The sequence below is a fragment of the Labeo rohita genome, chromosome 12 (genome assembly GCF_022985175.1).
Source record: "Labeo rohita strain BAU-BD-2019 chromosome 12, IGBB_LRoh.1.0, whole genome shotgun sequence".
NCBI classification, from domain to species: Eukaryota; Metazoa; Chordata; class Actinopteri; order Cypriniformes; family Cyprinidae; genus Labeo; species Labeo rohita.
The window spans coordinates 14,149,263-14,210,210 of NC_066880.1; the positions used below are offsets into that span (position 1 = coordinate 14,149,263).

General features: G+C 35.0%; 1 protein-coding gene across 1 annotated transcript; it reads left to right on the forward strand.

Annotated features, from left to right (window-relative positions):
* Positions 1 to 26,875: 26,875 nt before the first annotated feature.
* opn4b (opsin 4b) lies at positions 26,876 to 60,535 on the forward strand. Its single transcript, XM_051123932.1, has 11 exons — positions 26,876 to 27,392; positions 40,326 to 40,468; positions 40,746 to 40,879; positions 47,229 to 47,432; positions 47,524 to 47,695; positions 47,941 to 48,105; positions 50,297 to 50,404; positions 52,058 to 52,244; positions 52,458 to 52,670; positions 55,444 to 55,509; positions 58,746 to 60,535. Exons 1-11 carry the CDS (start codon positions 27,249 to 27,251, stop codon positions 58,929 to 58,931), a joined length of 1,722 nt encoding a protein of 573 aa, XP_050979889.1. The 5' UTR covers positions 26,876 to 27,248; the 3' UTR covers positions 58,932 to 60,535.
* The last annotated feature ends 413 nt before the right edge of the window (positions 60,536 to 60,948 follow it).

Below are 60,948 nucleotides of genomic sequence, written 5' to 3' on the forward strand. Positions count from 1 at the left end.
CTGACGTGTGACCCACTTAACAAAGTGAAGTAAACGGTAAAACAATTGCCATACAAATTAGTGTGTTTATTAGTATTTCAATAAATTTAAAATAATTTGAATACAAATACTAATTTACAACATCCAGCAGCACAATGAACTGTTTTTTACAGTTAAATGGGCTAAATGGAGATTTCTGACACCCCTTTGAACACTCAAGTTTATGTCAGCTTTTACATTAAAAATAAGATGGCAAGATAAAAAAAATTAGTAGTTTCAATGGATCTAGTCTTTGCATCTGTTTGATATTTCTTTGTTGGAATATAATTGCTAGATGGCACTGTCCCAAAAAATAGGGTCCTATAAATGTGGTCCTAGAACTGCAGCCTCTGGTATTGCAGGAACATAGTATTGGGGTTGTTTTTGTTCAGACCAAAGCGAAAAGCGACCCATGTTTTTACCCTGTAAACATGCAGAGCTGTAAATGTGAACTGGTGGATCATTAAGAAGATAATTCATCACAAAAATCTAAACACTAACATGTATTTGTATGTTTTTTTTAATTAATATAATAATTTATTAATGATAATTGTTTCAATTAATATAAGTAAAGTTTTGACTCCTCTTAAAAATTGATACTTTAAAGAAATGTGAAGTGTATTACTTTATACAACTTTTTGTTTTTGTGAAAAATCTGAACTGTAAATCAGTTTTCACAGTAGTTTAGTGATTTTACAGTTTAATATTTAACCATAGACATTGCCTTACCCTGCTCATATGGTATTAATTTTATTTGTGCAGGTCTTAAAAAAGGTCTTAAAAAGTCTTAAATTTGAGCTTAAAAATCCTGCAGCAACCCTGACAAGCACTGACAGACTTATTAGCATATTAGCAGATGTATTAGCATATTCCCGCCCTCAGGCAGTTGTATGCTGTCTGTCATTTTCTCCATGTTTGAGCAAATGTAGTGACAACAATGTATCATAAACAATGTAACGTTAGGTGTTTTGTAGTTGGATGCAAAAGTGAACATAAGAGTCTTAATTTTCTCCTGACATCAGAGCCACTGAGGACGCAGTGGATTAGTTTGGTAACGCATCGCCGAATACAAAAAGGAGGAGAGACCCCTGTAACTCATTATCATTTAAAAAGAAATGCACTGAAATGGATTGCTGCCTGTTGACAAGGTAAAAAGGTGTTGTTTTACATGACCATTGAGGAATTTTAAACAAAGTCTGTTATAGACATTTCATGAAGACCCTAAAGAATCATACCAACTTGTGGAAAATAGGCATCTGATGTCTCCTTAAAGAAAAAAAACATTTTTTTTTGGCTGATTGCCTCTGTACTACGATGAAAGCATCCTCACAAAACCTGAAGTATTCTTGGAACTGGGCTGTAAAAACTGATGAGAGGTGATGACCACAACTTCTGTTTGTTTAGACAGTTTCCTCCACAAGATGTCAGTATAGATGGTCATCAAAATGTTATTTTTTATTTACTCTCCTTTCGACTGTTTTTTGTGATATAAAGTTACAAGGACACCCCTGCAGTGAGCCTGTAGTTCAATACAGCAGTTCTTGTGTCTTTATATGTTAAAATTGTGACAGTCTATTTATGCAAAAGAAAAGATGTTGTCTTTTTTTCTGCAGGAAGAATTGTGTTCCTGGAATGCTTTCTTTTTTGACAAGTTCTCAATAGTTTTCACATCTGAAAAGAATGGTAAATTGCACATTTCTCTTTAGTTCAATTGACAGTGATAGAAAATGAAACATTTGCGGATCCTCAAATGAACTGCGTTTCACACACCGCAGCATTTCTGGATGTGGCTCGAGAAAACAAAGCTTTTCATTATTGTGCATGCGTTGCTGTTTTGAGATGCCCTTTCCAAAGTCGCCAGAGGGAAAATAGATGAACCCAAATGTACTTATGTTATTTAGTTTTTCAGCAAAGAGGCATTCCTGATTACTGAAAAGAAGAAAACAAAAATATGAAAGTCTATCCATTTTTTCCCCTGAATATTAAAATCAATTACAGTCAGATAGAGCAGTGGTTCAGAGAATATCCTTGATTCAGATAAGGACCCAAACTAAACAAGACCCAAACTCGAACAAGGTCAGGACACAAACCCTGGAATGACATTTAAAGGCCTGATGAGAACATTTATGCCAATAAGACGATAAATAACACAAAATTGTCACTTGCGATCAATAGACCAAGACTAAAGATTAGTAATTTGATTAGTCTTTTTTTTTGAACGATTCCAATGTAAATCAAGTTGTCTCACAGGGTGTTTTTGCAACTATACATGTGCAAGTCGATGGCTTGGACAAAAAGACAGATGAGTGGGGAAAAATCATTAATCGTTTCACATAATTTGTCTTTGGCTGGTATTATCATGAGTTCCCAATATGGAATATGATCAAAGTTTGCGTAAGTAGACATGTAGGAGAATATGGCTATTGAAAATGTCACATTTTAATTCTGCTCGAAGGAACGGAATGATTTGAATAATGATTTGTTCATTTGCTGAACGAGAGCCAAGTCAGGAAATTAATCCAACCCTCCCATCAAAGCAAGTAAATGTCTTAATGTGAAACAAGGTTGTTTATTTACATAATTAACAAAATTTTAATTAGACCTGGCATTTGAATTCTTTTAGATCATCAGCTTTAAGGCAAAACACTATAGGTGAAAAAAATTGTGTTGTATTATGGGTTTTCAGAAATGTTTAAAGGGGTCATCGCATGCAAAGTTCGCTTTTTCATGTTGTTTGAACATTAATGTGTGTTGCCAGTGTATGTGCAAATCTACCCTGTAAAGATAAAAATCCATGTAATGGTTTTTAATGAATCTGTAAAAATAATATCCCCTTTTTCAAATCGAGCCATTCTCAGATGCCTGTCGGTGTGGCGTCACACCAACAGAGGCCGCTCCCACAATAGTTGATTGACATGAGCGTTTTACCTCAGATCAGCTGTCACCGTCCCAACTCCATTGTTTCGATGCCAGAGCAAGGATGTAAGTTAAACAAGAATATCTCCGATTGAGCGATTAAGGTGTTGTGTTGCTGGATGTAAAAATGAACATAGTGGTCGTCATTTACTCCCGACATCTGAGCCGCTGAAGATGCAGTGGATTACGTTTGTTTGTGAAGGGAATGCACCTCCCGATCTACATATATCCGTCTATGTTCGCGCGAATCATTCTTGATCCAGCTTCACTTACAGCAGAAGTGAGTATAAGGTTTTTATGAATCTTTGTGATTTCCTAATAACGTGCTAGTTAGCAAGTTTAGCGGCTAAACGTGGCTAAATCTGGCTAAAGTAAACAGGCTCGTCACTCCACAGAGAGAAGAGAGGGGCAGGGCAAGCAGAGCTCATTTGCATTTAAAGGAACAATGCCCTCAGAATGGGATGATTTTTGCAGAGCTCATTTTGGCAAGGTAAAAAGGGTGTTGTTTTACATAACCATTGAGAATTTTTAAACAAAGTATATAATATAGACTTTTCATTAAGACTCTAAAGAATCATATCAACTTGTGGAAAATGGGCATCCAACAACCCCTTTAAATGCACAAATCAGGAATTTTCTAATTAAATTACCTATAAAGAAACTTGAATATTGGAGCAAAATGTTCGGATTTGTTCAAAACATTTTGTTCAAAAAGTATTCAAAAGTCAAATTTCTTCAGTGTTGACATATTAGAATTGTGAGATTTTTTTATTTTTTTATTCCATTGTGAAACCAAAAGAAAATAGTTGTAAAATGTAATCTCAGAATCTCAGAAATTTATATCTTGTAAGTCTGACTTTTTTTTCTGAGTTTATATCTCGAAATTGTAAGATAAAATTGCAAATACATTTTTAAAAATGTTTTATATAATGCCTTCCATATTTTACGCAGGCTCACTGGCGTCAGAAATAATCATAAGATATGTATTGTAATTGAAAAACTACATACTTAGGTAGATGTAATAAAAAATAATACATCTTCATGAAGTGTAATAAAATAAATGTTTTTATGTTTTCTGTCCACTGTTCTAAAAGAAGACAAGTTATGTAAGCAAACTAATCTCATAATCTCAAAAAAAAAAAACCCAAAAAAACATGGTTTTACCAAGTGTTTTGCCTTAAAAGGGTCATTGACTTTTTAATGTTTTTTTATTTATTTATTTATTTTTTTTTTTAATTATGTACTCTTTTGTACTGAGGTCCACTTATAATGTTAACACAAATCATAATTGCATTGTGGTACTCTCATGAATGACAGCCGAGACTGACCGTGAAGAGTAGAAATTGTTGAATAAAGTCGTTATTTTTGATTTTGTTTTGTTTTTTTGCCCACAAAAATATTTTCATAGTTTCATAACATTACTGTTGAACCACTGATGTCAGATGGGCTATTTTATTGATGTCCTTACTACCTTTCTTGGCCTTGAACGTGCCAATGCTGTCTAAGCAGGGTCAGAAAGCTCTCGGATTTCATCAAACATATCTTAATTTGTGTTCCGAAGAAGAACTAAAGTCTTATGGGTTTGGAACAACATGATGATGAGTAATTAATAATCTTTATTTTTGGGTGAACTATCCCTTTGAAAATAAAGTTCAACCTCTCTTAATGTTAGGATCAGTAGAAAGGCAATGTAAGTTAGACTGCATTTTTCCACTGCTAAAGAGGCAGTGATGTAGAAACAGGCGTTGATCTTATTTTGCAGAGGTGGCCTATCGTCACACTATGACGTCATGTATTCCAAAACAAGTCATTTTAGCACGTTGGCTTCAGTGTAAGCAGTTTTTAGACTCGAACATTTTACGTTCTCAAAAAGGACATTTTTAATAGTACAATGACAATGACAATTTTTATTCCCAAAGACTGACTTACTTTGACTATTGGTTGACCTACTGCTGTGTGAGTCAATGCTGTGTATGTAACCACGTTTCTGCTGTCTTCTTGTGAATGAAGATTGTGAGTATAACTTGCAAAAGCTTTAGAGTTGTTTAAAGCCAAGTGATGCAGTAGCTGGTGATTCAGCCCTGGATGCGCACTTGATCTGTCTCCTCTCCTCTGTCTCTTCCTCATCCCTACATGTGCCACAGCCTCACGTGCGCTCAGCCACAGACGAGTGGGTCTGCCGCCTCAATGAAACACGTCTTGAGTTGCTAAAAATATCCCTCACACAGGAGGAAGGGAGAAATAGAAACCAGAGGGATATTTTTACTCTCTTTGACTAACTCTGAATCGTGACTTCTTTGGCCCACTGCTTCTTTGAGCTTTTCATTATTTATCTATTTGTTTTTTGTCTCACAGCAGGTTTATTCACAGGAAATTGTACCATAAGAGGCAGGTGATGAGGTTTGCATTCTAAACAGTGGCAAAGACACCTGCATTCTTGCTCTTCCTCTGCATGCTTTCTCAGAAAATTCCACAGGCTTCACCTTTGGTCAGTTAAAGAGAGTTTCACAGCCAAGTCACAGTCGGGTTCTCCGGGTTGACAAGAATGAATCAGACGCTAAAACTTCAGCCCAAAGTGAAACCAGATGAGGGACATGCACAACCCCTTTGTGAGGTTTATGTGGAACTTCTCAAGCTACTTTCCCAAATATACAGGTATAGTAGGACACTTAAGCATATAATGCTGTATCATAAGTACAGTGCCTTGCAAAAGTATTCATACCCCTTCACTTTTTTCATGTTTTATTATATTGCAGTTACTTTTTTCCCACATCAATTTAGAGTCCATACACCATGACAAAGCAAAAACAGATTTGTGACTTTGCAAATTTGTTAAAAATAAAACAAAATAAGTACATAGCAAAAGTATTCATACCCTTAACTCAGTGCTTAGCTGAAGCACCTTTACAGCCTCAACTCTTTTTGGGTATGATGCAACAAGATTTGCACATCAACACTTGGTAATTATCTGCCATTCTTCGCCTCACTTCTTCACCTCTCAAGCTCTGTCAGCTTGGATGGGGGCTGGGAGACATTTTCAGGTTTCTCCAGAAATATTTGATTACGTTCAAGCTAAGGCTCTGGCTGAGCCACTCCAGAACATTCACAGAGTCATCTATGAGCCACTCTTGATGTGTGTTTAGAGTCATTGTCCTGTTGGGAGGTGAACCTTCTGCCCAGTCTGATGTTCTGAATGCTCAATCTCGATATTTTGGTGCACTGAGCTTTCCTACTACTCTGACAAGTCCCTCAGTCCCTGCTGCTGAAAAACAGCCCCATAGCATGAGGCTGCTACCAGCACACTTTACTTTTGGGATGGTACTCTGCAGGTGATGAGCCGTGCTTGGTTTCCTTTAAACATGATGCTTGGAACTGAGGTTCATCAGACCAGATAATCTTGTTTCTCACAGTCTGAGGGTCCTTTAGGTGCTTTCTTGCAAATTTCATGTGGGTTTTCATTTTTTTTTTTTTTTTTACTGAGGAGAGGATTGAGTTTGGCCACACTGCCATGAACACCGGAGTGGTGGAGTGTTGCAGTGATGTTTGTCCTTTTGTAAGTTTTTTTCCGTCTGCATATATGATCATGGAGCTCAACTAGAGTGACCATCAGCTTCTTGATCACCTGTATAACCAAGCCCCTTCTTTATCAGTTGCTCAGTTTGGCCAGGAGGCCAGCTTTAGGAAGAGTCCTAGTTGTTCTAAGTGTCTTCCATTATGAATAGTGGAGGCTACATGCTTCTGTGAACCTTCAATGCAGCAGAATTTTTTTCTGAACTCTTCCCCATATCTGCACCTTGATGCAAATGTGTTTCTGAGCTCTGCAGGTAGCTATTTTGACCTCAGGGTTGACCTTGGTTTTTGCTCTGATATGCATTTTTAGCTGTTGTAGTAACATCTACAAGCGATGTGAATGCTCCTGAGCTAAATTTCAAATGTCCCAGAAAAGGGTATGTATACTTTTGCAATGGAATCATTTCAGTTTTTTATTTCTAATAAATTTACAAAGTTGTTACAAACCTGTTTTGTGCTTTGTCATTATGGTGTATGGAGTGTAGACTGATGCGGGAAAAGGTAATTTAACATAAGGCTGCAACAAAACAAACAGTGAAATGAAGGGGTATGAATAATTTTGCAAGGCACTGTATGTACTTACACCTAAATTGAGCAGTAAAGGGAAATGGTCATCATTTACTCACCCTCATGTTGTTCCAAACCTGTTTAATTTTCATTCCACTGTGGAATTTAAAAGAAGATATTTTAAGAAGTCTCTTTTTTTTCATGAAACGGAAGTCAGTTGTAAGCAAATCTGTATGGTTGTGTGGTATGTATGGTCATCAAAATATCTTACACACATATCAGTCCCCTCTTTATCAGTATTCACCACTATAGTGGGGGCACCTAAAATCAGAGATTCCCAATTTAATTTTAATCTGGATAATTGGTGCAGATGGTCAGACTGAAGCAAGATGTTCTTTGAACCATTCATGAAATCATGAATATGATCATCAGATTTTACACAAACTTGTAAAGTTTATGCATTTCAAGTACTACTGTCATTAAATCAAAAATGGAACATTTTTTACTCAAATTGTTTGGACCTGAATACACTTTATGCAAGTCTGAATGCAGAAGATACCAAAGAGGCCATATGACTGACAGGTGAAGCAACCAGGATGTCCTTAAACGTGATAGATCCGTTGCTGTCTATGCAGGATCAGAAAGCTCTCGGATTTCATCAAAAATATCTTAATTTGTGTTCTGAAGAGGAACGAAGGTCTTACAAGTTTGTAACAACATGAGGGTGAGTAATTAATGACAGAATTTTCAATTTTGGGTTAACTAACCCTTTAACTATTCTTCAAGATAATGTCTTTATGGTCAGTTTTGGACTGTTATTGCGTAGCAACAGTTTATGGAGAATCTTGCTGAGTGCACATCAAGTATGTTCAATCAGACTGCAAAATAAAAGCATTTTTATTAGTGGTCTCAGACTGTTGAACGACAATGAAGTCCATCACACCACATAGACTATATGATCATCCAAAATGTTATTTAATTCTGACGTATCTCACAAAACTAATGGGAATGTAGTAGCACAGGCAGGTGAATGCGATCTGTATGATTAGTTTATGTTAATGAGTTTCCAGAGACACACTGAGCCTTCTATGAAAATTCATTAATTTGCTGCATTCAGCATGCCTGTCACTCAGGACACTTTCATTGGTTCAGAAAACATGAAAATGCCACATATCATGCTCTAATTGTCAGCCAGCTATTAAGATATTAGTCCAGTGTTGGTAATGAAGTGAATGTCTGTTGGTGGAGTCCTGCAAAGCAATGTGCGTAACTCCAAAGCCAGACAGGACAGAAAAATTCCCTCATGACTGCAAAGCAACTGTGTTGCTTAGCAACAGCTGTAGCTGGGCTATCACCTCGTCACTGGTTTGTGAAATGTCAAGAATAAAGGAACAATGCCATGAGTTATAAAAAAAAAAAACTTTAAAAGCTAAATTCCATGGCGTTCATTTATGTTTAGTTATACGTTTTGGAAAATCGCAGACTCACTTGAGTGCGTTTAACTTTAAACCCAACAAAGTCAGATTTAAGTTTTTGCTTTAGATCTTCCATAACAATATTCCTGTTCTCATTAGCATATGCCCTCACCTCCATCAGGTGGTGCTGTAGTCACAACCCTATAACAGAACGCATGAGACTCAGATTGAGTTCCCTCTGAAGTAATGTCATGCTTTTTCAAGTACTTAGTCAAAACGCACTTGCTTGTTGCATCCGAATTGAAGGAAGTATGAAATAGCTTTCCTGGTACGGCTAATAAAATCTCTCTCTGTGCCTTTTACACTCCCAGCGGCAAAAGCCTAGAGCCCTGTAACAGTTGGTAAGCATTAGCAAGAATGTGCTCTCTCCAGACCAGAGCGAATCTGAGGCAGTGTGCATTCAAGAGACAATTATTCCCATGTGCAAACAGCACAAGAGGTGACAGATCTATACATAGCCACAATGCTCTAGGGAAAATGCAGCACAGAAAATTACTCTATCCAGAATTTCAGTCTAGATAATGCATCTGATTCAGAATCCAATTGGGGGGTAAATAAAAATATGGAATCTTGTAGTACCTCATAACTTATATGAGACTTTATTTCTTTATTGTGACCTTATAATGTTAGGTAGGGGTGTGCGATATGACCAAAATTTTATATCACGATATAGTTATTTTTGCTTTAAATAAGGTCTTTATGATACCATAGAAATTTCATAATTCTGTTCACCAGTGTCAATATCACAAAAAACTAATACTAGCCTAAAAAAAAAAAAAGCTAATTACAAGCAATAAAACAAAACAAATTTACAATATATAGAACAAATAAATAAATGCTGCATGAAGTAATCAAATGTCTAAAAACACAGCTTATTCTTTACGAAATATATATTTTTTTGTTAAAGTTAGAAAAGTGATTTAGTCAAGAGCAGTGAGATTTTCTCTTTTGTGTTGTTTGTTTAACATGAATGACAGACAGCAGGAATATTAGACTGCTGTCACTTTAAGAGCTGCCCTAATACAATATACAGTTACACATGTTTTTTTTTTCTAGCTGTGTGCTTTCACATTAGACGTAAATTACTATGCTTATAAGAATACTTGCAAAAACGCAATTTGACACATACAAGTGTGTGTATTTAACTGTTGAAAGCCTATTAAGTGACAAAAAAAACTTGGTTCAAGCAACACGTTCTCACTCCCGACTTGTCACATATTGATGCTTGGTTAGGAACACTTGGCGTTTCCCTTTTGGATATGCAGAGTTTTCTATTGCTTCTAGTTGTTTGCATTATGCATCACATTTAATGGTTTTGCATGCATTTGCAAATATAAATTTATGCTTTCATATATATTTTGAAGCACCTAACCTCAAATAAAAGTACAGTGACAGGCACTGCAAAAACTGATCATAAAAAGCAGTATAAAAGCATTACAAACAGGTCACATTGCATTCCAAGTCCTCCGATATCTTTATGCGAAGAGTAAATCATAAGGTTTTAATTGCTGAAAATGATCTCGCTCTTGCACATATCACATTCAAAAAGATACTCCTGAACATGTTTACCATGATGCAGTCTGTCACGTGACACAAGAGCCAATGGCATTTTACAACCAAAGCTGATGTAATGCTTTATCTGGTGGCAGTTTTTAAATTTGTGCACAGACTGCACACAGGATGAGCTGTACAGTGGATAGAGACGCCGATCGCGTCTATTCCTCTCAGGAATCAATCGCTTTGCCTCGGAAGACATGGGATATTAATACTTTTTAAATAAATTGTTATTGTAGATGTATCTGCCTGTTATACCCTGTGTTTTATATATTGATAAATGATTAGGTTTAGGGGCAGGGGTTTGGTTACGTGCTTATAAATGTGTAAATAGTGTAATGTAAAAATAATTGTTTTGACTGTTTGAAAAAAAAACTCCACACCTCAACATATATGCAATAATGGCAAAACGCTTACCCAATATGTAATATAATTATGACAATAAAATTCCCAATGCCTTTTGCATCAGCATATTGACACCAAAGTTTTCTTATGTAAAGCAATGGAGGACCCTGCACAGCGAAAAACGACGCTAAAGGGGTACCCTGTGCAGTGTTGCCAAGTCTGTGTTTTTCCCGCAGAACTGGGCTACTTTAACACCGTTCCCACAGTTTTTTTTCCATGTCCGCGGGTTGAAGCGACCCCAATAATGTGATATTTAGCCACTGGAATACGATTTGTACCGGAGGAACCCTGCCAAAAAAGGTGTATTTTACCCCCTCGAAATGTGATTGGGCTAGTTTTGAGTGGCAATTGGGCAGGTTTTGTTGCGAAAACCTGTCAACCCTGACAATGTGCGTCCAAAAGTGACGCCAAGGGGTCCTGACCAAGTGTCAGTATGTGACAAGTTGGAAGTGAGAATGTATTTGTTCAATACTTGCGCACACTTCTCTGACAGCATATAGTGAAAAAAAAATTTTCACTGCCTTTTGCGTTTTAACTGCTTAAAATCAGTTGTTTTTAAACCACAATGCTTAAAAACGTGATACATGTTTATGTCTACGTAGCACAGCAATGTCATGTGAGCATGTAACAGCGATAGAGACGATAGTCTAGAATCTACGGATGCTTGAAACTATGGATTTAGGTCAGCTTTCTTTGGTAAACTATGCATACAAGCAGTTCAAAACAATTAAAAAGTGGTTATGGTTATTTAACCATAGTGTTACTATATGCTTCATTTTACGTCATGTAGTGTTTTATATGTTTTATGCAGTCTTAAAATTAACATTATGATTGATGAGTGTTTTCTTTAACCTAACAGCAGTTTGAGAATCAGAGTTATTTGTTGAATATTAAATAGTTTCGTAGTTAAAGAAGAATTACCGTAAGTATGAAAGAAGAGAGTTTTTTTAGAAATGCCTCTAACTGAACTTCAGTGAGAGTCACATTGACCTTACAAAGTGCAAAATTCCAAATTTTCCAGTGACCCTGATTGTTAGTTAATTAAGTTGAGCGTTATGTATGTGAGCCTGTAGGCTATGAGCTCATGATTGCTGATCAAAGTGATTGGAGATTGAAAGGGGAGGGTGGCCTGACTATTGACAGCGTCTGCTAGAGAACTGTCAATATCCTGCCTGGTAAGCTCATGATTCCTGGGGTCTGAGAATCATATAGAGCCCATCAGATTTCTGACAGTTCATTTCAGGTCATTTAAGATGCCATCCTGAGCTTTTTCAAAGGAGTTAGATGAGCTGTCCTTGTACTTTCTATCAATGGCACTCCACACACCTCAATCACTGTGAGTGTCTTCTGTCTAGGAAGTGTCGCCCTCCTGTCAGTTCAACGCTGAGATGCCTGAACCAGGAAAGACAAATCTCTATCCACCTGCTTCACACTTTCATTCTGTTCCTGAAGGCCTATTTTGTAAAAAAACAATACTTCAGTTGAACATGAATCAACATGACAGTATGTGGTAAGGCCCAGAGAACCTGTGTATGATCTTTATAAAAAGTTTTAAAAAGCTAAACTTAAAAACAAAAAATATCGAAGTAATCTTCAGTACTTTTTCAGTGTGTACAGTAGATATACTTTATCCTGTTAAGCGCTAGCTTGGAGTCTTGGGAAACTTCAATCATTCAGAAAAAAAAATCATTTTTTTATACAACTACACAATAAATTATTTTGAAGTCATTAATGACTACCCTAAAGTGATTTTCCTCAGCTGTAATTACAAAGACATCTATAACTAGAGGGGAAGATTTTTTTTTTAAATCTATGTTTGTAACTTCAAAGTATTTCATGTAGTACTCCATAATAACCATATAATCTTCATCTAACTGTGTAAGCAAGTTCAAAATAGTTTTTTTACTTGATCATAAAAGACTAATGTTGCTGTTTGGTTTATTTACCACCGCCTTAAACATTTGATAATATTTGAGGGCAATTTCTTTTCTTTTTTGTTTTGCTCTAGAAGCAAAAATTAAATTTAAGTCTCTCTTTTTTTTTCTTTTTTTTTTTTTTTTAATTAATTTTGAATACATATTGAATGCTGAGGTGCTAAGGTGAGACTTAACTGTACACATTAACCCTGGACCACAAAACCAGTCATAAGGGTCAATTTTTTGAAATTGAGATTTATACATCATCTGAAAGTTTAATAAATAAACTTTCCAATAATGTATGATTGTTATAGGACAATATTTGGCTGAGATACAACAATTTGAAAATCTAGAATCTGAGGGCGCAAAAAAATTCAATATTGAATTCAATATTAAAAGTCACCTTGAAAGTTGTTCAAGTGAAGTTCTTAGCAATGCAAATTACTAATCAAAAATCAAGTTTTGATATATTTACAGTATCTTACAAGAATGAGTTTTGTCATAAAAGAAAAAACAATTTTGACCCATACAATGTATTTTTGGATTTTGCTTAACCCACTGGCAGATTTTAGTTAGTTTTTTTGCCTATTTCAAGAGGAGCATGTTTTGCGCTTGTGTGTGTTGTGTATGTTTTCTGCACACCAGTTTATCATTATGCTGCAGTAAGGTTGTACAAGGCTTTATTGTGGATGCTGAAGAACCATAAATCCTTAAAGCTGTTTATTCTGAGGCTAAATCTGATGATAGATATGATCTGGCTCCTGTGTTTAAAGGTCATGTGGTCAGTTCTTTTGATGCTGTGAAGAGAGGCTTTTAGAAAATTGCATGGCCTGCATCATCTGTGATATGAACAGTTAATGGGAACTCTCAGTGCTTTTTACTAGTGCGCTCTTGATAAATCCTTGTCACCTGACTTCATTCAGTTCAGACCATTATGTCCTCTCACCATAAAATTCCTTAATGAAGTTACTTGCATTCATGCGTTTATCCACCAGCGTATTGTTTCCTGTCAGACATAGAGTTATGAAGTTGAGTAGAACTGCTATGCTGTTTTGCAATATTAGTCTCCACTGTTGTCAAGGCAACTTTCCCCTAATATGAAATAGAATAACATGATAAGCAGTATAAACTAAGACTCAAGGTTTTGTTGTTAGACAGTTCAGCAAGTTGTTATTAGCAATCTTTTGCTTACACTTTTTTCCTGGAAATGGTTTAAAATTTTGAAGAATTCCGAGTCTCTATAGGGATGTGCAAATCGACTTATTCAGTCATACCGAGAAATGTTTTACTAACAATCTATCATCTGTGTTGTTTCATTATTTTCTTTATTATGAACATTTTTAAAGGACAAGCCACCATTAGTTTTATTTATTTATTTATTTTATTTTATTTTATTTTTTTTTTTTACCTCTGTGCATTTTTCCTAGATGAAATCAGCACAACTTCATATGAGCCTATAATTATGACTTTGTATAAACTGGATGTTTCTGAGAAACAAAGGATTGTGAAGAAATTGTGTGAGAGATTGTGTAAATTGTGAGGGGAAAAAAGTCAGAAGTGTTATATATAAACTCAGAAAAGTAGAAACTGACATACAAAAATGTATAGAATCTAAATGATTCAACTTTGCACTGCTGACCAACAGAAGCTGCTTAGTTTTAAAGTTACTTTTGTGTGAGATACACTACCAGTCAAACGTTTTTGAACAGAAGTTTTTTGATGTTTTTTAAAGAATTCTCTTATGCTCACCAAGCCTACATCAAAAGCAGTAATATTTTGAAATATTTTTACTATTTACTGTAAAATAACTGCTTTCTATTTGAATGTATTTTAAAATGTCATTTATTCTTGTGATCAAAACTACATTTTCAACATCATCCCTCCAGTCCTCAGTGTTACATGATCCTTCAAAAATCATTCTAATATGCTGATTTGCTGTTTATGAAACAGTGTTATTATCAGCAGTGTTAGGGAAAGTTACTTTTAAAAGTAATGCATTAAAATATTGAGTTACTCCCTAAAAAAGTAACTAATTACATTACTTAGCTACTTTTTATGGAAAGTAATGCGTTACTTTACTTTTTGCGTTACTTTTTAAATCTAGGGAAGGGCTTGCTTGTTTGTTTTTAATATAAAAAGTTCAATTTTTGCAAATGTAAAAGCTTTTTTACACTAAAAGCCTCAGGCTTTGAGAAAAGTGAATTCACGTCTTTACAGTAGACTGCAAAAGAAAAAATATCAACTCTTCAGCAATATAAAAAAAGGAAAAAAAAAAAAAAAGATTATCTTGAGTAATTTTTGCTTATTAGTATGGCTGAATTGGATCATTGAAGGTCGGCAGCAAAGACATCGGTTAATAAAATGGTATTAAATGCATAAAGGAAATTTGTATTAACATATTTAATTATTGCAGGTTTGTGTCATATTCTGAGTTGAATTTCACTGTTTTTATTCATTTTGAGGAATACTGAATCAGTTTTTTGTGAGTGAGATGAATTAATGCATGTTCACATTTATTCTAAAACTAATATCTTAGTCCCAAATTCTCTCAACATGGGGACAGGAGAGCTTTTAATCAATAAATGGGGGGAAAAGTAACTCAGATATTTTCTTGTCAATTAAAAAGTAATGCGTTACTTTACTAGTTACTTGGAAAAAGTAATAATATTATGTAACTTGCGTTACTTGTAATGCATTACCCCCAACACTGATTATCAGTATATTTAAAACAGTTGAGTACATTTTCTCAGGATTCTTTGATAAATGGAAAGAAAAAAAGCTTTTGTAACATTATGCACTTTACCATTCAAAAGCTTGGAGTCAGTATAATGTTTTATTTTTTGGTAATTAATGATAGAAATTAATACTTTTATATAGCAAGGATTCTTTAAATTTATCAGAAGTAATGATACAGACATTTATAATGTTACAAAAGATTTATATTTTAGATAAATGCTGAATCAAATAAATGCAGACTTGGTGAGCAGAAGACTTCAGAAAAAAACAAAACAATAATCTTACTGTTCAAAAACTTTTGACTGGTAGATACACTCTTTACCAGAGACAACTGACCTTTTTGTCTGCAAAATTTTGTGACCACACTTTAAGAAGTATTTTAATCATCACTACGCTATTGTTTGAAAACTGACCTTTTTAGCTCTCAAAATTTCAAAAATTACAAATTTGACAGTGACTTAAGACCTACTTGTGAAGAAACAAAACATATATTCTTTCATTTTAAACAATCTATGATCCTTCACAACATTTCCCCTAGGATTTGCTTTTGCCACTTTCTTCATGATGAACTGTGGTCAGATGTCATGTCTTGTTTGTGGTCTCGAGCAAAGATGCATATCACTATGGTTACATCTTAGTCTGCATATGCCCACACAGGAGTGTGAGGGACTCTCATCAGCCACGGCCGATTGTCAGAAGAGTGATTTCAATAGCTTTCAATAGATTTCAGAGCACAACAGAAAATGAGGCCTATTTTCCAAGACCTCTCACCTATTACGCAGTTCAATGAGAAGCTCATCTTGTCTGGTTCTCTCAGGGCATAAATACACTGGAATGTAACTTCCTGATCAATAGAGTTTCCCATGTATTGATTTGTCACATGGAAAGTAGCAGCAAGAGAGGTATTAATCAGCAGTGTGGTGCGAACCGCATCCCACATCAACTCCCTGGTAGTGTTGGCAGTAATGATTCATAACAAGTGGCTCTATTATGCTGGAAGTTTTCTTAGATGAGTCAAGTTTCCCATAAAGCACTGCTGATTGACTGATGAGAACTGGAAACTGTAATATAAAAAATACAGCTGCAGCAGCTGATTTAGGAAGAAAATGATTGGTACGACACTGCAAGTAGAAGGCAAGCAAGAATGACAGGAAATTAAAACTATTTGTGCGACATACTGAATATTTACAATTTGTGATGATTTGTTTGGTAATGAAATTAAACAAGATTGTTAACATAGCAATTATTTTAATAAAATGTACTTATTTATTCATTTACCAGTATGTTTTCTGGAAAGTGTGTCATAAAGTATTTTAGTACAGAATATATAGGATTTTTTTTTCATTGTTTTAGGAAAATGGGTGATTATCAATATTTTATCAACAGTGTGGAAAGTAAGACTGAATCCTATATTTTACATTTACTTATTAGACTCTAATTGGCGGCAATTGGTTGAAGTAATGAATAAGAAATAAAAAACAAGGTAAAAAAAAAACATATATATATTATATATATATATATATATATATATATATATATATATAAATAATATATGTATATATATATTTTATTAAATATATAAATATATATTTTTTTAGCTACATATTGCCCTTTTTTCAGATATATATTGGATTTTAATGTTTGTAGTTTTTAGATAGATAGATAGATACTTTAATAATCCCAGAGGGAAATAAAAAAATATACTTTCATGTAAGAAAATATATTATAAATTAATAAATATCTAAATTTTTTTTCGGCTATGTTGTCCAGGCGTAGTTGCATGACCTTGTTTTGTAGCTTTATTTGTGATTTTAGAAATAAAATTTCTCTCACTGTTTTTCCTAATGTGCATATATATTTTTAACTTCCTTTCCATGCTGCAGACATCTACTTTTAAATAGATATCTCAGGATAGATTTTCATTCAAATGTCTTTCCTCACTTTGTCACTTCTTTCCCTTTACTGCCTCACCTGGTGCCGGCTCTGACACCTGTGACTGATTCTCTGGGTTTGTCTCACTCTTTCTCTTGCATTTTTTTAGTTTCTTCACACGTCCTCTTTACTCCATGTCTGCACACATTATCTCACCCAGTGCTGTTTGCTCATGCGACCCCTGTTTATGGCAAAAATGCAGGGCTTTACCTGTGTGTGTACTTGTGTGTTTGGACGTGGGAGGGAATGCTGTGGGATGGGATTATTGTGGGATTTATGTACTTTGAAAAATCCCATCTCCCTGTTTTCATGGTAATCCTTCCATCAGTGTAAATCCAGGCGATTCAGAGCAGGCTTCTAATCACAGCAGACCTCCACGCTGACGCTCTCTGACATGACTTAAGTCCACATTTGTCTTGTATGTCTTCAAGAAATCCAGACTTTTCCTGCCGCACAGAATGAAGTCAACAGAAAACACAATTCTGAGGCATGATTCTTTGACCACTTGCCCAATTCCTGGCTTTATTCTCAAATATGAGTGGATGACGCAAGAAAAGACGAATGCAGTGCAGTGATGACTCAGTGAGAGAAAACTGCCTATGTGCATAGACATCCATTCACATGATGAAAATAACTGACATATCTGCGTCACACGTCAAAGTGATGAAAGGGTTTTGTACGATGGAGTCATTCACTTAAATCGGACAACAACGCTTTCCTCTACTACAGAGGATGGAGAAATAGAATTAAAGTAGGGGTTAGCTACAGTAAAAGTATGTTAGACAAGTCATTAATCAACACATGCAACCCTTGACTTTGTCAAAAAAATGTCACTTTTTACAGCCATATTGTATGGCTACGAGTGTGATATTGTTTATACAATACTTATATGGCACGAGTGTGTAAATACATCAGAAACATCAACGAAGTGTCTTTAAAAACCCTCTTTTGTGCAAACTGCTTTCTTCCACCACAGATTCAAATTTGACAGTTTAACATCTGAGCACAAGCCTCAGTTACTAATTTGAAAACATCACTTTAGAACTAGTAACGAGGAACGTTGAGTTGCTTTGTTGAAAGCTTATTACAGTATTTAAGCTCACTGTATTATATGTATTATTAGAAAGAAATGGACTGAGCAAATGTGATTACCTGCATCTGATACAGCATTCATCCTTCAGCTTTATCTCATATTCATAATAAAACATTAGTTTGAATGTCCGCTGAAGAAATCGTCTGATGACGATATCTTTGTCGCATTATTCTTTCATCTGTTAAGGGTGATTTCCAGTGACAGATTCAGTCAGCGCATTTGTTTGCTGTGTCTTACAATGTGTTGGTGAAAGTAAATATAACTTCCTTGTTTACAACCTGTTTTAATATAAAAGTCTTTACTGCTGACTCACTCATAACAAAATCACCATCGCAAACACACACATCGTTTACCAATACTAAATACTATTATTAAATACTACTATTATATAAAATATAAAATATCAACTAAATAATAATATTTAATAAACAACAACAGCTATCATAAAAGTTGCTAGGCAACTGACCCTTCACAAACAGCTTGACTGACAGGTGATCTGACCAATCATAATGCAGAATCCGCCATTCTTTCTGACAAACAAATCAGACAGGAGAGCAGATTAACTTCGGTGGACTTAAACATAAAAATTGTGTGTATTGACATCTTTCCGCAGTTGAAATAAAATACATTTTAAAATTCATTCATGTTTCTTTCGTGCTTTAAGTAAAGAAGAAAAAACGATCGGTTAATGTGTGGATTGACGATCTAATAAAGCAATACAATGATCTGTCACAACAAAATGTATTTATTTAGTATTTACTGTTTGAATTCCTTAAAAAATGACAACTTTTTAAAGCTGAGACCTTGTTTCATACCAGAAGTAACCTGCTCTGGCTTGTCTGTCGGCGTGTTGTCAGTTTTCTCTTTGCTCCTCAATGTATTTTTTACTGCGTGAAAACATGAAGTGTAGTGTGAGAGCGGCATTGTTTGTCGGACATAGCAAGAGTAAGGATGGCAGGTTTTACAAAGGCAGCACTCGGATATAAAGCACTAAAGTTACATAAAATACAATATTATTAGATTTTGCCTTCAGCCAAAACTATTTCCTCTAGGACAAATAATAGAGTAATGAGACCAAAGACTGCCTATTAGATTCACCCAAAATAAAATCTCATGTTTAAAAACTAAAGAGACATCAAAGTCAGCGGCAAATTCCAGAAGATCTGACCTAGTTGAGGCTGCTCTCAGCGGGTTAACGGCCAGTGACCCTGGAGCTCACATCTCTGAAAAAATCGAAGAAATTTTTCAAATAGATGTTATCTTTATTAACAAACCACGTATTTGAAGTCTAAACAAGTACATTCTCACCTAAAAAACATGAAAACTGTATTATTTATAAGATTATAGTGTATTTGGGCGTCCGCCATAACACTCGCTGTAAGAAATACTGCAGGCGGAGTGATGCAAACAGTTGTGCTGATATCACTAGAATATCACACTCCTCTCGGCCAATCAGATTCGAGGACCAAAAAGAACTGTTGTATAAATTGATATAATTTATAATGATTTACATATATCTTTTACATATACACTACCGTTCAAAAGTTTGGGGTCAGTAAGACTTGTAATAGTCTTTAAAGAAGTCTCTTATGCTCATCAAGGCTGCATTTATTTGATTAAAAATATAGAAAAAAAAGAGTAATATTGCAAAATGTATTTACAATATAAAATAATGTTTTTTATTTTAACATACTTTAAAATAGAATTTATTCCTGTGATGAAAAGCTGAATTTTTATCAGCTGTTACTCCAGTCTTAAGTGTCACATGATCCTTCAGAAATCATTCTAATATGCAGATTTATTATTAGAATGATCAATGTTGGATAATATCAACAGTTGTGCTGCCAAATATTTTTTGGAACCTGTGATTTTTTTTTTTTCAGGATTCTTTCATGAATAACAAGTTTAAAAAGTACAATGTTTATTCAAAATATAAATATTTTATAACAATGTAAATTATTTATTATTAACTTTTTATAAACTTTTAATTATTAACTTAATACATCCTTGGTGAATAAAAGTATTAATTTCTTAAAAAAAAAAAAAAAAAAAAAAAAGAAAGAAACAATAAAAATGTACTGACCCCAAACTTTTGAACGGTAGTGTATATTTTATAAAATTTTAATATTTTAAATATTTATTTTTAAAATATTGCATTTGTTTTGTCTCTAAATGTATTTTTATTTATTTATATTTTAGTAAAAAAAAAAATGCTTTTTTTGTTTTTGTTTAATTTCATTTATTTTCTTCTTCATTTTTAAAGGGAACATAGTAGTCAACAACAATAACAAATTATAAGAATGGCAGGTGGCAACAATGGCCTCCATATAGTCGCACATAATCAGAAAATAAATCTGTATTAAAGCCTGCAGGATAAGCACTTAACAACTGAAGGAAAGCACTAAGGGATTGCCAAGATTTTCCCCTCCTGCTTTATGCCAGAAATTAATATGTCTGCAAGTAGTTGCAATTGGACAGGGTTAGCTGGTGATTTGAAGCGGTAAAATGACCTCACTAACCTGTTGGCATCTGGGAGGAGAGTAATACGACCAATCTTTTCTTCTCAGGAAGAATCTGTGTTTGAAATTCCCTATTCAAATTCTGCAGTTTAATCCATCTTTTCGTAATCACTGCCAACATCTGAATTATCTTGCGTCTGTGTTCATCTTGCGTTCATCATGAATTTGTTCAACATTTGTTCTGCTTAATTTGGCCTTGTCAAACTTGTTAATTACAAGTTGTTGTCCATGTACTTTTGTGTATTTTCTAGTGCTATTATTCACTCTTTTTATAAAGTCTGTAGACCGTTTACCAGCAGCACAAGAACAGTTCATTCTGCCTGTGAAACTTTATTGCTTTCATGTATCACTCAAAAGTGTAAAAAGTTCCTGCAGTGTGTGACCTCAATTGTGTTTAGCAGAGATTGCTGTTACATGCTCCTAAGGCACTTAGATACCTGGAAGCAAGCTGTAGAAATCAATATTCTGGCTGGGAAGATAAAGATCGTGGATAAACCCATCTTGCATAAGATTTTTTTTTGTTTTGTTTTTTTGGTCTGTTACAACTGTCACTGTGGCATACATTCAGAAAAATTTGTTATACAAGCAGCACAAGGTAAAATTTCTAGTAACACTTCTTTGCACAGACCCGAGGGACGTGTATTGAATCAGGATCATTAGCACCATCCTACACAGCGGGTACAGAGACGCCATTCTGGGCAGCCCCATTAATCTTTTATGATCAAATTAACGTCACAGGGCTTCACATATGGCTTGACACCGGCCGTGCCATCCCTTTTAAAAACACATTGCACTCAGATTGCAACACACAGTGCATGAGATACAAGAAGAGAGGTGGTAAATATGGGAGGCAAAACCAGTTATCAGGGTGAACATCTGGTGCTGTGGCTTCCGCCTGTGTCTCAGACACTCCAGTAACTCTCTCTGCACTGCGCAAAGCTCATACAGGGATGGAGACAAAACCAGCAAGAGTGTGATTGTGTAGCTGAAGTGCAAGGAAGGCATGCTCACTGTCATTAATCTTTGAATTTAGTCAAAAGAAAGAGACTGACAGTAAAGAAAGAGAGGCTGCTAACTGCCAGTAAAAATAGTAATGAATGGCACCTACTGTAGGCTTATTAGTATTCACCATTCACACTGTTTGCATATTTTGTAGTTTATGTATCACAAATTCTAGATTTACAGTCCACAAGAAAGAAATAGTTGAATTTATAAAAACGACCCCATTCAAAAGTTTACATACACTTATTTCTTAATGCTGTGTTGAATGATTCACATTTTTTTGTGATAGTTGTTCATGAGTCCCTTGTTTATCACAAGGGACTAGTTAAACTGCCCGCTGTACTTTAGAAAAATCGTTCAGGTCCCACAAATTCTTTGTATGACTTGTATGACTGTATGATTTTGAGATCCATCTTTTCACATTGAGGACAACTGAGGGACTCGTATGCAACTATTACAGAAGGTTCAAACACACACTGATGCTCCATTTATTAAAATGTAAAGATATAATATGCAATAATGTTATTAGAGCAACTGTTTTCAGTTAATTTTGTCACTAAAATTAATTAATTATGTTTCCCTAAAAACAACAACAAAAACTCCACTTCAACTTAAGCATGCCAAATAATGTGTACGTTCAACATACTTTTGTGTATGCCTAAAAATGTAAGAAGATATGTTTTTAGTGGAGTTTCAAAATTAGCTTTGCTTGAGAAAAGCTGAAAAGCAACTTTTTAAAAGAATTTGCTGTCATATATTATTATGCATAAAATCACCCACATGCCAACAAACCAATGAGAATGTAAAACAATAATGACGATTCATAGTAAAAGAGCGTAGGTGCCAAAGCTGTTGTGGATCCGCTCAGCCAAATCCATCCGTAACTGACACAGATTTCCAGAAAATCCCAGCGTTTGGCAAATAAATACAGTTACATATGTTTCCCCAATTTACAGCAAAACATGGCGTAATTGCTGCCAGGTTCCAAGAATGCTTTTAAAGTTTGGTGACAAGACCATCTACCATTCTGAAAGTAAGAATCTGATAAGTCAGCTTATAACTTTTAAATTCTAGGGCCTTAAGTCATTGTAACTTCTCAATTTTGAGGCCATAAAGTATTCAGAGTGTCTACTTACACTAAGTGCAAACAGCCTGCCTTGTTGGCAGAGGCTATTTACACCAACTCTGCCCAAAAACGTGTGGTAGAGTTAAGATGGCCATTAAATAGCAGCTCCAGTGGCACTAATAGTAAAGTGTGTAGCAATTATTTCTTGACTTAGTTGACCTGAGTTCGAATCCACCTTTTGCCAAACTCATTCTTCTCCCTTTTCACATCATCACATTGGAAAGGCAGTAAAAATGAACAAAATAAACGAAAGTGGAAAATAACATGCCTAACGAGTGTTTATCAGTTATGGTTAGGTGAAGGGAGGGCTTTATTGTACCTAAGTGACATCCATTTAATAATTTTTATAAAAATTATCATTTACACTCAATACGTTATTATTGCATACTGTTTTATAATGTACTACAATACTGAGGTGCAGATATCGGCCACTAGGTGCACTAAATAGTATAAACAGCATGTAACTACTTTTATTGCAAAGAAAATACTCCTATTTTTACACAGTGTAAATAGACTATATATCACTATTTGCACAGTCAACAGAGCATGCTATTAAAAATACTGCTGTTTGCACTTAGTGTAAATAGCATTATGCCACTGACAATTAGCATATCTGTTTCACAATTACTTACAAAGACACCACAAGTAACACAAGTAGATTTGTTACAGAGTAGGCTAGTCTTTGTTGTCATTGAATTCTTTGTATTGTGCTAGTGAGTGTTGGCTCTATAAATGCTACTTGTAGCTATATTTACATTAAATATTACTGTTATTTTTCACCATACCTGTTAAAAGATGTTTCACAATTTCAAAACATAACTCAGTTGACCTCCACATTGATCGGAGTTGTATAAACTGCATGTAGCTGTCATAGTCTTTGCTGCCTTAAAACATAACAGTTATTTATGACTTGGTGACATTTTCCTGTGGGAATCTCCTGTGAGTTTTTTTTTTTTTTTATACACAAAATGTCAAAAGCAATAGAGGATTTAGGAGCTGTAAGGCTGTTTCTATAGATGGGCATCTCTGTGTCACCTGACCTCTAAATTCAAGCACTGGAATACAATAAAACAGACCCTTCAATGGTTGGAGACTCCATTATGACACACATTCAATGGATGGTTACAAGGGCAATTAAGAAGTGCATTTTGTGGATGAAAAAGCTCTTTCAGAAAACTGACAAATGCTTGTCAATAGAAAACAGTTGATATCACACTAAGTGGAGACTGTAAGGTCAGACTTTATTTCTTTCATAGAACACAAAAAAGTTAAATTATGGAGACTTTTCTCTTTGATGTGTGTTTTTTTCACCTGGCAGTTATAATGAAAGGGCACTGGAGCTTTTAAGCCTCAAAAATATCACAAAAGCAACATAAAAGTATCATTAAAAATGGTCCATATCTGTATAAATCCCTTTGTGTGAGGAATCGACTGAGATTTATGACAGTCTCTGAACATCTCTCTATGACGTATCTGTGAGAGAAGCAGTAATGGTCATTTAACTAATGAATTGTTCTTTTAAGTCAGAGTTTTTTCAATGAATCGGTTAACAAAACTGTTTTGAATGATTCATTTCATGACTTACTGACTCAATAACTGGTCTTAGCACTTAACGGTCCACTGGTGGAGAAGGATATCAATCAATCAGTCTATTATGACTTCAAATGACTCAAATTATTGCATGAGTTGTATGGACTACATTTATGATTCTTTTATGGTACTTTTTGAATCTTAAAAATCCTCATTCATTAGAATGAAGCATAATCAGTACACGATTAAAACTCTCTTTTTCTGTGTTTCAGACAAGAAATAAAGTTATAGATTTGGAAACGAGTTGAGGGTGAGTAATTGATCACTGCATTTTCATTTCTGGGTGAGCTATCCCTTTAACTAACCCCCACATCCAGCTGGAAAGTCTAGAAAAAAAACCTTGTTTCTCATATTCAGTGAGTCTACATGTGATTGTTGACAATCTTATGACTTGGCGGTCTTCATCTTTGCTCTTTGGTGCCCTAGTTTCTCAAACCAGATATATCTTACAAAATACTCCTTTTGATGAAAACCACAGATAACAGTGAATGAAATGAAAGTGATTAGCCGTACCACTAGAGTCAAGGCCAGGCTTTACAGACTGAATGTTCCAGGTTGACTGTTGTCAAGATACAAAGAATCAGAGGTCAGAGGTCAGGGGTGAGAGTTACATCACCTGAAATCTTTACCATAATTGCTTCTTTCTCTTCCGTCTATTCTCTCCTAATGAACATAAAAACACACTAGCGTTCCTTCCACTGAAATGAGGATGTATTACCTCACCATGGCACTCCAGAATCATTTTCAAACTCAGTGCATTCCAGCTAGCTTTGCTTGGATTTGTCCATGTATTGGGCAATGTGTCTCATGACACTGGAAAGCCAGTAAAATAGCAGGAGCAGAGTAAGAGGATAAGTCTTGAGGAAGCAGTGACAAGCACCTTACGCACAAAAAGCTTGTATAACAGTTTACACTAAACTCCATAAATCTTTATTTTTTTTCTCCTTGAATAACAAAGCTGCTCTTTGTTAGTAATTCATGACCCATGTTAATGTACTTCCTCTTAATACCCCCAGTGTTCAAAATACTCATATTCCTAAAATGCAACAAACCGTTAAGATGGATATACTTACACAATAATATAATATAATATAATATAATATCATTTTTCCTTCTTGAATAACAAAACTGCTCTTTGTTAGCAATCATGACCCATATTAATGTACTTCCTCTCAAAATACCTCCAGTGTTCAAAATTAGTTCAATTAATTATCGATCGAGAGAGAGAGAATGAGAGAGAGAGAGAAAGAGAGAGATTACAGCTGTGTTTGTGTTACCTGCATGGTGCGTCTACACGTCACTCTTGACAAACAACTAATTAATGTAAAAAACAGAGATTTTACCAACACGTTGCTGAGAAATATAATGGAGCAATCTAGTATCTAGGCTATTTTATTCATAAAAATCGTGGGGAAGCGTTGTCAACAAGTTTATGTGTGTGTGCAACTCAATCTGCAATCTCCGACCTCACTCTCTCCCTCTGTGTGTGTGTGTGCGCGCATCTGTGTGCGAGTGAAGTGTGTTGGTTAGTGTGCATCAATTAAAGCAGCTCATTAATATAGAACGGTGATTAAACTGACTACCTGTGCATTAAACGGCTTTACTAAATACCTGTCAGCCAATCAGAATCCAGTATTCAGACAGACCAAGGAATAATATAATATACATAATAATATAATAATAATATAATATAATATAATATAATAATTTTTTTCTTCAAATTTTTTGTTATTAATTCATGACCCATATTAATGTACTTTCTCTGAAAACACCTCCAGTGTTCAAAATACTCAGATTACTACTCATTAAAATGCAACAAATCGGTAAAAATAGTCATGTACTTACACAATATAATATAATATGATATAATTTGTCGCAGCAATATGTATTATTACAATTTTAGAAATCATTTCAAATGGCCGTGTATACCTACCCAAAAGATATAATAATATAATATAATATAATATAATATAATTTTAATTCATGACCCATATTAATGTACTTCCTCTCAAAATACCTCCAGTGTTCAAAATACTCAAATTACTATCCATTAAAATGCAACAAATCAGTAAAGGTGGTGCATGTACTTACACAATGTAATAATATAATATAATATAATATAATAATTTTTTTTCTAATTGTTTGTTTTGTTTTCTAATTACTTTCTCTCAAAATACCTTATTATAATTACTACCTCGTTAAAATGCTATAATTTGTATAAAATGTATTACAAAATGTATAGTAACCAAATGTATTACATTTTATATTTGTACTTGAAAAATGATTGGGTTTATGTATGTTTGTGTAAATTCTTTAAGCAGTTGTTGTTCAAAACATTTTAATTGTCAGCTTTGGGGTTCACACGCTTAATCAGCATTTTATTAGTGTGTCTGTGCTGCTGACTGGCTGTTAATTAAAGCTGCTTCTGAATCTGAACAGGATGGGTGGTTTGAGAAAGAGAGAGAGAGAGCAGGGAAGGACTGGAGACTGAGCATGTGCAGTTTCTTCACATGTAGGCTGTTGATATGAACATCCTGCTGGCATATACACATATGGGACAAACAGGCACATAAGGTTTACAGTTTGCGTGATTATGAAGGGTTTAGCACAGGGCTGTTGGGCTGCATGTAGGATGTTTGAGTTTGCCTAACTGAGCATCCCTCCTCATGCATACTGAAAGAGGCACATGGTTACTGGCATTGACAAACTCATCACACACACATGTTGGGCGCATTGACAGCTCAGCTCTAGGTTGCAGACAGAGAGAGACAGAGGAAGACATCCAGCACCTTCTTACAGTATATAGTAATGCTAGTTCTCAGGTTTAAGGAAACTCTTTTTGCCTACCAACTCTGAGCTCCTCTCCCTGTGCGCGCCGCGTCCACTGCGATGAACGCTTCGCGCTCGGTCAGCATGGGAATCCCCACTCAAGTCCCGAACAGCACCGTGGTGACTGCGGACACTCTAGCACCGTGGAATTACAGCGCTGTGAGCGCGCACAAGCTGATGGAGATGCCAGCGAGTGCCACTACGGTAAGATGATGGAGTTCGTAATTAAACCATGTGTTTAGTAGCAGGGCGAGCGCGGATTCTGATTCTTCTGTGAGCGTTTAATACAACTACGTTGTAACATTTAGAGAGAGAAAACGTCTGTCAAAATAATTTGTATTGTACTTTAAGTCATGTGTATATTATTAACACGTGTTTTACAGCGAAAAATGTTGAAAAGCTAGCGCAAAGAGCGTGTGCGTAATCGGAGCAGCGTTTCAGGGAAGCTTTTCCGTTCCATCTCAGCGTTTCAGGTGCAAGGGTGCCAATTAACGGGGGCAATTAAGGTGGCAAAAAGTATTTTACATGTAAGCATTGTTTTTAAAAGCGCTTTAGTGTGTTTCAGTAATCACAAAAGTTGCAAGCAAGTTTTCTTCTGAGGAGGTATCCATAGCAACAGTATGCTGATGGAGTGATTTCCATGTCAGTATCGGACGGTTCCTCGACAAAACATAAAAACATTATTTGTTGTATATTTTCATTCTTAATTATAATTTTTGTTACCAGTCGGTTTGTCCGTCGATTAGTTGAAGGTTAGTTATATGCCAAAGGTTAGTTGGCGAACTAATTAGGGCGTAACAACTTCACATTTGGTCTGGAAAATTGCTGATAAATACTCAGTTTCTGTCCCTACGTGGATATGAAGTGATTTGCCTATCAAATGTATTAGCAGAACTGGGTAGGTTACTTACAAATTGTAATCCGCTACTGATTCCAAATTGTAGTTAGTAACATAATCCATTACATTACACATTTTAAGTAATTAATATAATCAGACTACTTTTTAGAAAATTTCAATCGTTATTAACAACATGAAGTCCATTAAACATTAGATTACGCCAAGGTTTCCCAAACTGCGGTTTGTGAGTTTAATAAAAAGTTAATAATTAATAATTAATTAAACCATAAAAATGTCAAATTAAAATGTCATTATAAAAAAGCAATAAAAATAAAACACTTACTAAAAAATGAAATATAGTTTTTTTGGTTTATCATTATTATCAAGTCATGTGACCATAACCAATGTCAGAGAACCATGAACATGCAAATGTGATACTTAATGTGATACTTAATTATTAAATATATATTTTAGATGAGAAAAAAAAGTTCTTGTGAATTTGTGCATTTTAATGTGTTTGAAAGACAAAAGCCTTCTAAAAAAATACATGGTTAAATAACCTAGTGATAATTCAAATACAAATCAATGTGTTCATTAGTAATTGATGCAATATTAAAACACTTCTTAAAGGGAACCCCGGGTATGAAGACTATGTATGGCTAATATAACATAAATAATTCCTCTTTTGGAAACATGTAGTAGAAAACTCATGAAAGACTTGCGTTATTTAAAAATCCACATCGTTTTATACATATTTTGGACTATAGGGGGCGCCATTATTTTGATGACGTGAAATGACTGTTGATATTTTTAACACAACACAACTCAGAAAACAAACTACTGATACAATGCCACATTGTGCAGCTTTTGGTTGTAATTTTCAGTCGAAGGGCAACAAGAGAAGCGATGTAAGGGGCCGTTCACATGTCGCGATTAAAAATGCCTGGAAAACGCTAGGCGCACCACTTTCTCCTTCTTTCCAAAGCGCTCTGTAGCTTGCGCTCCCATTGCATCTGCCGTTGCTAAGCAACCATGACACCATTCTGAAAAGTTGAGATGTTTTCAATCTCGATGCACCGCGTGCACGTCGCGACCGCGTCGTTTTTTATGAGCACAGCTGCTGCCCGTCTACATTTGAAATAACAAACTTGAGCGTGGAAAAGGCGTGATATGTCATTGGCCCCTAAGACCTCACTGCTTTTCCTAGCGATAAGAAGAGGAGAAAAGAATAGGAAGATGCCTATGGAAAAATAAATTTCCAAAAGAGCCACGTGTTTATTCTCTCCACTTTAGCCCTGATGCCTTTGAGGCTTTTAGTAGACCACAGCTACTGAAAGAGCTTACAAATGGCAGAGACAAGAAACGCTAGATGCCATCCTGGATGTAAACATGCTAACACTTGTCATGACATGCAGCCATTGAAGGAGGTTCTCAATTGTGTGAATAATATGTAATCATATAACCCATAAAAAAAGTAACTGTAGTCTGATTACGAGTATTTTAAAATGTAACTTTAATCTAATTACAAGTACTTAATTTTTGGAATCTGATTACGTAATCCAGATTATATGTAATCAGTTACTCCCCAGCTCTGTGTATTAGCTAGTCAATCATGACTCATTGTTATAGCTTCTGGAAGTCATCAATGTTTATGGTTATCCATAGGTGAATCACAATCATAAGCTTCGTGAACCGTTGAAATGTAATGATTGCACATGCCAAAACATGTGATTGAGACTGTAAATAGTATCTTAAAAATGCTTAAAAACAAAGGATTAACCTGTAAACCCTAAAAATCAAATTTTAATAACTTTGATTAGGAAAATTACCTAAAATTGCATTTAACGGTGTTTAAAAGGTTGTTGTTTCATGAAAAAAGTATTTTCCACAGACCTCTGTTACACTACCTGGCTGTATATAGTAATATTTTTATGGTAGAACATTTTCAGCTGCTGCAATATCTGAAATAAAAGTATTGCAGGTACTTATCACTTGATATTTAATGCATCAGTGAACAATGCAATCAAGTTATTATGTGTAATATGTAGCTGTGTATTGATTTTGTGCATTTATGTCTAGAGCTGGAGTTTGCTTGACATCAGAAATACTCTCCAGAGATATTTCTCTGTGAATTGCTTGTATTAAATAATGTTAGTTTAGTCTTTTATTCAGTGTTTTTCTGTAAAACTCTCATGTAAGTGTTTTTAGAAATGGGTTTTATGCAAAATGTTAGACAGTTTGGTTTTTAAGAATAATTGAAGTGGTCCTCATTTCTGCTGGTGATAAAATGCAGACAGTCTCTAAACTAAAGTCAGTTCTGGTGTCTTTGTGATAGTATGCAGCTGAATTGCTGCACGCTGCACGCTAGAGCGGCTCACTATCACCCACACACTTCACCAGAGGTGTTACAACCCTACAAGTAGAATTACTCAGCAAATGAGCACAGTTTAGCAGACTGAGAAAGAACCAGCCACATTCACACAAATGTCAGTTTGGAAAGTAGGCAGATCTATGAGATCATATGCCAGCATTCATGTGGGAATCTAGCACATGGGATTCATTTCTTTGAGAAGTAAGCTATTCCTGGATATTTCCTGTGTGGCAATTAAAATGGGATGTATGAGAAAATGAATTCAGAGGAAGAAACAAAACAAATAAATAAAAAAAGCCAAACATGCATAATGTAGCGCATGAGAGCATTATTTGCATTGTATAATTTCATCAGATGAAAATGATGTGAATTCCTAAAACAGAGCTTTGTCCCATGTGAGGGTTTTAAACACAAATTTTACTAAAGCATACAGTAATGCTATCCAGAGGCTGATGCTTTTTTCATCTCTAGTTTAACAGATTATTTATGTATTTATTTAATCATAAATCAATGTTCCAGACAGATTTAAGTATGCATTGTCATGTGAATGAGTGTTAAGGCATTCTTCAAACAGAGGATGGCCTTGTTCCTCTCATGAATCAAGACTTTATTTGTCATAGCTACAATACAGAGCTTGCATTCATATTCAGATGTGATGTGAATATAAAGCTTAACCTCTATATCTTCCATTGGCCTAATTTGATATTTTTCAATCCACGTTTTTTTTTTTTTTTGCACACATGAACAGCAGTCATTGCAGATCTAAGTACTTATTTTCACCCGACTGTGGAGCACTATGTGTTAGTGCACAGAATTGACTTCCTATCTGTATCTTGTGTGTTGTTGACTATTGGATTCTGCGTAATAGTTTTCACCTTTCACCCTTCATCTTTAGATTCCAAACAATATGACTGATTCTAATTTTTAGAGTGGCATGGATAGCTTTAGAATTATAGACTGAATCCATATGTGGGAGATGCAAAGTAATGCAAATGTGGGTTTAAAGCAGGAGCTTGAAAGGGAAGGTCAAAGTTCATGGTTGTACAGGGACTACAGTGAATAGGATGTTTAAAACTATGCCACAGAGATTTGTAATTGTCATTGAGGCTTTCAGTGTTTGCCTTGAGCTAATATTTGACCATCTGCGTGAGTCAAACAGTTTTTGTGATGACACTGCATGACAGTTATCCTTTTATATTTGGTTGCGTAAATTCCCAATTTCTGAGGCCTGAGATTAAATGCTGGGAGATGCCCATGGACTCAAAAACAACAGGTGGAATCAGCTTTTTTTCTCTCTCCACAATTTACACTACAAAGGTGGCAGAGAAGTGCTTCTGAAGTGTCATTTAGCTGTCTTTCCAATGTTTAATGCTGCTCAGTTGTGGCATAAATGTATTTACACAGCAATTAAAATGATATACTTTGATAACAGAGGCTGAAATGGGTCAGAAAAGGTATAATTTTGAGCAGGAACAGATCAGTCTTAAAGAGGTAGTTCACCCAAAAATGAAAATTCTGTCATTAATTACTCACCATCATGTTGTTCCAAGACGTTCATCATCTTAAGATTGAAATTCGAGAGCTTTTTGACCATGCATACTGACATGTTCAAGGCCCAGAAAGGTAGTAAGGACATCATTAAAATAGTCTATGTGACATCAGTGGTTCAAACGTAATGTTACGAAGCTATGAGAACACTTTTTGTGTGCAAAGAAAACTAAAATCTTTCTTCTCTCCAAAGATGAATGAAGATGTTATGGGTTTGAAACGACATGAGGGCGGGTAATTAATTTTTTGGGTGAACTATCACTTTAAATCAGATGTTTAAAAGATGTCTTTTGTCATTTAAATGAAAGGCAGAATGCCTGCATTGGCCCAACATTGGAATTCAATGAAAGTAATCATTTTGTTTGTCTTTTGACAATAAATGCTGATTTACCTTGGACTTATATACACTGAAATCTTGGATGCAGGTTTGAGACAGAGTTTCTGGTTAATTTATAAGGCTGACATGATCCTGTGCTGCTCTGATGATCTTGTGGATCTTTAAAGGTCATAGGATTTCAGCTTTGTATTCTTTTGAAAAGCACACACAATAATTTATTACAAATGGATTTTAATGTTCTTTTTAGAAGTAAACTTTCTGCTCCCAGGGTTGTTTGACACACTGGCTTGATATGAAAAAAATAAAAAAAACCTTGAACAAATTCAATCGAGTTTTGTCTCTGAAGGGGCAGGACAAGGACGAGGTTTATTTGCAGTTTGTCCAGTGTGTATTTGAATTGATTTCAGGGTTGTCAGAAGTAAAACAGAGCAAAGAGGTTTATGCAAAACAATGAGACACTCACAGAATGGTGACAACATAGACACTGGTCTGTTTTATATGTCTATCCCACAAGTAGAATGAAGCACAAAAAATTCAGGGAAAGCTGAAAGTAAAATAAAATAAAATAAATAAAACCAAATGTATTCTTCAACAGCATTTTACACAACCTCTATCTGCAGCAGCACAAAGGATAAACAAATCACAGTTTGAAGGTTGCTTTATTTCATTATAATTATCGAGTTTGATTAATACCATTCTGTGTCAAGGTAAACTTTCTATTATTACAGCACCTGGAGCTCTGATTTCTTATTAAAGAAAATGGTTTTGACATTTAATGTTCAAGCACTAGTATTGTGTTTGGATGTTCACATACTTTTTGCATATGTATGTATGATTTATACATCAAACAGTGACTATAAGAAGGAGAGAGTGAAACAGAACAACATACAAATCCATTTAAGCTCCAGTGACTTTGCCGTGTCCTTCAAGGCTTTCAAACATTAGTATTCTTCTTAATATCTGAATTAATAATTCACATTGGGAGTGGTCTTTACATGTCCTGATGTTTCCAAGCTATAGTGACATAAGGCCTTGAAGGGACATGTAAGATCAAACCTCTCATGACTGTAAAAATCTCACACCTTACAAGAGGTTCACTTTACAATGTAAATCGAAAGCCACATAAATGAAAGGCAAGTGATTTGCTTTTGAAATGAACCATAATGGGATTCTCAGTAGTCATGGGACTCAAAAATGAATTCCTTTTTAACAACATATGTTTGATTCTTTAGTACCACCACTACATAACATTTTTAATTTATATTTATGCATCCTGTAAATGCTTTTATCCTAAGCAACACTCTAGAGGAAGGTACATATTTTAATAGTGCATGCGCTCCCAGGGAATCAATCCCATGACCTAGCATTATCCTGTACCAGCCGTCCGCCTCTTGACAAAGATATTGCACAAAATGAAAGAAATATTGTTTTCTGTCAAGTACTAGGCACATAAAGTACACACTGGGCCATTCAACTGAAATCTTTGCAATAAAATTGTTAGAAAAGATATTTAACCCATAATGCATTCATTTTTTTAATTATAAAGGTGAAATAAGCTCTTAATGTTTTTACTTCAAAACAAGAATATAATATTTGGTTTGTGATGTATTTTTAAAAAATGGCACATCTGTCCATTGCAATAGATTGTTACATTGGATCTTCATGCCAGGAATATTAGATCTAGCCTTTTTCCCCGAATCCCGTCATAAAAAATGTGTTTTGTTTGGTATCCCAAAACCAGTTAACAGCAAGTCTTGTCTGATTCCCAAAATTAGTTAACAAAACGGTTAGTTTCCCAAATTCCTTTTCTTTTTTTTTTTTCCGTTTCAGTTTTCCTGGATTCCATTTTTACTGTTATAATTTTTCTAGACTCTGTTTTAATGGTTAAATAAAATTTAATTGATCAAAAAAATGTCTAATTAATTAAAATAATAAAACTTACACAATTTAACAGCAATTCATTAAAGGTTTAACAAAACTTACATTTTTTATGCCCTATGAAATATGCTTTTTTTCAAAAGTTATATTTTTTTTTTTACCAAATTCTATTTTCTAATAGTTTTCTGGATTCCATTTTAATGATTTAATTCAATATTAATAATCAAAAGTTTATTATAATTTATTATAACTATCAGTATATTCAGTAATATATTTCAGTCACATTCAGTCAGTTTCTTTAAGCTACTTTTATTATTTTTTTATTTTATTTTATTTATTTATTTTCTTTTACGGGTTGCTGTGAAGACCTTTGAGTTTCTGTTTGTATATGATATGATGATAGTTTTACTCAAAAGAAATGGTAAAATGCTCATGAAGTGACTCAAAACAATTTGCTGAGTCAACTTAAAATAATTTGTAACCTGGCTGCCTTAAAATTTTAAGTTCAGTCAACTCAAAAAAAGTTTATTAAACTTGAAATGTTAAATTATACTAAGTGACAGCTTATCTATTTAAACTTAAACAACTTAACATTTAAAGTTGACTAAACTTATTTGAGTTGACTGAACTTAAAATTTTAAGGCAGCAGGGTAACAAATTATTTTAAGCTGACTCAACAAATTGTGTTTTTTATTTTTTACAGTGTAAAAAATAAACTAAAATAAGTTTAGTCAACTTGAAATGTTAAGTTGTACTAAGTAACAACTTGGATATTTGTGTTTGCTAAACTTAACAGATGGGTAAGTAACCCAGCTGCCTTAAAATTTTAAGTTGATTCAACTCAAATATCTAAGTTGTCACTAAGTATAATTTAACATTTCAAGTTGAATGAACTTTTTTTGAGTTGACTGAACTTAAAATTTTAAGGCAGCCAGGTTGCAAATTATTTTAATTTGACTCAACAAATTGTTTTTTACAGTGTAGTGGCAGTTAGACAGGGCCGTCGCTGGGAATACTGACCTACTGATTTATTCATCCAAAATTTGGTTTTCCGCATCGGCCAAAAAACTGTATTTTATTTGGTTCCCAAACCTGTATTACCTAAATGTCTTCTATCAGCCTGAAAGGTTGTCGATTATAAAAAATTTGCAGAGTTTATTGATTAATCTTAGTTGCATGTGTTTAAATGCTCAGACTTCGTCTGAACATCATCCCTACTTTTGGACTTCGTCCTGTACTTTGTCTGACCAGTCCAAATTCAACAAGTGTTATTATATTAAACCAAAAGAAATGGAAAATTAGTGTTTCACAACATCTTGTGAAATTAAAACCTTGAAATGAAGACATTCTTTCGAACAGCACACAATGATAAAATAAACAACAACAGAAAGCATTATAAGAGCAAGGATATGCAAAACAGCAAGTAATGACTGTATTGTCAAATGGAATGGTTAAATGGTTCTAAAATAATAAAAATGGCTAAAATTGGCTTTTAAAAATCCATCCACTGTAGTGAAGACACGCATCAGAGGGTTAAATAATGATTCACTATGGTAAGAACTGCCAATGGAAAGCCAAGAAAAATGGGTCAGTGGTATCAGTTAAAGCATGCATAGATTTAAATCATCAGCATCTCAGAGCTGCACACTGTCAGAGTGCTGTTTGAAATCTGTCTCAGTATTCAGTGTTTTTCCCTGTAGTAATGTTGTAGACATCAATCAAAAGGAATTTGTGCAATTTGAAAACTCAAGTTCACCTTCTCCCAAAAAAAGTTCTTTCAGCAAAAACACCCCTGCCCTTTGCGGAAATGTCTCAGCTTTATTTGGACAGACGGAGTAGATAATCTCCCCAAAAAGACTCTTTTTTAAAGCAGTGGATCAGCTGTCCTTTATCACAGTTTCCGCCTGAGAAGTTTGGGCCCGTAGTCTCCAGAGACATTCCTTACCGATCAGGAAGCTGTCAGCTGACGGATTTGGAATTGATTGTGTGTGCTTTGCCCCTATCTAGGCTTTTCTAGCCGCAAGCTATGATAATAAGTGGGGCGGCAGAGACAAACAAGTTCATTCAACACAATCTGTTGCTCTCAGTCATGTCAGGTTTAATTTTTTGTTTGCATAAAAGCTTTTAAATAATGCAATCATATCCATAGTACAACGTAGTGGTTTTTAATTACATTTAAATGATTTAAGATCTTTGTTGTGCATTAGCGTTATACTAAACAACTGCTGCCCCAACATAAAGCACCATGATGTTGTACTCTCTCTGCTGCGATTAGCTAATGCTAGAAATAAGCTCTTTGCAATGTGGCGAAATGTCATTTTCTCTTCTTTATCCATTGTCTCTCTCTGTCTTTTTATATCGCTCACTGAATGTCTAAGTAATAGTGACATTTTAAGAGCACTCATCTATTTGTGCCACAGAATCATTTCTCCAAGTAGCAGAACATGCTTTCGTCCAAATCCCTCATCGATAGACCTAACAGACTGCACTGTAACAGTACTGACATATGAGGATTAAACCAAATATCAGCTCTGTCTCTCTAGATTAGTTGAAATGACAATCAAGGCAATTTGTAATGGATACTGTGCTTTCAAGTGTTTACATTCTGGACCTTTGTGCAAGAGTGTTTTCCGGAAATTGTACCGTTCGCCATCTTGGCTAAATATTTTATGTCTTTTTGAATTATTTTTTGGGGTCATTTTATTTGAATAAGTTGAAAGTTTGGGGTTGGTGTGATTTTTTTTGTGAGTTTTTAAGGAAGTCTCTTAATATGCTAACCAAGGCTGTGTTTATTTGATCAAAAATATTGTAAAAAAAAAAAAAAAATTTATAGTAATATAAAGTAATATAGTGAAATATTATTAGAATTTAAAATAACTCTTTCTATTTTAATGTATTTTAAAATGTAATTTATTCCACTGATGCAAAGCTAAATTTTCAGCAGCCATTACTCCAGTCTTCATTGTCACATTATACAACAGAAATCATATTATGAAATCTTATATGCTAATTTATCCTCAAGAAACACACTTCTTATTATTATCAATGTTGTGTTGCTTAACTCCCTTTTTTAATCCGTAATAACAAAGTTCTTTGGTTGCAAAAGTTCAAAAAACAGCATTTATTTGAAATGCTTGCTGCATAATATTATTAATGTCTTTAATAACTGTGAATGAGTTTTCTCCAAATTTCCTTAGCATGGTGGAGAAGACAAGATAACAGTGAGGCTATATTTTACTTTTTAATTTTCAGTCTCAGTATTGAGTTCCTGGAATAAAACCAGCTTCCAGGTATGAATTATCACATTGTAGAAGGAGAGCATCTGTGCCACAAACCACGATTCTGCAAACCTAGCGTGTAAAGAGAAAACCCTGCAAATGAGGCACCAAAGTGCATTTATGCTCACATGGCTTGCTTGGATACAGAGTGTCTGTGCGGATAGACAGGCATTGTGACTTGCTGACTAATGCATTAGTTTAGCAAGGTGCAAAATAATTGGGAGCAATTTTAATCTATTGATCATTCGGTATAGGTTAATCAATTTATTGATGAATGGATGAAAATCTTGGCAGAGAATATCTCTCATTCAATGCAACAGAAATTAAATGGTAAAGTTTGTTTTGGGGACCTGCAACCACATGCATAATAATGTGCTGCCTATGTAAAAGCTATCAATCACAGAAGTTCTCATGATAAAGGAAATCAATTTAGAATAATGTTTAGAACAATGTTTGTAACTGACCAGAAGTAAATACAGTGGAACTGATAAGAACAGGTTGAAGCACAGTGATTGATGCCTTCTTTTGTTCAGGGCTTCTGTTTGCATGTATTTATCTTGTAAATAAATCTTTTAGGCTGAGCTGAAAAAAAATAACAACAGGCAATTTGTTCTTTTGGTTTCCATAAAGCCACACAACAAGGGTCAACTGAATTCAAAGTCACTGAAATATATCCATTATCTAAAACAGTATTAAATGGCAAATAAGCAAGGCTTTTTGCATCTAATTTAGTCAAGACCAGCTAAAAGGAGAAGTCCACTTCCAGAACAAAAATTTACAGATAATGTTCTCACCCCCTTGTCATCCAAGATGTTCATGTGTTTCTTTCATCAGCCGTAAAGAAATTATGTTTTTTTGAGGGAAACATTTCAGGATTTTTCTCCATATAATGGACTGATATGGTGCCCCGATTTTGAACTTCCAAAATGCAGTTTAAATGAGGCTTCAAACGATCCCAAATGCGGAACCCAGCCGAGGAAGAAGGGTCTTATCTAGCGAAACGATTGGTTATTTTCATTTAAAAATACAGTCTAAATACTTTTTAATCTCAAATGCTCATCTTGTCTTTCTCTCCTTGAACTCTGTGTATTATGGTTCAAGACAGTTAGGGTATGTTGAAAAACTCCAATCATATTTTCTCCCTCAACTTCAAAAATAATTTCAAAATCATCCTACATCGTTGCATAAGTACCAACTCAGTCTTTGCAAAGTGAACATGCAAAGAAGGTCAAACACCCAACAAAAGAGGTAAAACAGCAATATAAGATGATTTTGAAGTTGAGGGAGAACATAAGATGGAAGTTTTTCGACATACCCTAACTGTCATGAACCAGAAACAACAGTCCAGGCAGAGTAAGACAAAACGAGCATTTAATATTAAAAAAGATATAAATTGTATTATTTTTCGTTTGAAGCCGCATTTAAACTGCATTTTGGAAGTTCAAAATCGGGGCACCATATCAGTCGATTATATGGAGAAAAATCCTGAAATGTTTCCCTCAAAAAACATAATTTCTTTACGGCTGAAGAAAGAAAGACATGAACATCTTGGATGACAAGGAGGTGAATACATTATCTGTCAATTTTTGTTCTGGAAGTGGACTTCTCCTTGAAACATTCTTTTATCTCTAATTTAAAATGACATATTTTAGCGCATTGGCTAAAACTCCCAATACATTTCTAGGTGTGCCCCAGTCAATATTCCGTTCAGGGGGCCCAAAACAAGAGCCATCTGATTGTTATATGTGTCCAAAAGATCTTATCAAGGTTTGCATACCTGCTTTTGTTTGCTGATTAATTATTCACAGCTGGTTGTAGGGAATACAATGGGATTCATAGTTTTATCCTATTGAAAATCTGTGATTAAAAATCCAATTTAAAACCTGAATAAAACAAGGTTAGGTTTAGGATTCTGAACTATTTCTAGGTCTAATCATGTAAGCACATTTGTAACATTGATCATCAATCTTTGTGCAAATGGCCAGATGGTTTTTCATTGAAGCACAAGGTGATTGCTGGAGAACATAATCATCAGGTGCAAAATGAATAATATGAATAAGAAATTAGAAGTGGATGTTTTGCAGAAAACAACGTTTTTCAGCCTTCCTTATCCAATAGTAGTGGAGCGATTCGACTTCAATCAGATGATAGACTTCCTTAATGACCCATTAATTTCCCTGCTGCTATATCATGAACAAAGATATCCGCATGAACACGTATTGCATTAATCTGCCACTGATCTGCAGCAGATTATAAACTCGTTAGTTCTAAAAATGTCCTCTTCTCTCAGTTTGCATTTGTGATTGTCAAACTGAGCAGTCTTACAATATCCACACGTCGTCTTCTTAGAAATGTGAATGATTGCCACTCTGATTTGCTGGTCTGTATTACATGCTCTAACTATGAAAGTGACCTACAGAGTGTCAATTCTACTTGTTTTGCTCTGTCTGGCTTTAGCAAATCGAGTCAATAGAGTGTCTCAGGGATGGATAGAAGTATAAATGGATAAATTAACTGCTAAAAGTGGTCGACTAAGATGGTGACACTGGTAAATCGAAAGGCAGTGTTTGATGTACTAATTGCCTCTTAAGAACTGAGTCTGACACAAGGGCAAAAATCAAAAGCTGGCCCAATTGCCATTTTAAAAGCTTTTGCGTGTTCTCTGTTCTAATGTAATTGAATGAAACAGCACAGTCCACTTCAAAAACAGTAAATATGTCTGCTTAATTCCATCTCAGCTGGCTATTGAGGTATTAAACAGGCATTATAGAGATTTCAGGCACTAGAAGATTTGAAACGAATGGAAAATTAAGACATTTGTAAGTAATGTAAAGCTTAATGTATTTTACTGTGTGAATGTAGAATATTTTGTTCTCGCTGTGCACAGGTGGCAATGGTGCAGGATGTTCGACGTACTTTTCCCACAGTGGATGTTCCAGACCACGCTCACTACACCATTGGCTCTGTCATTCTGGCAGTGGGCATCACTGGCATGGTGGGAAACTTCTTGGTCATGTATGCCTTCTGCAAGTAAGTCCAGATATATGTTGTTTTTGTGATAGCTAATGAAATCCAGGTTAGATTTACTCATCTAGAGTCATTGGTGCACTGCAATTGTAATTGTTCAAGAACAATTACTAGAAATGGTTGAGCCCAGGATGGATATACCAAAATAAAAAAAGATTTGTTTAAGTGCATGTCATTTGAGCATTAACTAACATTGGAAAACCTTGAATGAATGTGTTGTTAAATTATTGAAGTATTCTCAACTGTAGCATTTTTCATTTCTTTTGTGTATATTTTTTAGGAGTAGGAGTCTGAGGACACCTGCCAACATGTTCATCATTAATCTAGCTCTCACTGACTTTCTGATGTGTGTCACTCAGACACCAACCTTCTTCACCACCAGTTTGCACAAGCGATGGATCTTTGGGGAAAAAGGTAATCCAGATGTCAGATAATCATGGGCGCTTGATCAAACCCCTGGTTCGTTTCCAGGATTTCATAGTTACTTGCGCAGATGCTAAAAAGGAGCGTGATGTCAACTTTTAAGATCACATTATATTCATGAGACTGATTCCAGTGCAAATGAGAAGAAAGTATAACAGATAATCATAAAAGAGCTCAGTTGGAGAGGGATTATGCAGTGATGCATAACTGTATCCTGGTGAAGGAGAAGAAACACCTTAGTGTCAACAAAGGTCAAAGCGTACGTAGATATGAATCAGTGTTCGGTTAGCGTGAACATGTTTAAATTACAATGCAAATCGGCAGGCATATGTGAAAAATGTGCAACACTGAAAAAATGGTTTTGCTTCATTAGGCAGATTGTTTGATGAATCAGTGCTCAGAAAAATAATTAGCATTCTGCTTTATCAAGCTTTTTTCCAGTGTGTTATTATTGAGGGGAAAAACAGTGGTGATTATATTTTCATCGTCCTAGAACATATAAAAACAAACATTTTTGTAAAAGCCCATGAATTAAAATAAACTGCTGTATCAACACTTTTGCACAACCAGCAAATTTAATTTGTTCTTAATTTGTAAGTGTTTTTTGTCTGTCTCGTGACTTCACTGTTAAATGTATTATTATATTATATTATTTCCAGACATGCAAAATCAGATATTTTCTTTCCTAACCAAACAAAACTTGGTCAGAGGTGAACTGAATGACCGTTCAATGCTATACCCAGTTTTACCAACCCTTGTTTACAGTAGTAGCAGTTCATATTGATTCAGAAAGTACCTTTTCTACTTTCGTAGAAAGTTTATTTTACATTTGTTCAGTTTGTACTCCTAAAACTCAGAAGACAATTAGCATATTTGAGACATTTTCTCGGGTTTGTGCCGTAAGTCTTGAAGAACAGGGAAGGAAATTCTAAGATTATATGTTAGCAAGTATTGTTTTGAAGTATCTGCAAATAATATTTTGAAATATGCACACATGCACTTTTATTTGTATGCATAATATGTCGAAAACACTAAGTGTTTCTTGTCTCGTCACATTCAGTTAGGAATTACATGAATCACACAAATTATACCATATTTTAACTTCAAAATAGCCATATTTGAGAAGAAAAGGCAATCTCTGGATACAGTATTACTGTCGTTAGATGAACTGTTTTTTTGTTTTGTGTTGTTTTCTTGTCTTTTCTTGTTTGTGGTAAACAGTTGTCAAATATTAAATGTTTCGCTATTGCCATCTTACCTCGCTCACTTTCAAAGTTAAAACCGACGCTTTGTACTGGAATTCAAGGTTGGTCAAGGTTGCCAGGTTTTCACAACAAAATCCCCCTCAGTTGTTACTTAAACATGTCATGTTTTTCAAAGGATTTGTACAAAAGATTCCTCATCCTAAGTCCAATTCTGTGCTGGCTGAGGTACAGAACAAAGCTTGTTACATTCGGAAAGCAAAAAATATGGAGCTGTAGTCATAACTGTGTACGAAAACGAGAACAAGTGCTCACTGTTTTACCACCTCTAGAGTTTCTGTTGGATTTCTGTTTGAAACTGCAGTGATATGTACTTACTGGTATGTATTTCGCATCTTGTGAAAAAGTTCTCACAGGTGCGTTTTTATAATGAGATCAGGTAGGTTTTTTGGCAGGATACACTTGGTAAAATTTGCATTTCAGGGTGTAAATGTCATGTTGTTGTGGTCCCTTCAACCTGCAGACATGAAAAACAACTCACAGCAACAGCGGGAAATCTGCAGTCTTGGCAACACTGGCTGGAATTCGTGCTCTACTTTTGTAAACAGTAAACTCTGTCTACTTCGCCTACTATTGGCCATCCCAATAAATTTGACATTGACGAGTGCTGTTAGACTGCTAAATTAAACCAGACCAGCCTAAATTAAAAATATAAATTTCAAGCCTTTTTATCATCATAACAACAAACAGAGTGCTGCATAAATGGAGGGCAGCAAAGCAGTGCAGGAATTTGTAACACCGTGTCCTAACTACACGGGATGTGACGATTCCTGCAACAAGCAATTTGTCCACACCACACGCAACGCGACACCACGATGTGACAGTTATCACAGCCATTCAGAAGGGTAGACGTGCACTGCACTCCCAGCGAAATAGGCAAGTTTATGATCTAATTCATAAATATTAAACCTTTTTAACATTATTAAATGTACATACTGAGTGACTGATACTGTCTTTGTTATGGAATGCACTTGTTGGTTCACAGTTTTAACGTGCCTTTCATTTATTTTCAAGATCTGAGGTAAACGTTCTATTATTGCTTTCAGTATGGCTATAAAGTTCACACAAAATGATATTCAAACTCACATTAGACACTTTCAGCTTTGAATAAAGCACAAAATCCGTACCTGAGATTATCACTGTCATCGGTTTGTATGTTGTTGTTCCAGCCACGACGTAGCGGAAATAAAAAGCATTTCTAAAATAGAAATTTTGCATGTCGCCTTCGCCTAGTTACGACAAAAACTGTGATTAACATGGAAAAGATACCTTTTATCGCATCGCGTGTAGTTAGGACACGGTGTAATATTGGAGACTTCGCAGGGAGTTTGATTGGCAGACAATCTGACCAATCATAATGCAGAATCTGTCATAATCTGTCCGACAAACAAACCAGACAGGAGAGCAGATTAACATTGGTGGACTTGAACCTGAAAATGGTGAAAGATACCTGAAAGATACCTTCTGATGTTCTTTTATGTTTATTTTGTGGAATAACGACAGGTAGAGATGCTCGGTTCACATGCCGCTTGAACTAAGCAACTACATCGATCTGTCAAGACACATTAAAGAGCCACAAAATTGTATTTATTGTTTGAATTGAAAAATAATTTTAAAAGTAGAAAGCTGAGACTCTGTTTCATACCGAACGTAATGTTAGTATGCTCTATCTTGTCTGTCAGTGCATTGCTAGTGTCCATTGCTCCGCAATGTATTTTTCATTGCGTGAGAACATGATGTGTAGCATGAGAGCACCATGGCTTGTCTGTTGTGGTTACAGCCCTGTAGCAGTTAAAAGTCATGACCGAATAGCTCTCTACAAAGGCAGTGTATTACAGATGTAATCTCTCATTCAGGCTCTCTCAAACATATTATTGCGAATTACTTTTATGTTAGTCATAAAAACCCTTCCTGAAATCAACAACAATTGCATGATTACATATTCATCATGCTGTTGCAAGTGTGGGATTACTGTGATGCTCTAATGTTAGGCTTTCGAATAATGCCACAGATAAAGTAGAAAATGTCAGGTCATCTGAGGATCCCTTGATCACCGATGGTCTTGTTTAGATTTCAAACCTTTTAAGCACTTAAAGTGTGTTCTTTGAAGTGAAGCAGTTGCTGGATGGTTGATGAAGTGGAATGACTCAAACTCTCTCGAGGTCTCTCTTCAACCTGAGGAATGTGTGAGAGATCTGCTGCGCTTCCTCTGAATGATGTTCAATAAAACACCCTCACAGTGCTGTAGGGCTGCTTTATAAGATGGTGTAGAGAAATGTGACAGCGGCACCCACTCGCAGAGGAAGGGCATAGAGATCTTCATCCATTCACGAACATTATATGAGTTAATGTTGTCTTAAACCATAGTTGATGAGAATTTAACAAGGTTCTTTCTGCCTGGAATCATCTCATAGACATCACCTTGTTAATAATAAGAACTGAGAATCTTATAACCCCCCAGCAGCCATGCATTGTTCATATTGTTTCATTATAAATATTTTATCCACAGTGTTATTGTAGTTTTATGAGTACACTGGGGAAAAAAATGATGTAGAAACTATTTTCTCTCAGAAATTGCTAGTGAATTTCACAAACAATTGCAAAGAACACATTGAACTAAATGTGAAATTTTGAGATTGAAAAAACAGAGCAGATATAGATATATTAATCCAGTTTTTATTCATTAAATTAATTTAGGCATTAGCTTAGGCATTTGCTGTATACTAAGGAGTATAATGTACAGTTGGCCAGTGATTATTGCAAAAATAAAACCCTACGGAGTATGATTGTACATTATCCCTAGATACACAATATTTAATATTCAAACAGTAGGAAAGAGTCCAGGTTCTTGGTCTTCATGGTCTTCTCATAGACAGGGCTATAATCAAGCAAAGGTTTCCAGCAATATTTAAATTAGTAGTCAATAAATGTGTTTTTTTCAGTGACAGGTTCTTAAACTTATATCTTTTTTTTAGTCTAAAATGAAAACCTGTTCACATTAGTGACATTTCCAAAGCAATTATAGATTCACAGGGTTACTGGGTTTTCCATTATCATTATAATTACATATCCACACTTGCCAGCATGTGCAGCTTGTATAAATTAACTAGTATTTCTATGTTGGTAAGGAAAACATGTTCGTTCTTTTTCATCTGAGGCCATTTTATAGTCGTATTCCTTTCATACAAAAGCTTGACTCATACAGTTTGGAAGAAACAATGTGAGGGACTTGCTTTGTTAATGCATTACTGGATTATATATTCAGTGCATTATGAAATACATAAAAGGATTAGTTCATCTAAAAATCAAAATGTGCTGAAAATATACACACCTTCAGGCCATCTAAGAAGTAAGTCTGTTTCTTTATTGTAACAGATTTGGAGAAATTTAACATTGCATCGCTTGTTTACCAATAAATGCTCTGCAGTGAATGGGTGCTGTCAGAATGAGAGTCCAAACTGCTCAAAAGTATTTTAATGTTTTTAAAAGAATTCTCTTTTGCTTAAGCCTGCATTTATTTGATCCAAAATAAAGCAAAAACAGTCTTTTTTACTATTTAAAGTAACTGTTTTCTATTTGAATATATTTTAAAATGTAATTTATTCCTGTGATTTCAAAGCTTAATTTTTAGCATCATTACTCCAGTCACATGATCCTTCAGAAATCATTCTAATATTCTGAGTTGCTATCCAAGAAACATTTTTATTACTATTAATATTATTAATATTTAAAACAGTTTAGTACATTTTTTTCAGGATTCTTTGATAAATAGAAAAGCTTTTTTAACATTATACACTAAAAGCTTTGAGTCAGTATAATTTAAAAGTTATATAAATTAATACATTTATTTAGCAAGGATGCTTTAAATGGATCAAAAGTGACGATAAAGGCATTTATAATGTTGCAAAAGATTCATCAAAGAAACCTGAAAAGACTCTACTCAGCTTTTCTCAACATAACAACAACAACAACAACAACAATAATAATAATAATAATAATAATAAATGTTTATTGAGCAGCAACTCAGAATATTAGAATGATTTCTGAAGGATCATATGACTGGAGTAATGATACTAAAAATTCAGCTTTGAAATCACAGGAATAAATTACATTTTAAAATATATTCAACATATTCAAAACAGTTATTTTAAATATTAAAAATATCAAAATTGTACTGTTTTTGCTATACTGGGATCAAATAAATGCAGGCTTGGTGAGCAGAAGAGACTTCTTTAAAAAAACATTCAAATCTTACTGTTCAAAAACTTGACTGGTAGTGTATAAACCTCACAGTAATCCACATGACTAGTCCACTAGTCCTCTAGTCCATCAGTTAACATCTTGTGAAGTGAAAAGCTGCAAGTTTGTAACAAATTTATCATTATTATGATGCTTTTAACTACAAACCATTGCTTTTATCAAAAATAGGAGTCTTCTGTTGCTTTCTTCAGTGAAAAGCCTTGCAACATATGCTGGTTAGGTATGTTTCGAAGCATGGCTGCTGGTTTGAGCTGGTTTAAGCTGGTACTAAGCTGGTCCTAAACAGGAGCTAGTTGCTTAGGACCAGTTTAGGACTAGCACATGACCATCCTAAACCAGCTTATGACCAGCAACCATGCTTTAAAACCTACCTAACCAGCATATGCTGTTTTTTTTTTTCAACAGGGAAGGTTGTCTGGTCTAAATCAGGAGAGAAATATGCACAGATCAAGCACCATTTACAAGAAGAAGAAGGAAATGTTATGGATTATGGACTGATATTTTGGCCAAAAGCAACAGTTTAAAGTTTAATGGCCTTAATGATGGATTTGTTTCTTACAAACATGCAGTTTTTCAGTTTTTCATGTCACAAGACATTAGTTGATGGACTGGAGTTGGTAGTTTAATTTTTTATCAGCTGTTTGGACTCTCATTCTGACAGCACCCATTCACTAGTAGTGCAAGTGATGTACAGTAATGCTATGTTTCTCTAAATCTGTTCCAATAAAGAAAACAAACTGAGGGTGAGCAAATTTTCATTTCTGGGTGAACTATTCCTTCACCATATTTCTTTTATTTCTCTCTCTGTCTCTCCACAGGTTGTGAGTTATATGCATTCTGTGGTGCTCTGTTTGGTATCTGCTCAATGATCACACTCATGATTATTGCAGTAGATCGATACATAGTGATCACTCGTCCTTTGGCCTCTATTGGCGTTATGTCACGCAAACGAGCCCTGTTGATACTCTCTGCTGCTTGGGCGTACTCTATGGGCTGGAGCCTGCCTCCGTTCTTTGGTTGGAGTAAGTGCTTATAATCACCTGCTTAACAGGGGCATTTTGTCTAAAGAAACAAGAGAGGCAATTGTAATTGTAATGTATTTTATATTCTCAGGTGCTTATGTGCCTGAAGGTCTGCTGACATCCTGCTCGTGGGATTACATGACTTTCAGTCCTTCTGTACGAGCTTACACAATGCTGCTCTTTACTTTTGTTTTCTTCATCCCGCTGTTTGTCATCATTTATTGCTACTTCTGCATCTTCAGGGCCATCCGAGATACCAACAGGTACATTCTTTTACCATGTTTATGAGCTTATTTGACCATGCATCTGGGCTGGGAAGAGGAAAATTACTGTTTTACTTTAAAGAAGAGGCGTATTATTTATCAAAAAGAGATCAATTTTAGATTAGCACTGTTTTATAGTAATCTTTACAAAGACTTTGACTTTGTACACTGATGTATATGCTGTCTCTTCTTGTGTGTATTGTATGTATCTGTTTGTTTACACATCTGTATGATGGGAATAACAGAGCTGTAGGAAAAATCAATGGAGAAGGAGGACCCCGAGACTCTATCAAGAAGATGCATAGAATGAAAAATGAATGGAAGATGGCAAAGATAGCACTCATAGTGATCCTTTTGTATGTCATCTCCTGGTCTCCGTACTCTTGTGTGGCTCTTACTGCTTTTGCTGGGTGAGAATCAATATGTCTTACATCCACATTCCATTGCTTTTATTACATTCTTAGTTAATTGACTTTAGATTATTCTTTTTTATTTGTTTTAATTATTGCTTTTTATTTATAGTTATCAGAGGCAGCTAAAACAGCAACCATGCTTATACACACTATTCACTGCTAGCACAAAAATAAAATGTTTGACTCTAGTTATTTGTTCAGATAGTACAAAGACTGTCTAGACACAGAAATGTGTCATATTAAAACGAGCAGAGATTTTATCATTAGCTTTAAACGAAAGATGATAAATATTATCAATTTATCTCAGTTTTCATAAGTGGGTTCCATTTGAGAAGCAGATATTTTGTAAGGCAGTTATTAGTAGCTAAAGAGCAATGAAACTTTATTCTCAAGGTTTTTGATACCTGTGGCACTAAATTCATATATAATATAATATAATATAATTTAATTTAATATAATGCAAATGGTTTGTTAATTTATTCAAATATTAATTTCAGGGGAAATTTACTTCAAGTAAATTTTTTAGATTGCTGACACAAAAAAGTTTGATTATCCTTAAAATTAAATTAAATTAAATTACATTAAATTAACATCAGAGAACTATTAACAAGTGTTTTGTTAATTTATTAAATATTAATTTAAAATTTGATTTGATTTGATTGCTGACACAAAAAAGGTCTGATTATCCTTAAATAAAATAAAATAATAAAATTAAATTAAGTAAAACAACATCAGAGAACCATAAACATGCAAATGTTTTGTTAATGTATTCATTTAAAAATTCTGGGAAGATTTACTTTAGGTAAATATTTTAGATTGCTGACACAACAAAGTTTGATCATCCTTAAAATTACATTTAATTAAATTATTAAATTAAATTAAATTAAATTAACATCAGAGAACCATTAACATGCAAGTGTTTTGTTAGTTTATTAAAATATTAATTCAAAATTTGATTTGATTTGATTGCTGACACAAGAAGGTTTGATTATTCTTAAAATAAAAAATAAAATAAAATAAACCAACATCAGAGAACCATAAAAAGCAAATGTTTTGTTAATTTATTTCAATTTTAATTACAAATTTCAGGGGGAAATTTACTTTAAGTAAATATTTAGATTGCTGACACAAAAACGTTTGATTATCCTTTAAAATGAAATGAAATGAAATGAAATTAAATTAAATTAAATTACCAACATCAGTGAACCATAAACATGCAAATGTTTTGTTAATTTATTTATTAATTTAAAATTTCTGGGAAGATTTACTTCAGGTAAATATTTTAGATTGCTGACACAACAAAGTTTGATTGAAAATTAAATTAAATTAAATTAACATCAGAGAACCATTAACATGCAAGTGTTTTGTTAATTTATTTTAATTTTAATTACAAATTTCAGGGGAAAATTTACTTTAAGTAAATATTTTAAATTGCTGACACAAAAATGTTTTATTATCCTTATAATAAAATAAACAACAGCAATAACAACAATACCAGAGAACCATAAACATGCAAGTGTTTTGTTAATTTATTAAAAAATTAATTAACAATTTCAGGGGAAATTTAAGTAAATATTTTAGATTGCTGACACAAAAAGGTTTGATTATCCTTAAATAAAATAAAATAATTAAATTAAGTAAAATAACATCAGAGAACCATAAACATGCAAATATTTTGTTAATTTATTCAAATATCAATTAAAAATTTCAGATGAAATTTACTTCAAATAAATATTTTAGATTTCTGCCACAATAGAGGTTTGATTATCCTTAAAATAAAATGATAAAATAAAATAAAATAAAATAAAATTAGCCAGCATCAAAAAAAGTTTGACTATTCTTATAATGATATAATATAATATAATATAATATAATATAATATAATATAATATAATAATATATGTAAAGACATGATTTCTTCTATCACTATTTGATTCCTTCCACCCTCAGAAAGAAAATGTGTCAGACTGTGAACGAAATTCATTGAGCTGTTTTTATCAGACTTCCTTTGATAGGTTAATGATCACATACGGCACATACCTGCTGCTTCATTTCCAAAGGACTCATTTACCACCTCTTTATAATCTATTATATCTGTGTGGAGCTGTGAGATAGATGTCATGCCGGTTAGATTAAAGTAAAGCAATATAATGATGTGTAATTTTATGTCCTCTTACTCTTTCCACAGTTACGCTGACATGCTCACACCTTACATGAACTCCGTGCCTGCTGTGATCGCCAAAGCATCCGCCATCCACAACCCAATCATCTATGCCATCACTCACCCTAAATACAGGTGTGATGATGCTCAGCGTAAACCTTTTAACAAACAGCTGTCTGTTCTGTGGCGTTCAGCAAGAATGATGAATATTCATGGCTGTTGATTATATTCACAGTAATTTTACCAAATTATTACAATTAAATGAATTATACTGTGAGTTCACAAGAAATAACTGATATGTAATTTGTATTAGCAGAATATGTTTTGATGAATAGAAAGTTCAAAGAACAGCATTTATGTGAAATCCTGGCAATATTTTACATTGTGCACTGAAATTGAAATACCCTGGCTGCATATTAAAACACGGAGGCACAACCGATTCAGCAACCACGTTATTACACACCCTAGTTTCCTATACAAAGAGACCTGTCCAGCAAAATGAAACACTGTTCCACAAACACACACGCTGTGTGCTTCAAGGCCAGGCAGACCCAGATCGATCAGCGGTTTGGTGTACAGAGCGCAAGCACAAGTATCTTGAGATGACAGAGGTAGATTCTGACCTTTAAAAGTCAGATTTACTTCAGATTGATCTGCTCTGTACTCACCCCCTTTTCATCCAAGATTTTCATGTCTTTCTTTCTTCAGCCATAAAGATATTAGGTTTTTTGAGGGAAACATTTCAGGATTTTTCTCCATATAATGGACTGCTATGGTGCCCCGATTTTGAACTTCCAAAAAGCAGTTTAAATGCGGTTTCAAACAATCCCAAATGCGGTTGTAAATGATCCCAGCCGAGGAAGAATGGGTAAGATGGGTAAGTAACCCAGCTGCCTTAAAATTTTAAGTTGATTCAACTCAAATATCTAAGTTGTCACTTAGTATAATTTAACATTTCAAGTTGAATAAACTTTTTTTTTGAGTTGGCTGAACTTAAAATTTTAAGACAGCCAGGTTACAAATTATTTTAAGTTGACACAACAAATTGTTTTTTACAGTGTACCTTGCGGTCTTTGAACTCTGTGTATTCTGACTCAAGACAGTGAGGGTATGTCGAAAAACTCCAATCGTATTTTCTCCCTCAACTTCAAAAATAATTTCAATATCATCCTACATCGCTGCAGTGCTGACTGAAGTACTGACCCAGTCTTTGCAAAGTGAATATGCAAAAAGATCAAACACCCTTAACAAAAGAGGAAAAACAGTGATATAGGATGATTTTGAATTTGAGGGAGAACATGAGATGGGAGTTTTTCAACATACCCTAACTGTCATGAACCGGAACAAAAACAGTTCAGGCAGAGTGAGACAAGACGAGCGTTTAGCATTAAAAAGTATATAAATTGTATTATTTTTATGAAAATAACCAATCGTTTCACTAGTTAAGACCCTTCTTTCTCGGCTTGAAGCTGCATTTAAACTGCATTTTGGAAGTTCAAACTCAGGGCACCATAGAAGTCCATTATATGGAGAAAAATCCTGAAATGTTTCCCTCAAAAAAACATAATTTCTCTACGGCTGAAGAAAGAAAGACATGAATTTTGGATGACAAGGGGTGAGTACATTATCTATCAATTTTTGTTCTGGTAGTGGACTTCTTTAAAAGTTGTTTTAACAAAAAAGGTCATTAATATTTCATTGACAGCTGTGGAAAGTTGATGTGAACTGCAGTTTTCCTTCGTTTTCCTTCTTTCACATATCACTTCTCTCTCTCTCTCTTTTTTTCAGGTCTGCAATTGCAAAGTATATACCATGTCTAGGAGTGCTGCTGTGTGTACCTCGTAGAGACCGGTTCAGCAGCAGTAGCTTTATGTCCACACGACGCTCCACTTTGAATAGCCAGTCCTCAGAGACCAGCAGCAACATACACCGTGCTGGAAAAACCCGGTTGTCCTCAGTGTCTGACAGTGAGTCGGTAAGAAAACACCTTTGGGCTAGAACTCTACACATGTATTTGATCCAAATTCTGTCAGATAAATCAAATTATAAAACAAACAGCATGTGGTCCATTAATGTGAAATGCGTGAGTTGAATAAATAAAAAAAAATGGTCAACTTGTAACTTAGACTCATTTTTTTTTTTATTTAAGCTGTTGGATCAGCATTCAGTGTGTGTTGTGTATGGACAGGGCTGGACGGACACAGAGGCGGATCTCTCCAGCGCGAGTTCGCGTCCTGCTAGTCGTCAGGTTTCATCTGACATCCGTAAAGATTTGTCAGACTTCAAGCACACCAGCTCTCTGAGGCTGCAGGTCAAGAGCAGAGACTCGGGTATCTTCGACAGAACCTCGGCCCAGAGTCTAGCTGAGCCAAACTTGAACCGGACTTGTACATACATCAGTGTAAGTGAGAGTCTTCAAGAAGTGTCTTATCTCACCTCATTAATCAAAAGCTTCCCAGCTCGCTCAGCTGTCCTTGATATATGAAATTAGGAAGACCACATTCATTTTAGAGAGGAAACGACTCCATCAGATTTAAAATTCATTTTTGGAAATTTCATTCCATCCTTCATATCTTGAAGACAGTTTTCTGTCCTGCTTATAGCCACTATAGTTCTGTGACAAATGACAGGAGTGTTCAAGAGTGTGCATGCTTGTTCTTTGATTTCTTTTGATTGTACATTACGTGCTTATTATACCATTTTTTTTCTTAGATGTATAGGAGTGATCGCTTTTCTGAGATCTACACACAGCTCTTGCTTTAATGAAGATATGTTTTTTAATTCAGTCTGGTACTGCTTAATAATGATAGATTTTCTTTTTTACTTTTCATTATCGAAAGTTATTATCAAAAACTGTATTAAAATACCCTGACTGTTATTCAGTGGCATCACTACTGATTCTATAGCCCAAAGTATACAGTACAACAAGAAACAATTAGTGCAAACGATGTATATCTTGAACAAATGTCACTTATGAATCGCTTTCTTCAGTGAATCATACATATAAAGTGCAACCAGTGTACTCTGTTTCCTGAATTAATGACTTTTTATGAGCTGGTTCCTTTAAGTGAATCAAACACATACAGCGCAACCAATGTAGTCCGATTCCCGAATGAACAACTCTTGTGCGCAATTTTTAGTAAATCAAACACATACAGCACAACCAACGCCATCCGATTCCCAAATGAACAACTCTTGTGAGCAATTTTTAGTGAATCAGACACATACAGCGCAACCAAAGAAATAAATGACTCTTGTGAGCTATTTTTAGTGAATCAAACACATTCAGCGCAACCAATGTAGTCCGATTCCCAAATCAACGACTCTTGTGAGCTATTTTTAGTGAATCAAACACATACAGCACAACCAATGTCGTCCGATTCCCAAATGAATGACTCTTGTGAGCAATTTTTAGTGAATCACACAAATTCAGCGCAACCAGTGTAGTCTGATTCCCAAATTAATGACTCTAGTGAGCAATTTTTAGTGAATCAAACACATACAGCGCAATCAATGTCATACGATTCCCAAATGAACGACTCTTGTGAGCTATTTTTAGTGAATCAAACACATTCAGCACAACCAATGTCATCTGATTCCCAAATGAACGACTCTTGTAAGCAATTTTTTGTGAATCAAACATATACAGCACAACCAATGTCATTCGATTCTCAAATGAATGACTCTTGTGAGCAATTTTTAGTGAATCAAACACATTCAGTGCAACCAGTGTAGTCCGATTCCCAAATGAATGACTCTTGTGAGCAATTTTTAGTGAATCACACAAATTCAGCGCAACCAGTGTAGTGCGATTCCCAAATTAATGACTCTTGTGAGCAATTTTTAGTGAATCAAACACATACAGCGCAATGTCATACGATTCCCAAATGAACAACTCTTGTGAGCTATTTTTAGTGAATCAAACACATTCAGCACAACCAATGCCATCTGATTCCCAAATGAATGACTCTTGTAAGCAATTTTTAGTGAATCAAACATATACAGCACAACCAATGTCGTTCGATTCCCAAATGAATGACTCTTGTGAGCAATTTTTAGTGAATCAAACACATTCAGCGCAACCAGTGTAGTCCGATTCCCAAATTAATGGCTCTTGTGAGCAATTTTTAGTGAATCAAACACATATAGCACAATCAATGTCATCCGATTCCCAAATGAACGACTCTTGTGAGCTATTTTTAGTGAATCAAACACATTCAGCGCAACCAATGTCATCCGATTCCCAATTGAATGACTCTTGTGAGCAACTTTTAGTGAATCAAACACATACAGCACAACCAAGTCTGATTCCCAAATGAATGACTAATATTTAATTTTTAGAGTGTGTTTTTTAGGAAGAATTATTATTTTAATTTGTAATTTTAAACTATGATTACATTGTTTGTTGCATTTCATAATTTAGCATTTAGAATTATCTTTTGTCCGCAGTTTTACCAGAACAGCCTTGTGACCCATTTTTGGATTGAGACCCAACATTTGAGAACCGCTGATCTGCTTCACTGGAGCAAATGTACAACATAGAGGGCAATAGTCAGACAATCACTCTCTCATGTTAATGGACTAAGACAAATCCTGCTTTCATGCTTATCATTTACCAGTCAAAAGGATATATAACATCACATTGTTTGTAGTTTCCAGTAACAAAACTTTTTTTACAAGTTTTAAATGAACAGAACTCAAATCTAGTTGATTTGGCTCTTAAAGGCTCCTTTTGTTAATATAATGTTAATCAGGTCATGAGCCAGTAGAGCAAGTGAAAGATGTAGATGGGTCAGTGCGCAGGGCGTTTCTTTAAAGAGTGGACTTGAATGAGGGTCCATTACATTGAGATTAAGTCTGCTTTAATTCTCCTGCTCTAATCTGCTGGTTTTAGAGCGATAATCCCCATAAACAGAAGCTCATCCCATGTCATCAAGATGAACGGCATTAGTGCATCCACTGGGTGGCACCTTTTGCTTTGTCCTACCACCTCTTTCTTTTCATTGGTCACAGCCCATTTGAAACACTAGGAGGCTGACAATGTGCTAACTTAATCATTGATTAAAGATCTGAAGTTTAAGAATGAGAAAGAGAAGTGTTGAACTATGCAACTGTGTGAAAATCTCATAAACTCATAATCGTAAAATTTCTTATCTACTCTCTTCTTCTTTCAGACGGTGGGCGACAAAGATGAGATCTCTATGGCTGAGGTCAGCCTGTCCAGTTGTCTCTCGTCCTCTGTAAGTGCTCTTTTCAGACCGTTTGAGTTACTGTTAACATAGGATGCCTGTCACTTTATGTACTACTGCAAATGGGAGATCTCTGTAGTTATTAACATGGAAATGTCTGTTGCACATAACAGAAGGTCTGTGCATCACAAAATCAGATTTACATGTGCTTATGTAATGAAGAAAATGAATTTATTTAAGTGAATGACATCAAATGAATCGGAGAAACATTAGAGAGATAATAATAATACAACAGTCTTAGAAATTCCTATCAGGACTGGAATAGATTTCTCAGAGGATGCTAAAAAAATATTTAATTTTCTTTGTAATATTTTTTGAGAGAAAACTGATTAAAGCGCGGCATCACAAAGTCTATTTGTAAAACATAATTTTATTAAACTCTTCAGGGAACACTTGTCCCATTCAGACAGGTTAATATTAGAGCCATGCAGGTCCAACAGTTGGTATATGTTCCTCTTTAGTAATCGTTTGTGTTATGAAGGAGCTGCTTGGTTCAACGTAATAAGCATACAGGATTTCCATACACTGAGTTCAGTCACATTCTGAAGAAAAAAAAACGCAATAGCTTGATCCTCTGAGAGAAGGGATACACAAATGCCGGACTTTAAAAAGTGAAACCAACCCACATGAGGTCAAATTAGACATCCAAATTGTCTTGTGTTCAGATGCAGTGTTGTTGATCAGAGAGGCTGAGCTAGACTGTCACAAAGTCACCCCAGAGTGTCATTATTATAGCTATAGCGACTGAAACCCAATGCTGGAAGCGATGACAGGAAGCAAACCTGTCAGTGAATGCAAACACAAACTCTAGTCCAGAAAGTTCTTAGCAGATCAAGCCGAAAAACATTCCTGTATTCCTGAGCATCAACATGACTATGGCTAGATTTGGTTTCAATGCACTGAGTTTTTATTGATTCCAACACGCAAGTCCTTAGTGGAGATCAAAATTAAAAAACAATCTGTAAACACTTGATTTTTTTTCCTGAAATATTGTTAAAGGAGTTCACTTCCAGAACAAAAATGTACATATATTTTGTCATTCAAGATGTTCATGTCTTTCTTTTTTCAGTCGATAAGAAATTATGTTTCTTAAGGAAAACATTTCAGGAATTATCTCCATATAGTGGATTTCAATGGTGCCCCAAATTTTGAAGTTCCAAAATGCAGTTTAAATGCAGCTTCAAATGGCTCTAAATGATCCCAGCCGAGGAAGAAGGGTCTTATCTAGCAAAACGATTGGTCATTTTCATTTTAACACATTGACAATTTACATACTTTTTGACCTCAAATGCTCGTCTCGTCTAAGTCTGTGTGAACTCTGTGAACTCCGACCCAGTGTTTAAAAAGTGAATATGCAAAGAAGATTTAAAAAAAAAGGGTAAAACAGCGATGTAGGAGGATTTGGACGTTGAAGAAAGGTGGGAGTTATTTGACACACCCTAACTGTATTGACCCGGTTTACACAGACTACGCATGCAAATCACAAAGACGAAACAAGATGAGCATTTGAGGTTAAAAGGTATATAAATAATAATTGTCAATTTGTTTCGAAAATGACCGAACGTTTTGCTAAATAAGAGCCATTTGAAACTGCATTAAACTGCATTTTGGAACTTCAAAGTCGTGGGCATCATTGAAGTCCACTATATGGAGAAAATTCCTGAAATGTTTTCCTCAAGAAACATAATTTCTTATCGACTGAAGAAGGAAAGACATCTTGGCTGACAAGGGTGTGAGTAAATAATCTGTACATTTTTGTTCTGGAACGTCTCCTTTAATCTTCATTGCAAATTTAAAGGAATATTAGCTGTCGGTATACCCTTGTTCTACTAACATGTTTGACCAAGGCATTTGAACGCAAACCTTTATTTTGTGGAAAACACAGTGATCAAAATTAGAGAACAGTAACCACTGTAGCACAAAAGCAGATTACAGCTAAAATTTTGGAGGGTTACAGCTGTCAGAAATCAGTATGAAGTGTAGATGCTGTTTCTTTTGAATGACTTCAGCACATCTGCGGCTGCAAGACTTCACTAATTTCTCAGACTGCGCTGGTGTGATCTTGATCCACTCTTTTTCCACTCTCTTCCATACTTTGGTAACTGTAGTGGGTTTATTAGCCATACACTGTCGACAAGGCTATTTCAATTGGGTTTAGATCAGGACTCTGGACCGGCCATTTCATTATTTCAATGTTGTTAGCTTCAAAAAACTGCTTTATCTTTTTTGCAGTGTGATGAGGGCATTGTCTTGCATGCTGATTAGAAGATGCTTGCAGGGAAGGAACTGCATTTTGCCGAAGGAAGTTCTGATAAACATTTTCATTCACTCTGCCATGTATCTGTATAAGAGGCCCAACTCCTGCTGCAGAAAACATCCCTCAAACCATGACACTACCTCCTCCACTTTTCACTGACTTCTTTACGAACTTGGGCTTTAGTCTTTCCTCAGTTTGACGCCAAACAAAAAGTTTCCCATCAGACCCAAATAAATTTAACATGCTCTCATCATTAAACTGAACTTTAGACCAGTTCTCCTCTGGGCACACAACATGCTCCTCAGCAAAGGTAAAGAAAATGCACTTTCAGTCCAACTGAAACATGCCAAAACAGATCCTTACCCTGTTCAGCACTGAACTGGCAAGCAATTCCAGCTGCAGTGTTGAACCCATTCCCCATTGAAAGTATCTGCAGTCACCTGTCTTCTCATGCATTTGTCTTACGTGGATGACCAGCCTTTTTGGGAGACTTAAATGAATTAGTGTCATTGTAAACCTGCAATATTTGAGAAATCACTGTTTTGGAATGACTAACTTCTCTTGCAATGGCTGAAAGGGTCGTCCCTTTGTCCTTCATCTGGACAACCTCCTGTTGCAGCGTTTCAGTCACCTTAGAGCGGCCTGCCATCTTCCAAGTTCTCTAATTTTGATCTGAGTTCTTTTCAGATATCTGAAGTTTTTTATACTGTGCTTCAGAATACAATTAGTTCATGAAATATGCTTAAAAAACTGTCTACTCCTCTTAGGACAACTTTAAATAGGACTAAGCAGTGACCTTGAAACTTTTAGGAAATTGTAGGTTGTTGTCTAATTTTGATCTCCAATGTGTTTATATATACCTTGGATGCATTTATTTGTTCAAAAGTGTCAGTTATAATGTTACAGAGGATTTCACAGTTGTATCACAGTTTGTTCAACTTACTAACTATCCTTTCTCTGTCACATTAAGCCAAATATTGTCTCTGAGAACACTGATGAGAAAAGACTGTTGACTCGGATCCCTTCCATCGTTGTTACATCAGAGTCTAGTCCTGCCGTCCTCTCAGAAGGTCGCAGTGGCGGCCCCTTCAGACAGCTTCCAGGTGCTTCGGTGGAGGCAGCCTCTGTCACCTCAGAACCTGCTGGGATTGAATGAATATGGACTGTGTTACCACTTATTTATACTTCAGGACACCATCTCAACAGACTCTGGGTCTTCTGATTTATCCCTTCCTCCTTTTGTCTCATTTACACAGGGCTCAAAAATGAATCTGCATGCAGTCACAACTGACATCTGATATTTGGCTGTGCCGGTATTGTTGTACTTTTGCCTGTTTTGAGGTGGAAAATGGGCAACCACAAGCTACAGGGTAATCAGGGTCTTTATTTTTACAAGAGGACACCCTTTAAGGCTTCTTTCAGTGGTGTGGAGATGATCCTCTCCTCTCAGGGAAGAATATATGACAGGTCTGTGGGAAAAGCAGTGATGGATTGACACTGCTCAGAATATGTATTCAGATACATCTATCCCTGCTTCATCCATAAAAAGGCTGTGCTGTAGGCCGTAGGAATAAACAGTTCCTTGCGTCTGCACAAGATCAAAAACAACAAGATGTGACGTGAAGATTCAAACGCCTAGTTTTTACATAGCCAGAAATTTTGGACTTCTGTCTATAGGTGTAATCACTGTAGGACAGAAAAGTGGATATTTTAATGTTTCTTTAAAGATAAAGTGTACAATTTTTTATGTATATATGTACAAATATTTTACTTGTTGTGGCTGATAAATGGATGATAGTTTACTACTTCATCTAAATAATTAAAAAAAAAGCATCACAGCATTAATTCACTATCTAAAATATTTAATATTTAATTTCAGATTTCTAAAGATTTTTATCGATGACTCACGTAATCAAAATGTAAAAACAGGTGATGCACAATTAAATATCCACTATATTATATATTATATAATAATATAGTATTCCCACCAACATCATCATAAATCAATCACATTGACAACCAATTACATCTTTATTGCTGCTGATTGAATAAATGTGAAGATTTTTATTTTGTAGATTTTTTTCCCAGCGCTGTATGGCCAATACATATATTTGTATATATATTATTGAATGTTAATATGGAAGTGTGCTCAACAAATGATCTAGACTGTATGATTTATCATGCTTTTGTGTTGTGTCATGTGAATACTCCCATAGTTGTTATTACCTGCATGTTTTCTTAATATAAAAAAGGCTCCTTTGATAGGAATATTTGGTTTAAAATGATCATCACTTTTCATGCAGGCTACAATAACATGAAAACCCATATAAATGTGAAAAATGATCTTTTAAATTCAAACAACTGGTCTCAGAGCCCGTGGCTCTAATAAACTGCACCTTTCAGATGTAGATTTGCCTTTCTGCTGGATTTCAGAGATACTTTAGTGGGATTAATATGCCAGCATCTGGGAGTCCTTAGGGATTAGAGGGGAAACGCTTTTAACAAGATTAGTTTTGGGAAAGTGCTCATCCAGAATGCTCCATTGCTTTTAAAGGCTGCTGTATTCTCAAAGTTACACACACGTTCTCAGATAATGGTCTCTGAAGTAGTTCAAATGCACAGTTACTCTCTCTCTCTCTGTATCTCTCGTGAGAGATGTTTACCTTTCCATTTTGAGGTAAATGTGCTTCATAGATGAGTAAATGATGTACTACGGGGTGGGTTCGCATATTTACTGATGTTGCTAGAATGTTCACCTGATTAGCAGCTCTTCAAGTAGCGCTGACACACGTTTAGCAGTGAACACATACTGTATATCCAGTCACTCACGGTTAGTGTGTCTGCTGACTTGCGTGTGATTTGTTGTCTGGGCGGCGTCGGGAGACATAATCAAGTGCTATATGAATGATAAGTTAGCTTATCAGCAGAAAGCACCAGGTCATACATGTTGTGATAATATTGTCACGTCTTCATTGCCCTTCCTTTCCTGTTTTTGTGATTCTAGTTCTGATGTTGACCCAATATTATATTAATATTTGCAAGGTACACTCTTAAAAATAAAGGTGCTTTAAAAGGTTCTAAACAGTGATGTCATAAAAGAGCCATTTATGGTTCCATAAAGAACCATTTAGTCAAAAGTTCCTTAAAGAACCATCTCTTTCTTACCTATATAT

Coding starts and splice junctions, on each gene's coding strand:
- opn4b (XM_051123932.1), top strand. CDS start 27,249: ATGAACGCTTCGCGCTCGGTCAGCATGGGAATCCCCACTCAAGTCCCG. Junction 47,696..47,940: donor GCCATCCGAGATACCAACAG/GTACATTCTTTT, acceptor TGGGAATAACAG/AGCTGTAGGAAAAATCAATG. Junction 52,671..55,443: donor GGACTTGTACATACATCAGT/GTAAGTGAGAGT, acceptor TTCTTCTTTCAG/ACGGTGGGCGACAAAGATGA.